General features: G+C 61.9%; 1 protein-coding gene and 1 long non-coding RNA gene across 10 annotated transcripts; both read left to right on the plus strand.

The window, feature by feature from the left end:
* Positions 1–3,655: 3,655 nt before the first annotated feature.
* SMOC2 (SPARC related modular calcium binding 2) lies at positions 3,656–50,060 on the plus strand. Of its 2 annotated transcripts, none has more exons than XM_084890954.1 (13): positions 3,656–3,965; positions 20,851–21,022; positions 24,720–24,826; positions 25,617–25,716; positions 31,670–31,717; positions 32,564–32,647; positions 33,685–33,756; positions 39,548–39,734; positions 40,048–40,130; positions 46,176–46,275; positions 46,541–46,815; positions 49,415–49,452; positions 49,971–50,060. In XM_084890954.1, exons 1-13 carry the CDS (start codon positions 3,873–3,875, stop codon positions 49,986–49,988), a joined length of 1,377 nt encoding a protein of 458 aa, XP_084747080.1. In that variant the 5' UTR covers positions 3,656–3,872; the 3' UTR covers positions 49,989–50,060. The 2 variants fall into 2 exon arrangements, with proteins under 2 accessions (XP_084747080.1, XP_084747081.1); XM_084890955.1 differs by having other exon boundaries at positions 3,669–3,965; positions 32,597–32,647.
* On the plus strand, positions 41,751–44,553 carry LOC311626090. Of its 8 annotated transcripts, none has more exons than XR_014795626.1 (4): positions 41,751–42,318; positions 42,354–42,446; positions 42,535–42,928; positions 42,999–44,553. It is a non-coding gene; the product is annotated as an uncharacterized lncRNA (long non-coding RNA). The 8 variants fall into 8 exon arrangements; XR_014795627.1 differs by having other exon boundaries at positions 42,354–42,429; XR_014795622.1 differs by having other exon boundaries at positions 41,751–42,446.
* Positions 50,061–68,776: the final 18,716 nt, after the last annotated feature.

The raw sequence follows: 68,776 nt of genomic DNA on the forward strand, positions 1-68,776 counted from the left end.
GGCACTCCACGGGCACGGCTGGGCGGGCCTCCGCGCCCTCGCCGGCCCGGGTCCGGGTGACGGCTGCGCACTGAGGGAGGCTCCGTGGCTGCTCTGGTGTCTGCGGCTCGTGGCCGGACGTGGTTTCACCAGTGGGAAGCCACTCCGCCGGCTGCCGCCGTTCTGTGCCGAGGCCCCCGTGCTCTGTGCCTCCAGCCGCCGCGTGTGCCAGGAGGAGGCGGGCGGCCGGAGCACGGCTCCCGCCCGGATGCGCCCTCGGAATGGCCGGCATCTGGTCCCCTCGGCAGCTCCGGGCGGTGTTCTCGCTCTGGAAGCGGCCCTGCCCGTGGCCCAGCCCGTGGCTCTGCCCGTGGCCCTGCCCGTGGCCCTGCCCGTGGCTCTGCCCGTGGCTCTGCAGACAGAACTCTCCTGGGAACATTGAACCTGAGCGTGGAGAGCCCAGACACAGGCTGTTCTCCACTGTTTGTCAGCGATCGCACACCGGACGCAGGGGAGCCAGGCGGGGTCTGCACCCACGCACAGCTGCCGGCGAGGAGGAGCCACCGGGGAGCCGGTCAGAGTGCTGCTCCGCCCCGGTGGCCGGCGGCCGGGAGCCTGGGCCGCGCCGCGGTCATCACACCGTGAACCGGATGGAACGCCCAGCACGTCCGGAAGGAGCTGGGAGAGGCTGGTCCGGACACTGGCTTTGGCGTCTGGAGGAGGAAGACGCTCTGTTAGGGCAGATTCATAGCTTCCAGTGCTTGTTACTGAAGTGGACGCAAACAGAAAGGGACCACCCGAGTGAGGCTGGAGATCAAGCCCACCTGCCCACCCGTCCCGTCCACCCCGAGCACCACAGCCCGGAGACGCCAGAGCCACCCACCGGCCAGACCCCCACCCCGTCAGCTCTGTCCGCTGGCCAGCCCCCCCTCCCATTAGCTCTGCCCGCCGGCCAGCCCTCCCTCCCCCATCAGCTCCGTCCCTCTGCTGCCCTCCTGCGGCGTGCGGCCTCTGGAAATGGGGTCTCATGTAGGGTCTCGCCTCCTCCACCGTAGACGTAGGAAGAGGGTGAGTGAAAGGGAAGGGCCGGAGGCTCCAGAGCCACCCGGAGCGGGCAGTCCTTTCGTTCGAGGGAAAGCCCAGAGAAATTCCGCGAGTGGAGAGGAGTGACCGCCAGGCGAGAGGACCATTACCCCAAACCGGCCGAGGGGCGTGGCAGGTCCTCTGCCGGGGTCCGCAGAGGCCAGGAGACAGACCTGGGGACGGGCTGGGGGAGGGTCAGTCCTGGCCACGCAGCGCCCAGTGTGGCTGCGGTCACTCGCTGACCCTCGGGCGGTGACTGGGCTCTGAACACCGAGGCGGCAGGGACAGGGGCTGGGGTCTCAGCGTCTCCAGCTTTGCATAGCGGGGGCAGAGGGCGAGTGAGCAGACACAGAGCTCTGGCCAATCACAAGTTCCCAGGAACAAGAATTAATTCCGTCCACACCAGAAACGCCCCCTTCTGCAGAGTCAGCTCGGAGGCCTCAGAGGGAGGCCTCAGAGGGAGGCCTCCGAGGAGAGCAAGGACGACTCCGGTCCCAGCAGGCTCTGCGTTGTCTGTCCTAGAGGAACTGGCTGGGAACTAGGACCCGGGTTTTCCCTGCCTTGATTTCGAACCAAGTAAAGGTGCTTACACAGCTCTGCCCTGACCCAGCATCCACCCAGTGTTAACTCTCCTTCACACAGCCCTGCCGGCCTGGCTCTGTGGCCGAGCACCACCAACCAGGAGGTCAGGGTTCGATTCCTGGTCAGGACAGAGCCTGGTGGGGGATCCATCCCCAGGATGGGGCGTGCAGGAGGCAGCCGATCCATGATTCTCTCTCATCATAGATGCTTCTCTCTTTCTCTCTCCCTTTCTCTGAAATCATTAAAAACATTAAGAAAAGGAATGTTAGACAGACATACCGACTTCTTCATGTTTTTAATAAATGTATGGATTTCCCCATGAGAACAGGACTTGGTGATGTCTGCACACTCCGCGTCCAGCTTCTGTAGCTTCCGGCCCCGAGTCCAGGAGGCAGGCCCTGGGGCCTCCTGGCCAGGCCTGGACCGGCCCCTGCAGCTGGTGTGTGAACACGGGGGGAGATTCTGAATGGAGGCCCCAAGGGCCTATGGGTCGCCCCAGAGCAGCGGGACCGGCTACACCTGCCTCTGTGCGGCCTCGCCGAAGGCCTCGCCGTGAAGCGGGGGTAATTAACTCTGCTCCTCGCCCCCCGTGTAGCCCATGAGGGTGACCGAGGAGAGCCTGTTTCCGATTGTGTGAGCTCGGAGCCCAGCGCACAGACCTGGGCGGGGCCGGGCCTCGGGGCGGCCGGCAGAGGCTGGGTGCTCTGCGTGCGGCTTCGGCAGGAGCTGAGCCGGCTCGGGGGTCGGCGTTCTGGCTCGGAGGACCTGAGCGTTTGCCGGATTCGCTGTTTCACTTTTACCTCCGTTTTACGGAGCTGCCGGAGGGCACTCCTCGCTCCCTTAATCCCTCGCAGCTGCTCCCTCCCCTGCTGCTCGGACCCGCGCCCTCCTGGGCGTTTACTGCCCTTCCCTCCGCGCCCGGAGGAGTGATGTGTTTAAACTTTAAAGTTAATAGACTCTCCGGGCCAGGAATGCGCAGCCCCCTCCCGGCACGCCGGCCGGGCCCTCCGTGGCCCCGTGGCCATGTGGCCATCAGGCGCCTCCCCTCCCCAGTGGGGGCCCCGGCAGGGCACACACAGCCTTTGTCTGGGGGTGGGCCTGGCTCGGCGGCCGGCCCCTCCTCCGCCCGGGCTGCAGTCTTGGGCTGAACACCCGATTAAAGGCCAGCTTTGGATGTCCTAGGTTTGGCCCCCTCGGCCCCCAGTCAATCGGCGCATTGTTCTCGCCCTCCTGGCTCTTGGTGTTCTCGGAGCCAGAACGGGCTTTTCCCCGCGAAGCCGTAAGCCAAGGCTAAACTATGTCAGCAATGTGTCTGCGATGGATCCCGGCCAGCGTCTGGTGTGCGAGGGAAGGAGCCTCGGATTCCACGGCTCCCAGGAGCCTGCACCTCCGCCCGTGGGCCGGACACCCCCCGGGGACAGGGCAGGCGGCTCCCGGCACTGCCCACCGCCGGGTCACCCCCCCCCGTGTGCCCCTCAGAACTCCCGGCCCCCGGGGATGGACCTGCCGAGGACCCGGGCGCCGAGCCCGCCAGCTCTCTCTCCGGACGCGCCGTGCTGACAGCTGCCCCGCCTGAGCCAGCGAGCTGGATGGGACTCTGGGCTGGACCAGGTGCAGGAGAGCCCAGAAGATGAGGGGGCGGGGCGCCTGGGCCTGACCTGGGCTTCTGGTAATGCAGCGGGGAGACCCAGGCCCCAGGGTGGGCCCGCAGGGACCAGGTCCTGGGACGGGGGAGGGCGCAGCGCACCTTGTGGTGGGGCCGGGAGCTCTCCCAGACAGACAGGCACGCATGGTGTGTGCACGTGTGTGCATGTGTGTACATGTGTGTATTGTGCACGCACATATGTGCACCGTGCGTGTGCCCCGAGCCGGGGAGGAGGTGCGCACAGCTCCTGGGGGTGGCCCCGCGCCCCAGCAGCATCTGAGCTGAGCGGCTGCGGGCTCAGGAGGTGGGGCTCTGGCTGGAGGGAGGGAGGGGAGGGAGGGAGGGGAGGAGGAGGGGAGCAGGGAGGGGAGGAGGAGGGGAGCAGGGAGGGCAGGAGGGGAGGAGGAGGCAGCAGCAGGCTCGGCAGCTCTTTGACAGGAGCCAGGGAAGCCTTAGAGAAGCAGGACCTCTCAGAGCCCTGCCGTGCGGTGCCGGGAGGGCAGCTGTGAGCCGGGCCGGAGCCGAGGGAGGGCCCCCAGCCCAGCGCCAGGCTCCGCAGAGTGTCCCGCTGGGCCCGCGCACCATGCCGCCGGCCCGGCTCCGGCTGTGCTGGCTGCCGCTGCTGCTCGCGGGACTGCTGCCGCCGGCGCCCGCGCAGAGGTTCTCCGCGCTCACGGTGAGTCCGGTCCCCGGGCGGGCGGGCGGGCGGGCGGGCAGGTGGCCCCAGCCGGGCAGGTGGGCTGGGGCGGGTGCCGGTGTGCGGTGTGCGCGGGCGCTGGGAGGGGTGGGGCCGGGGATCGGAGTGCGCTCCACGGCGGACCCACTGGGACGGGGTGTCCCAGCTCCGGAGCGCGCCTGTCCGCAGCTCAGTGCGGGGCTCGGGGCACCGGCTGGGGCGCGGGCGAGCAGGCCCCCTTGTCGCCCGGGTTCGCGGGGGGCCTTCCCGGAGACCCGGCCTGTGGAGGAAGGAGGGCGGTGCCAGGACAGGAAGGGTCATGGTCCCTGGCGTGAGCGGACAGAGCGGGAGGAGGAGCCATCTGTGCCCCGAGGGCACTGGCCCCGAGCCCCCCCCACCCCAGGGCTGTGGAGCCGGCGCGCGCCCAGCTGGGCCCTGCGGCTGACCGCGGTGTTTTCCTCTCCGAGCTGCAGCTCCAGGCCGTGGCGGGGCGGCCCGGGTGCCAAGCACCAAGCTATGTCCCCGGGCCGCGCCAAGCCACGGCCGCCCCGCCGCCCTGCAGCCCGCTCCCCCCGCCCCCTCCCGCGGGGGGCTGCACCGTGATCGATGCAATCTGCAGGAGAACACCCCGATGTGTGTTCCTGAGCAAGTGCTGGGAAGCACGCACGCGGCGCACACCTGGGGAGGGCGTGGGTGGTGGATGGGCCCCTGGTCCGGCATCGGCGCCTGCTCTCAGCGCGCAGCTCCTGCGGCCGCTCCGGGCGGGAAAGGCGCTAGCGGTTCCTGGTTCATACCTCAGATTCCTCTGGGGCCGCCCGCCCCGCCTGTGTCTCAGCGGCTTGTCGATTAGAGCTGTTCCGGGGCTGGAGGTTTCACACGCTCAGCCTGCCCCTGCATCTCCCCAGGGGACCACCCGCCAGCCTGCACTGCCTGTGTTCATGTGCATACACGTGTGTGCATGCCTGTATGCATGTACACACACATGAAAACAGTGCCTGAGAGGGCTGGAGAGGCTGAGCCCGATGCTCCGGGAGACCCACGGGTTTGGCCGCGGAGCAGCCGGTGCGCAGGCAGCCAGCGGGGCCCGCGTCCTGGGGGGCCCGGCCGGGTGGTCCCCGAGGAGCAGCAGGATCGTGCGGTTAGCTGTTGGAACAATTTAAATCTCCGCAGAGTTTCTCCTCTTCTCTCCCTCCCTCCTCCCTCTTCCACTTAACCGTTTCCTCGCAGCCTCTGCTGTCTGCCTGCCTGCCTGCACGCTCTCAGGTCTCCGCCGCAGCCACGCCAGCCACACGTGGGCTCCGTGGCCGCGGCGCTGTGGAGGACGTGTGGCTCTAACACCACGTGCCGGCGGGGGCTGTGCTGTCTCGCACCCGGAGAGGGCTTACAGCCCTGAACTGTTTGGCAGACGCTCCCACCCCCGCCCGCCCCCTCCACCCCCTCCACCGCGGACACCAGGAATCGGACGGGCGGGCGGAGCGGGTCTTTGTTCGGAGCGAGGCTCGCAGCCTCACGTCTGGTCCTGCATAAATCAGCGCCCGCGGCCAGGCTCCGGGAGGCTCTGGTCCTCTCGTCCTCTCCGCTCTCCCTATGGCCGGCCCCGGCGGCTCTATCTGCTCAGCACGTGTGAGGACTGGAGATAAGGTCCTGATAGGCACGGGGCAGAGTCCCTCGCCCGTTAACGTCCCTCTGAGGTCTCATCCCCTCTCCACCGCCTGCCGGGCCACACGGGCCCCGGAGCTGGTCTGCCCCCCACCAGCCACGGCCCCCTCCCCCGCCACGGCCCCCTCCCCCGCCATGGCCCCCCCCGCCCCAGCCCCCCCCCGCCATGGCCCCCTCCCCCACCACGGCCCCCTCCCCCGCCATGGCCCCCCCCCGCCCCAGCCCCCCCCCCGCCATGGCCCCCCCCGCCATGGCCCCCCCCGCCATGGCCCCCCCCGCCCCAGCCCCCCCCCGCCATGGCCCCCCCTGCCACGGCCCCCTCCCCCACCACGGCCCCCTCCCCCGCCACGGCCCCCTCCCCCGCCACGGCCCCCCCCGCCATGGCCCCCCCGCCCCAGCCCCCCCCCGCCACGGCCCCCTCCCCAGCCACGGCCCCCTCCCCCTCCACGGCCCCCTCCCCCTCCACGGCCCCCTCCCCCTCCACGGCCCCCTCCCCCGCCACGGCCCCCCCCGCCATGGCCCCCCCCGCCACGGCCCCCCCCGCCATGGCCCCCCCCCGCCCCAGCCCCCCCCCCGCCACGGCCCCCCCTGCCACGGCCCCCCCCCGCCACGGCCCCCCCTGCCACGGCTCCCTCCCCCGCCACGGCCCCCTCCCCCACCACGGCCCCCTCCCCCGCCACGGCCCCCTCCCCCGCCACGGCCCCCTCCCCCACCACGGCCCCCTCCCCCTCCACGGCCCCCTCCCCCACCACGGCCCCCTCCCCCGCCACGGCCCCCTCCCCCTCCACGGCCCCCTCCCCCTCCACGGCCCCCTCCCCCGCCATGGCCCCCCCCGCCCCAGCCCCCCCCCCCGCCATGGCCCCCCCTGCCACGGCCCCCTCCCCCACCACGGCCCCCTCCCCCGCCACGGCCCCCTCCCCCACCACGGCCCCCTCCCCCTCCACGGCCCCCTCCCCCGCCATGGCCCCCCCCGCCCCAGCCCCCCCCCCGCCATGGCCCCCCCTGCCACGGCCCCCTCCCCCGCCACGGCCCCCCCCCGCCCCAGCCCCCCCCCGCCATGGCCCCCCCTGCCACGGCCCCCTCCCCAGCCACGGCCCCCTCCCCAGCCACGGCCCCCTCCTCAGCCACGGCCCCCTCCCCCGCCACGGCCCCCTCCCCCTCCACGGCCCCCTCCCCTGCCACGGCCCCCCCCCGGCCATGCCCCCCCCGCCCCAGCCCCCCACCGCCCCGGCCCCTGCGCCCCGCTCCCCTGTGTGGGCCCGCGGGGTGTCCGCTGTGGGGCTGGAGGGCAGTGGGAGAACAAGTGCTCTGCCTCCCCCGCCCCCACCCCATTCCCCGCTTCTCACCTGGAAACAGGCGCCTGCACCGTGGCGTTCAGAAGTTTCCGGGCCGGGCCTGGCCTCTCAGGACACCCCTCCCTGCTGCCCACTCGCCGGGCCGCGTGGCCAGAGCGCCCTGGGCTTTGTGTGCGAGACACGACGACCTGCTTTGCTTGAGAATTTCCTTTTTTATGTCCGCCTCCGCCTTCCTGTGTGTTTCCTGGGGCTGTGTGTGTGAGTATGTGTGAGTGTGTGAGTGTGTGAGTGTGTGAGTGTGTGAGTGTGTGTGTGTGTCCTGTCGCTGGGTCCACCCTGAATGTGAGTGTGTGTGAGTGTGAGTGTGTGTGTGTCCTGTCGCTGGGTCCACCCTGAATGTGAGTGTGTGTGAGTGTGAGTGTGTGTGAGTGTGTGAGTGTGTGTGTGTCCTGTCGCTGGGCCCACCCTGAGTGTGAGTATGTGTGTCCTGTCGCTGGGTCCACCCTGAGTGTGAGTGTGTGTGAGTGTGAGTGTGTGTGAGTGTGTGAGTGTGTGTGTGTCCTGTCGCTGGGCCCACCCTGAGTGTGAGTATGTGTGTCCTGTCGCTGGGTCCACCCTGAGTGTGAGTGTGTGTGAGTGTGTGAGTGTGTGTGTGTCCTGTCGCTGGGCCCACCCTGAGTGTGAGTGTGTGAGTGTGTGAGTGTGAGTGTGTGTGTGTCCTATCCCTGGGCCCACCCTGAGTGTGAGAGTGTGAGTGTGTGAGTGTGAGAGTGTGTGAGTGTGTGAGTATGTGAGTGTGAGTGTGTGAGTGTGAGTGTGTGTGAGTGTGTGTGAGTGTGTGAGTGTGAGTGTGTGTGTGAGTGTGTGAGTGTGTAAGTGTGTGAGTGTGAGTGTGTGTGAGTGTGTGAGTGTGTGTGTGTCCTGTCGCTGGGTCCACTCTGAGTGTGAGTGTGTGTGAGTGTGTGAGTGTGTGAGTGTGTGTGTGTGTGAGTGTGTGAGAGTGTGAGTGTGTGTGTGAGTGTGAGTGTGTGAGTGTGTGAGTGTGTGTGAGTGTGTGTGTGTGAGTGTGTAAGTGTGAGTGTGAGGGTGTATGAGTGTGTGAGTGTGTGTGTGTCCTGTCTCTGGGTCCCCCCTGAATGAATGTCCGCAGGAGCAGTGAGGGCGCAGTGCCCAGCGCTGTGGGAGGGGCCACGGCCACGAGTGGAGCTGCCCCGCCGCTGTGCCCGCAGGCGGGAGGCAGGTGGAGGGCCGTGAAGGCAGCACCCGAGGGCTCCTGTGAGGGACACGGACGGGGACTCTGTCTGATCACCAGAACCCCCCCCCCCCCCAAAAGCCGAGGCGCGCACTCCATGTGTCCATGTCCGAGAGGAGAGGAAGCCGAGCCCCAGAGGCCACCGGAGCCCGAGAGCAGGAGCCCCGGCGCTCGCACGCCCACCGGGAGGCGCTGTGTCCCGGCTCCTCCCTGTCACCTTCAGACCAGGCCCGGGCACCGCCTTCCCCTGCGTGGCCCTGGGCGGGGAGGGCTCCGGCTGGGCTGGCCGGGCGTGGGACAGGAGGAGGGCCCCGTGGAGCGCACAGGCAGGTCCCCACCTAACGCTCCCGGAGCGAGGGCGTCGGTGACGGGCAGGACTGTCGCCTTTGGAGTCCGAACGGCCGCCTGCGGCATCTGCCTGAGGCCCCAGGAGAGGGTTCAGGAACAGGAGAACTTTCCCTGGGGAAGGACCTACCCCGGAGTGAGCACAGCAGGCATTCTCCTGTGGCTCTGTAGCCCCGGGCTGGAGGTGCAAGAGCCAGGGTTTGGGATAAAACACCAACCAATAAAAGCGAGCAAAACGGCAGCTCGCACTCACGTGGTCCGGATGAAGAAAAAGAAATTGTACGTGGAAACGTGGACGCTAGAGATCCGGCCAAATGTCATTGGAGTTCTGCACGCCAGGCATCTCAGAGTGACCCCAAACCACAATCACCGCCAGGTGTCTGTGGTGTGAGCTCACGCAGCACCCCTGTGCGCGCGGGGGCGGGGCGTCGGCAGAGGGCGGGCGCTTCCTCCATTCCGGGGGATCTCCCTTCCTTACGTGGTCTTCGGGCGGACGGACGGACGGACAGAAGGGCGGACAGGCAGGCGCCTCTCTCCCTCTCCCCCAATTCTCCGGACCCCATTCCGTCCGCCTTCCCTGTCCCCAGTGCTGACGGCTAACAGACCCACCATGGCTGCGTCCGGAAGAGGCTTTCCAGTGTCTGTTCCTTGTATGCCGTCCCTGAGCGCCTTCCCCCTCCGCCGTGCGCTCCGTGGCCAGCGCTGTGGTGGGCGGGCCACGCCGCCACGCGATCCGGCATCGGGTTACCGGCCCGGCCCTTGGCCAGCCGTGCCCAGGGCAGGTTTTCATTCTGGGGGACGGGTAAGCCGACTCCTGCTGTTGGAGGTCGCCGGCAGAGACTCCGCCAACGGGAACGACGCTTCAGGGTGTGAAGGGGAGCGGATACATGAGGGCGCCCGTCGGGGGCATTGTCGCTGGGCCTGCTCCTCTCTGCGGACCCCAAGTTGCTGAGTTCAGTGGCCTCTTACAGAGCAAGCTCCTCAGTTTGCTGGGGGAAAGCAGGAGTATAGAGGTTGACCTTGTCCGAGTCGGGTGTTCATTTTTTAAATACATTTTTGTTGATGTCAGAGAGGAAGGGAGAGGGAGAAACATCAATGATGAGAGAGAATCATGGATTGGTTGCCTCCTGCAAGACCCCACGAGGGATCAGCCTGCAACCCAGGAGTGTGCCCCAACCGGAAATGGAACCGTGACCTGGTTCCGTGGTCTGCAAACTGCGGCTCTCGAACCACAAGCAGCTCTCTGGCCCCTTGAGTGTGGCTCTTCCACAAAACACCATGGGCCTGGGCGAGTCTATGTTGAAGAAGTGGCGTTAGAAGAAGTTTAAGTTTAAAAAATTTGGCTCTCACAGGAAATGTCCATCGTTGTCCTGTTGATAGTTGGCTCTGCGGACTGATGAGTTTGCCGACCACGGGCCTGGGTCACAGGTCGACGCCCAAGCCCTGAGCCAGGCCGGCGGCTGCACCCGCTTCTCCAGCTCGTCCTCAGACGCGACACAGGCCTCTGATCACTGACCTCTCAGGGCCAGTGCGTCTCTCCAGGGCCCTCCCCGCTCCGGAGTCTCTCACTCTCCCCATGGTTTCCATCATCGAGGAAAAGCTCGCAGATCAGAACGGGTGCCACGGAGCCCTGGGCCCCGCCCTCACCGGGCCGAGTGACCCTCCCGCACGGCGGAGGCCAGACTGAGGGAAAGACGTCACAAGGTGCACCCCCCAGTGAGAGCCCCCTTTGAACGTGAGGAGGTCTCAGAATACGAAGCAGAGGCCTCGTGAGCGTGCGGTTTGGAAACAGCTCGAGGGCGGGGCAGAGGTCTTGGAGCCGACTCCATGCAGCCCGGTGCCCGGGCGTGAATCCACAGCCGCTGTCTGTGCCCCAGGAAGAGAACACACGGGCACACGTGAGGTCACAGGGACGTTCCGTACTGCGGCGGGCAGGGCCCGGCTATGGACCAGGCGATCGGCCGCAGGGTTCCTGCGCTCCCTGCCTGGCACTCTTTCTAGGAAAGCAGGCGTGGCTCTGTCCCTGTCCAGCCCGCCGCCTCCTCTCAGGCCCAGCTTCCCCTACCCGCCCCCGACACCGGCATCCTCCCTACACAGTCCCGGCTGCTCCCTTCGGGCTCACCTCGAGCGGGTGGGGATCCCCCGGGGGAAACACTGAAGACAGTGCGTCACAGCCAAGGCAGCGGCCACAGTCCTCATCCTCAGAAGACGGGAGCGACCAGGCTCTGCAGATGGACAGCGGCGATGGGCCCGGCCGCTCCACCCATCCCGCCGGGCGAGGCGGCTCTCAGGTGGAGGTGTTCGTGCCTGATGCCGACAAACCAAGGACTAACTGCTCCCTGCGCATGGAGTGGCACCTACAGAGGGCAACGTGGTCCGCAGGCAGGCCCTGTCCTGCTGCCTTCCTCCCCGGGCCGGGCCCTCGCTCCGCCTGGGGGGCCCTCGCTCCACCTGGGGGGGCCCTCGCTCCGCCTGGGGGGGCCCTCGCTCCACCTGGGGGGGCCCTGGCGAAGAGCCTCCTCCCTCGGACCCTCCCCGCCGAGTGCCGCTGGGTGGAGGGCTCAGTCCGGCCGCAGCACCGGGAAGCGTGGGCCCGGCACCGCCCGGCCTTGGGCACAGCGTGTGGCTGCCCCACGGCCCCAAGAGCTTCCTGGGCGAGATCCAGTGAGCCAGGGGCTCCCCCGCTGCCCCAGGTCTGAGCCGGGGAGGGGCTTGGCGTGCGGCTTCCGACCTCTTCGCCCGGTGGGAGCACCCGGAGGTGCGGGGCCTCCTCCGTCTCCGGCATCTGGGCGGCCACAGCATCGGAGAAAGACAGACAGGCAGCCCTCCTCCGGGAGAGGACACGCGGGCGAGATCCATCCCCCCACGGACCCTCCTTCCCCGACCCCCCAGCCGGCGGCCTGAAAACCATAAAAGACGCTGCATTGGGTCCGGCCGGGGTGGCTCAGGGCTGAGCTCCACCTATGAATCAGGAGGTCATGGTTCGATTCCTGGTCAGGGCACGGGCCCGGATCGCGGGCCTGATCCCCAGTGGGGGGCGTGCAGGAGGCAGCCAGTCCATGATTCTCTCTCATCGATGTTTCTCTCTCTCTCCTCCTCTCTGACATCAATAGAAATACATTTAAAAATTAAAAATAAATAAAATAAATGCTGCATTCAACTCCCAAGGCCTGTGACCAAGGAGGCCTGTGACTGTGAGTCGCAGTTTAAGACCTTCCCAGCGATGGGCACTCGGGGTGCGGCCCCCTCCCGCCCTCAGCACCGGCCGCGGTGGCCACGCACCCTCTCTGGGCCCGGGCCCTCTGCTCCCCTCCCCACGGCGGCCACACACTCTCTCCGGGCCCCGGACACCGCGGCTGGAAGGAGCTCGCCCTCTGCTCCCCTCCCCGCGGCGGCCACACACTCTCTCCGGGGCCCAGACACCGCGGATGGAAGGAGCTCGCCCTCCACTCCTCCCCTCAGCGCCTGCGCCCGGTGCTTCCGTGATGGTATCTCGCCCCTCGCACCTGCCGGTGGGTGGGTCGTGGGCGGGTGCGCCGGCTGGAGGCACCGCGGGGTAAGGAAGGCGAGCACGGCCCCAACCTGCACGCACATGCCTGGGCCGTGCCGCTCGGGCCCGGCGTGCCCCTGCCCTCGGCCTTCCTCCTAAGGATGGGTCTGAGCGGGGTGTGTGTGTGTGTGTGGGGGGGGCGCAGGACGGATCCGCTTCCTCCCATTCAGAGATAGAATCTGGGTGGGGCCCCACCCGGACGCCCAGAGCACAGGTGTGGAGGCCTGACCGTGTGTGTGTGTGTGTGTGTGTGTGTGTGTGTGTGAGAGGGGAGCCCGCTCCGGGGTGGGGACTGCGGGCCCCTTCCCCGCCCACAGCGGCCACCAGAGGGAGCCCGAGCGCAGCCCCCTCCTTGGGGGACAGGAGCCCCGGGAGGGGCAGAGGCAGGGCCACAGCCAGGCTCCCGCCACGTGGAGACCAGAAGCGCCACGGCTCCGCCACGCGGCGTGGGCCCGGGCACACGAGGAGCTCCCCGTTCTGATGATTCGGCTCTGAAGCCGAGATGCTGAATGGGGGAGGAAAACCGGGGACCCTCCGCCTCCAGCACCTCGATATGGAAGCCGAGGCGCCCGTGAAATCAGGGCGGGGACTCAGCGGGGAGAGGCTTTGACCTGGAGGAGGGACAGACGCTGTCGCCGGTCTGGTCTGCGGGGCGTGGCTTCCTCGTGTCTGCAGAGCGCCCTGTGTCCCAGGGACTCCGGGACGAGGGGCCGCCGGCACGCCGGGACGTCACGGCCGACAGCACCACCGCAGCCCCGGCTCGCAGCTGCCAGCTCACCCCTCCCCGCTCCTCACCCTCCGGTCGGAGGCCCGGAGGACGGCGGGTCCCAGGAGCAGGGGACAGTCACCCCCTCCCCTCGGTGTCTGCGCTGCTCCCAGGCCCGGGCGACCGGGAGCGACATGGAGTCTCTGGGTGCAGAGCCGTCGGGGCAGGAGCCTCCGAGGGGCCTGGCGGGTGTGGGGTGAAGGGCGGCGGGCATCAGGGGAGCCTCCCAGGTGTCAGAGAGGGGACAGGCCCCGGTGCAGCCGTGTGTGGGGAGTAGGTCCCCGGTGCAGTCGTGTGTGGGCGCAGACAAGCCCTGGTGCAGCCGTGTGTGGGGAGCGGACAGGCCCCGGTGCAGCCCTGTGTGGGGAGCAGATCCCTGGTGCAGCCATGTGTGGGATGCAGACAGGCCCCAGTGCAGCCGTGTGTGGGCGCAGACAAGCCCTGGTGCAGCCGTGTGTGGGGAGCGGACAGGCCCCGGTGCAGCCGTGTGTGTGGGAGCAGACAGGCCCTGGTGCAGCCGTGTGTGTGGGGAGCAGACAGGCCCTGGTGCAGCCGTGTGTGGGGAGCAGACAGGCCCTGATGCAGCCGTGTGTGTGGGGAGCAGACAGACCCTGGTGCAGCCGTGTGTGGGGGGAGCAGACAGGCCCCGGTGCAGCCGTGTGTGGGAGGAGTAGACAGGCCCTGGTGCAGCCATGTGTGTGGAAAGCAGACAGGCCCCGGTGCAGCCGTGTGTGGGGGGAGCAGACAGGCCCTGGTGCAGCCATGTGTGGGGGGAGCAGACAGGCCCTGGTGCAGCCGTGTGTGGGGAGCAGACAGACCCTGGTGCAGCCGTGTGTGGGGAGCGGACAGGCCCCGGTGCAGCCGTGTGTGGGGAGCGGACAGGCCCCGGTGCAGCCGTGTGTGTGGGCGCAGACAGGCCCTGGTGCAGCCGTGTGTGGGGGGAGCAGACAGGCCCTGGTGCAGCCGTGTGTGTGGGGAGCAGATCCCTGGTGCAGCCGTGTGTGTGGGGAGCAGACAGGCCCTGGTGCAGCCGTGTGGGGGGGAGCAGGTCCCTGGTGCAGCCGTGTGTGGGGTACAGACAGTCACTGGTGTTGGGCCCAGTCTGCGAGTTTCTTTAAAACCAGAGCATTGAACGCAAACCCCGTAACAGACCCAGGTCCTCCTGTCTCCTAGTGGTTTCTCTGAGAGTCAGGGCGGGGCTGCAGGGCTGGCCGGCGGCTGGGCCGGGCGGGGCCCCCCTCCCGGTCTCTGCCAGGGGGTGTCTGCGTCCTCCTGAACTCACCCCTGTGAGCGGCTGCCACCCGGCATCGCGTGGAGGTGAAATGGTGCCGGTTTCCCCGTCTCAGGGTGGCTCTCAGGTGCTGGTGTCCCAGCCAGGCATAGGGTGAGGGGTAGTGGTGGGTCCCACAGAACCCCAACCCCCGGGCAGGACGCGGACGGCAGCTGGAGGAGGTTTCTGGCTGCAGCACAGGAGGCAGGCGGTGCTGTGATCCTCGCCCTCTCGCTGCGGGCTGAGCTGCAGGGGCAGGACCCTCCCGGCGGGGACCACGCGGCTGCGGGTGCGTCTGCTGTGCGTCCGCGTCTTCAGGTGTGTCTGCGGGTGCGTCTGCGGGGGCCAGTCCAGCAGGGATGCGATGCGGCCGCTGAGGGGTGGGACGGGCTGGGTTCTGAGGCCGAGCCCTGAGCCGTGTGACAGCTGGCCCCACACGTGTCCCTCCTGCGGCCGAGGCGGGAGCCACTGCCCGTCACCGGGCAAGCCGGCCGGGGAAGCTCCAGCGCCCACGGCCCCTGCACAGCCAGTCGGGGGCGGTCCCCGAGCCGAGGGCGGGCGGGCGGGCGGGCGGTGACGGTGGTGACAGGTGGCGCTCGCTGAGCCCTAATTACTTAATCCGTGTGTTGCCTCTGGGCCGCCTTGTAATTACGGTGACCTGGAGCGTCACGTGTAAACACGCGGCGTGCCAGCTTCTAACCACACGCACGTGGCGAGGATCCTTCGGGCCGGCCCGCAGAGGGCGAGGACACACCTCCGGCTGCCGTCCCAGCACGGGCGGCGGGGGGGGGGGGGGGGGGGGCCCGGGGCGGGGCGGGGGGGGGGGATAGGGGAGGGGGGCCAGCTCCCCGCAGATCCTGCGCCCGCCTGGCAGGAACGTCGGGGACAGGGACACCGTGCAAAGGGCATCTCCTGATTGGGCACCAGAGTCTGAGGGTCAGGCTGCAGGGCTGTTCCTCTGGGCAGCAGCTTGGCTCTGTTTATTGTTTATTTTTTTAAATATTTTTATTGATTTTTTTAGAGGAAGGGGGAGGGAGAGAGAGAGAGATAGAAACATTTGTGATGAGAGAGAATCATTGATTGGCTGCCTGCTGCACCCCACACTGGGGATGGAGCCCACAACCCAGGCCTGTGCCCTGACCAACTCGAACCCTGACCTCCTGGTTCATAGGTCAACACTCAACCCCTGCGCCATGCCGGCCGGGCTCAGCTCCATTCATAGTCAGTGTAGGGCCCTAACCGATGTGGCTCAGTGGATAGAGCATCGGCCTGTGGACTGAAGGGTCCCAGGTTCGATTCCAGTCAAGGGCATGTGCCTTGGTTGTGGGCACATCCCCAGTGGGGGTGTGCAGGAGGCAGCTGATGGATGTTTCTCTCTCATGGGTATTTCTAACTCTCTATTTCTCTCTCTTCCTCGCTGTAAAAAAATCAATTATATATATATATATATATATATATATATATATATATATATATATGGTATATAAAGTCAGTGCAGGTTTGCAAATGAGGAACTCCATGAGACTTGGCCTCAGGGACCTGGCGTCGGGTCAGAGGCCTCTGGGTTCGTGGGCTGGGATCGGCGGGGACAGGAAGGGCAGCCCAGGACAGCCTGGACCGGAACCTCCGGCTGCCTCTGGAGGGAACGTTCTGGAAACAGACACGATCTTCCCATCAGTCACCCCTGGGACGCGGCACCGTCCGCTCACCCCGAGGAGGGAGACGGGACGGCTGTGCGGGCCCCCGGCGGCGGAGGCTGCGTGTCCTGGGGGAAGGCCGGTGTCCCGGCAGGGTCAGGGCGGGTCGCTGGCTGATGTGCTCCCTCAGCTCCTCTCTGAATCACCCCGTCCCCGGGGTCAGCGTTCCTGCATCCTGACTCACCCAGCTCCTCTCGCTGAGAGTTTGAATGGTTTACATGCATCTGTTGATTTGCTGTAAATAAGATGAAGTTCACTCTGATAGGCTGATACTCCAGATTTCTCAGACTTGTATGCACCCTGGCATAACCATTAATGTGTTAGGACGTGTACCCCTGGGAGTTGTGGGGTTTGCAGGCTTCAGGCCTCCCAGTCCATGGGAAGTCCGAGCCGAGCAGTGGGCAGTGGGCAGCGGGTAGGCAGCCCATGTGGCGTCCAGCTGCCTGCCATCCTCCTCTGCTCGCTCCATGTTTAAAGGGCATTTAAAAATATTCCATATGATAATCCTGTATGATAAAAGGGTAATATGCAAATTGACCGAACATGGAACAACCGGTAGCTATGACACACACTGACCACCAGGGGGTAGATACTCAATGCACGAGCTGTCCCCTGGTGGTCAGTGTGCTCCCACAGGGGAGCACCGCTCAGCTAGAAGTCGGGCTCACGGCTGGTGAGCGCAGTGACTGTCCTCCACAGCCGTGCTAGGACGTCCGACTCCCCACTTGGCCCTGAGGGCTCCTGGACTGCCGACGGGTGCACCAGGCCTCCAGTGTGTGTGGGTGTGTCTATAATGATGGAATTGTAATATGCTAATTAGGCTGTATGTCCTTCCGGCCCACCTTCTGGACAAGCCTGGGGCTGTGAGGGAAGCCTGGCTCCCGGGAGCCAGCAGCCAGGGGAAGGAGGGCCTACTCTTGGACCATTTTCATGCTTCAGGCCTCTAGTCTATATATTGATTGATGTCAGAGAGGAAGGGAGAGGGGAGAGAGAGAAACACCAGTGGTGAGAGAGAATATGATCGGCTGCCTCCTGCACACCCCCCACTGGGGATGGAGCCCACATCCTGGGCCTGTGCCCTGACCAGGCATCACTGTGACCGCCGGCCCCCGTGTCGATGCCCAGTCACTGAGCCACACTGGTCTGGGCTAAAGGGCATTTAATGCCAGATTTAAACCGAACGAGTTCCGCCTCTGACCCTCCGTGACACCTCACGTTTGTTGTTGTGGCTGAACCACGTCAGTGGACACCACATCACGTTTTAACATTAAAGATGCAAGATACTGTGAGTGTGGCTGTGGGTGTCCGTGGTGCAGACGCTGGCTGAGTGAGACCGGGCGGTGGGAGCCTGCGGGGGTCGGCAGGAGGCCCCAGGACCCGGCTCCTGCCTGCCAGGCGGGGCGCCCTGGGCCAGGCCTGGCTGTCTCCGGCTGTGTCCCCGATTTCCATCTCGTCCTCTGAGAACCGCCGGCAGCCCAGAGCGTCCCTCCCGCCGTGCCGAGCCGGCTGCGGTCCAGCCCGTTTCCGGTGAATTATTTCCGTCGTGGAGGGCGGGGCGGGAAGGAGCAGGGCCTGTGGGAATATTAGCCGGGCCTGGCTCGGCAGGAATGCCTCTCCTGAGCATCCCGCCCGTTTCCGTGTTCCGAACACGCCCTCCGCGTGTGGAGAGAAAGCGGGACAGATGCTCAGGTGGTGCTCCCGCCTCCTCCCCCGCGGCCCAGGGCTCAGGGCTCAGCACGGAGCTGTGGGCTGGGCCTATGCTCCCCGCGCTGTGCCGGGACCTCACCCCCCCTTCGCCCCCCCAGCAGGTGCCGGGCCATCGCGTGTGAAAGGCTGTCCTCGGTCAGGTGTCAGATGTGGAAGCCCCTTTCACGTCCCACGTGGTTCCGGGTTCCGGTTCAGGGTTCGGGCTCTGGAGAAGGCCGCACACAAAGGAAAAGAGACTTTAGAAAATATTTAATTTGGGAAATGGGGGCCAGGCGGTAGTCCAGCTCTGTTGGAGGACGACTCCTCGCTCTGGCCTTTCCGTCCTTTTATTAAGATTAGAATTATAGGACACACCCGTGTCCCCTGGGCGGGAAACGCCAATGAAAGCCAATGGGTGAGTGTAGGACTGACAGGTGGGGCCTCTTCTACTACCAATGTCTGGTGATTAGCTCTGACCCTTCAGAGCAGTCACGGCTGGCCAGCCCCCGGACTCCTGTCCACAGCTCTCTGTTCCTAAAGCAGCGATCGGCTCCCGGCGGGCGTGAGCTCCGTGCACGCGGGGTGTGTGCTCCGACCCCAGGGCCCGGACTCCGCAACCACAGCCGCCTCGCCGTGGCCTCGGCCGGACGCCCGTGGGGAGACCGCGGAGGGCAGCGGCTCCGCCTGGCCGGGGAGGGCGCAGACCGGGAGGCGTCGGTGACCGAGGCCAGGCGCCCGGCAGGGCGGGCATCACTGCGCCTGCGGCTCGGGGTGATGGCCGTGTCCCGGGGTGGCGCCCGGGGCTCAGGGTGACCCTGCGGCTCGGGGTGACCCCCCCGGCTCGGGGTGACCCTGCGGCTCGGGGTGACCCCCCCGGCTCGGGGTGACCCTGCGGCTCGGGGTGACGCCTTTGGCTCAGGGTGACGCCTTTGGCTCAGGGTGACCCCCCCGGCTCAGGGTGACCCCCCCGGCTCAGGGTGACCCCGCGGCTCAGGGTGACCCCGCGGCTCAGGGTGACCCCTCGGCTCAGGGTGATGGCCGTGTGAGTGAGATGTGACCTTGTGGGGGGGGACTGTGCGGATGCTGCCTTGCTGTTCCCTCTGCTCGCCTCACACTCATCAGGGGTGAGCAGCCTCTGTGCTGTCACCGGGGACAGGGCGGCCGCTGCCCTGCGGACGGAGCCGAAGGAGCCAGCAGGAGTCGAAGCCTGAGGGGAGCTGGGGACCCGGAACAGAGGGCACGGAGGCCTGACCCCAGCCCCTCTCCCATCCACTTCCCCGGCTGCCTCCCCACCGTGCTCCCGTGGGGGCCCCGGGCCCCCTGCCCCTGTGCGGACGGACGGACGGACGGACGTGTGTGGGCACAGAGGGCGGCCCTGCAGCCAGGCTGTTGTTTTAAAATCCTGTTGCTCAAGGTCCAGCCGATGTCGTCCTGAGTTTAGCCAAGTGCCTTTCACCCAATAAGCTTGCAAACCTGACACCAGGTCCTCACGAAGAGCAGACCCTTGGCCGGACGGACCCTTCCCTCAGGTCTTAGGCCCTCCCCTCCGCACCCATTCCCATGGGACGGAAGTGAACAGCGGGCGGAGAGAGACATGAGCGTAGAGTGCGCCCTCACATTCCGCAAAGGCAGCCCCCGTGGGCTCTGCACCTTCAGGCCAGAGCGTGGCCAACGCCAGAGGCCTGGACGTGGTCTTCCGTGTCTGTGTTTGCAGAGGCCCCCAAGTCACTGCGCTTCCACTTCCTGGAGACCTCAGCCAAGCAGAAGACTCTCTCTCTCTCTCTCCCCCCCCCCTCTCTCTCCCTCTCTCTCTCTCTCTCTCTCTCTCTCTCTCTCTCCCCCCTGTGGGCATGGCAGCTGTGTTGTGAGGTCACATCCAGCACCGGCTGTGAGGGGGGTGGGGGTTTCTCAGGTGCGATACGGGAATCCTCACCCCAGGAGCTCCTGAGGCCCCTGCACATGAGCTGTCCCTCCTGGCGGGGGCCAGGGGTCGGGGATCAGGGGGAGGGAGTCCGCGGGGAGGACTAGGCCTGCAGAGGGAGCATGTGCAGAGGCTGGGGGGTCGGGGGATAGGGGGCGGGGATCGGGGAGGGGGACGGGGATGGGGGAGGACTAGGCCTGCAGTGGGAGTACCTGCAGAGGCTGGGGGGGCGGGGGGCGGGGGCAGGGGCCAGGGGTCGGAGGTCAGGGGTGGGGGAGGGGACGGGGTAGGGGGTGGGGGAAGACTAGTCCTGCAGCGGGAGCATGTGCAGAGCTTGGGGTGTCGGGTGGGCAGGGCGCGCCATCTGTTGGGCAGGAAGTGCCATGTGGGAGCCGGTGGCGGGCCCAGGCCTCTGGGGGGCACTGTTAGATCGAGGGGGACAGGGAACCCAGGGTGTCCTCAGGGCTGGGGAGCTTGGGGGGCCCTGGGCAGAGACTGTGGGGGACATGGGCCAGCCCAAGAGCCATGAGGCCTCCACAGAAACCGCTTCCCCCAGGCATTGGTTCGGAAGCTAGAGGGCCGGTGCACAACATTGTGCACTGGGGGGGGGGGGGTCCCCCAGCCCAGCCTGCGCCCTCTCAGCCCGGGGGCCTCGGGGTGCAGGGAGCAGCCTATGCCAGACATCTTAGTGCTGCTGCAGAGGCTCCTGCCACGGCTGCAGGCACATGGACCATCAGGGGCAGCTCCTGCATCGAGCGTCTACCCCCCGGTGGTCAGTGAATGTCATAGCGACCGGTCATTCTGCCATTCGGTTGATTTGCATATTAGTCTTTTGTTGGATAAGATAGGACCTAGTCGGGGCGAGATGCACACGGGGCTCGGCCTCGGGGGGCCCTGTGGGGCTATTTCATGCCCCCCCCATTCCCTCACTGACTCCGCCCCTCCCGGGTGAGGCAGAGCCAGTGAGTGGGGAGTAACAGGGTAGAGGGTGCACTCTCCTCCATGCGCGCGGGACAGCGTCACACGCCGCCCACCTCCGGCAACTCGGCACCAAACGCGGGCGGCGCGGACGGCGGGTCTCCGAGAGTTTGGGAAGTGGGCGCCGGCCAAGGAGTCAGGTCTCCTGTGAGCCTGGCCGCGGCTCCCAGCGTGGTGCCCCCGTCGCTGCCTGCTCCCTGCTGCTCTGCTGGGCACATGCCTTTAAAAAATACACGTATACGTATTTATAGATGGTGGAGAGGAAGGGAGGGGACGGAGGATGAGACAATTATGGACCGGCTGCCTCCTGCACACCCCACACCGGGATGGAGCCCACCGACCGGGCCTGCGCCCCGACCGGGAATCGCATCCTGACCTGGGTTCACAGGCCCACGCCCAGCCCCTGGCCCTGCCGGCCGGGCTGAACGCGTTTCGTCGGGCGATCTGTTTCTCTCTCCCTCCACAGTTTTTACGCGTCGATCAGGACAAGGACAAGGACTGCAGCCTGGACTGCGGGGGCTCCCCCCAGAAGCCGGTCTGTGCGTCCGACGGGAGGACCTTCCTGTCCCGCTGTGAGTTCCAGCGCGCCAAGTGCAAGGACCCGCAGCTGGAGATCGCGTACCGGGGCAACTGCAAAGGTAAGCGTCCGCACACTGGAGGGCCCACGTGAGGCGGTGCCACGCGAGGCGGTGCCACGTGAGGTGGTGCCACGTGACTGCCACGCCGTGTCTTCGGTTCCACAGCCGCTGCGTTGTCAGTGAGGGGCTCAGGTGTAAGCCTGTGAATGTTTTCAGATCAGGGGGAAGAAGAGTGACTTTTGTGACTCTGGAGACAGAGCCCTTCTGACGGGTCCGTGTTCACTAACCACTGGCCCACACCGGCCAGGGCCGGGGGTGGGTTTTAGGACCAGAGAAAGATGAGATGCCGCGAGGCGGCCCATCAGCAGCCGGGAAGGGAAGCGTGGGCCCAGCAGGCACCGGGAAGCGGGGGAGGAGGGCGGCCGGGGTTCCTTGGAGCTCTGTCTGGGCTCCACAGCATGGTGACCTCTGAGGCCCCGCGCCCCACGCTCAGACGGCCACGAGGTCGGCTTTGAGTTCGTGTCGTGGATCCCAGTGGAATCATGATGGGGCTAACAATGACGTGTCCAAAAAGAAAAACAAACAAACCACAAGGTGCCCAGGTCCAGCCTTGGCTCAACAGGAGTCGTGAGGGCCTGCTGCGTCCTCACCGGACCACAGCACAGACACGGCATGAGGGGCTCACCGGGCGGCCCCCCGGGGGGCGGGAGCCGGAGCCTCCATCCTGTCTGCAGGGAGCACGGGGCACGGAGGGGACAGTGCGATGCTGGGCTTAGATTCCTTAGGGAGGGCGCTGGATTTGGTCTCTCTCGGGAGCAGGCCGGCCAGGTGCCGGTTTAAAGTGAAGGACAGGCCTGGCGGGCAGGGCTCAGTGGCTGAACATCCACCTCTGAACCAGGAGGTCAGGGTTCGATCCCCGGTCAGGGCACAGGCCTGGGTTGCAGGCTCAGCCCTTAGTGTGGGGCGTGCAGGAGGCAGCTGATCACCGATTCTCTCTCATCATGGATGTTTCTCTCCCTCTCCTTCCTCTCTGACGTCAATGAAAACAGATAAAATAAGTAGAGGGAAGAACAGGAGGCAGGCTCGTCCTTGGCTTTGCCGTGGGCTCCCCGTGGCCCCAAAGAAGATGGTGCCCGGGAAAGCCAGCCGAGCCCGCGGCCTCACGTCACGTGTCCTGACCACGCAGAGTAACAGGACACGGCAGCACCAGCGGCGGGAGCAGCTCTGGGGAACCGCCTGGTGTTTTGCATGTTTCAGCAGAATCGCCGGGAGGGTGTCCAGGCTCCTCACCGCAGGCAGCCGTGGCCGGTGCTGAGTCAGCACATGGGGGGGGGGGGGGGGCTGACAGGGGCGGGATGACCACAGGCCTGCACCCGGGGCGGCGGGCGCGTGGGTCCGGGTCCCCCCTGCGTGATCGCTCACGGCCGCCGGACCCCGGGGCCGCTGGTTCGAAACCTCCCGCCCGCGCAGGGAGGTGGTGTCCACACCCCATGCCAGGAACGGCCGCCGAGAGCAGCCTGGAAAACGGGTGCTTTCTGCTGGTTCCACGAGAGTTCAAATGCTGGGCACAATCTGTAACTCCATCCACCGCGGCCCGGCCCGCGGCCCTATCACATTTCCCTGTAGACGGTCAGACGCAGCTGCCCCGGGACAGAGGCCGGCCCTGCAAGCAGTGATTTCCCGCGGCCAAAACACAGGGCGCAGTAAAACCACGCGCCAGCGGCCGGCCGGCCAGCGTGGACCAGGAAGGAGGCCCCGGAGGGACCAGCCGTCGGGGGCGGGGGGAGGGGGGTCGTGGTGGCCGGGCTGCCTGCCCCGGCAGTTCTGCACTCCATCAGGGACACCGGACCTCCCAGAAGCCCCCGGGCCGGGCTGGGCCGGGCTGGCACCTCCTGGCAGCCAGCAGTTTGCCCGGAGCCGCTGGGCAGCGGTGCTGGGAGAAGCGGCGCTCGGAGCCCACGGGCCCTCAGATCTGACAACCGGTTATTTAAATCTGGAAACACTTAAGACAGCTGGGGAAAGCCGTTCTTTTCAAGCTTTAAAACTCAAACGGGCTCCAGGGGCGGGGCCCAGAGGAGAGAAACAGCGCCGAGAGGGTGTCCGCGGGCGCGGCGAGGATGGTGAGGCCTCGCTGCCGGAGGCTCCCGGGCCCCTCACCCCCCTCCGGGGTCCGGCCGGCATTGGGATGTCCTCCTTCCCGCCGGCAGGACCGGAGGTCAGACACGCAGCCGTGGGCCGCGGCGGGCCTCCTGGGCCACAGCCTCCCTTCCTCGGCTCACCAACCCCACGGTTCGCCCTCTGCCTCGTGGCAGAGCAGGGTTCGAGGTGCGGAGGTGTCTCTCTCTGTCCACGTTATTGTGCCTCAGTGTCTGACCGGCGTTGTGGTCAGACAGCCGATACTTTGCAGAGTGTGGCCGATGTTTCCGGTCCCCCGGGCAAGGGCGTAGCCATGGCGACATCACCGTCTCCGTGCGGGTGCTGTGCCTGCACCCCCGGCGAGGGTGTGCCCAGCCATCCGTGGGCCTCGTGGGCGACACGGGCCACCAGCCCCGAGAGGACACGCGGGCGGACCGTCTCGGCCACTCTTGGCAGCTTCCGGACTTTTCCTTTCCGCTGTTTTTGGAGTCGTGGGGGTGCCTTCTGAGGAGCAGCAGGCCTGCGGGCTCTGCCTCCGATCGTGTCTTAGCTGTTTTTAAAAAATTATAGATTTTTATTGATTTCAGAGAGGAAGGAGAGGGGGAGAGAGAGAAGCATCAGTGAAGAGCGAGAACCACTGATCGGCTGCCTCCTGCACGCCCCCACTGGGGATCCAGCCCATCACCCGGGCGCATGCCCTGACCTCCTGGTTCCTAGGTTGATGCTCAACCACTGAGCCACCCGGCCGGCTGGCTGGCAGCTCTGAGGCGGGTGCTGGAGCGGCTGGACTCACTGATGGGCAGGAGAGGCAGAGCCAGGCATTGCTGCGAGGGCTAGGGACCCGGCACCGGAGGCCCGGTGCTCCCTGGAGGGTGATTCAGGGGCCGCCTGGACCCGCTGTGGCCAGAATGTCCTGCCCCCGCCCCGTGCTCCTCCCTCCCCCTGGGCCTGTGGACGGGACCCTGTGGGCTCCCGGGGACACGCTGAGACCCATGGAGACGCCCCCTGGGCCTGTGGACGGGACCCTGTGGGCTCCCGAGGACACGCTGAGACCCATGGCGACGCCCCCTGGGCCTGTGGACGGGACCCTGTGGGCTCCCGAGGACACGCTGAGACCCATGGCGACGCCCACTGGGCCTGTGGACGGGACCCTGTGGGCTCCCGGGGACATGCTGAGACCCATGGCGACGCCCACTGGGCCTGTGGACGGGACCCTGTGGGCTCCCGGGGACACGCTGAGACCCATGGAGACGCCCACTGGGCCTGCGGACGGGACCCTGTGGGCTCCCGGGGACACGCTGAGACCCATGGCGACGCCCACTGGGCCTGCGGACGGGACCCTGTGGGCTCCCGGGGACACGCTGAGACCCATGGCGACGCCCACTGGACCCGCCTGGTCCCCTCGTTTGCCATGAAGCCGGTCCCGTGTCCCAGATCGACCCAGGAGCCCTCCCAGCTCCACCCGGCTTCTCAGGTGTCGAGAGGCCCCGCCTCGGAGCAGCCGGCCCCGCGCTGGGACCTGGGTGGCCCTCGCCCGCCCATGGCGCCTGCGTCTCCATGTGCCTGTGTCTGGCGTTGCCTTGTCCTGGCGTGTAACCGCACTGCTCTGCTCCGCCTGCAGACGTGTCCCGGTGTGTGGCTGAGCGGAAGTACACACAGGAGCAGGCGAGGAAGGAGTTCCAGCAGGTGTTCATCCCGGAGTGCAGCGAGGACGGCACCTACAGCCAGGTACACGCTACAGCAGGTACACGCTACAGCAGGTACACGTTCTACAGCAGGTACACGCTACAGCAGGTACACACTATAGCAGGTACATGCTCAACAGCAGGTACATGCTACAGCAGGTACACGCTACAGCAGGTACACGTTCTACAGCAGGTACATGCTACAGCAGGTACACGCTATAGCAGGTACACGCTATAGCAGATACATGCTATAGCCATGTACACACTACAGCCATGTACATGCTACAGCAGGTACACACTACAGTGGGTACACGCTATAGCAGGTACACGCTACAGCAGGTACACGCTACAGCAGGTACTCCTACAGCCAGCTACATGCTCTACAGCAGGGACGGGGGGGGGGGGTGCTCTGTCCCTGATCGGGCTCATCTGCAGGAGTGGGTGGTGAGTGGCCCCACTGCTTCCTGGCGGAGGCTGTGGCCTTGCTCTACGTCGCTCTTCTGGGGTGAACGGGCTGGGCAGCCTGGTGGTGAGGCTGGGGCACCCACCCCTGTTTGTGCTGAGACCCGGTTCCAATGGAACTCATCCCCCTGCGTCAGCCCCGGGCCACACGACCTCGGTGGCACACAGGCCTGGGTGAGCGCCTCTGGTGGCGCGCACGTGTGCGCGCGTATGTGTGCATGCATGTGTGCGTGTGCGTGCGCATATGTGTGCATGTGTGTGTGTGTGTGCGCACACACACACACAAGATCGGTCGGGCATCCCTCTCCTGGACTTGGGGGAGCCGGCCTGTGTGGTGAGGCCCGCCCTGACCGCACGCCCTGTCCCCCCAGGTCCAGTGTCACAGCTACACGGGATACTGCTGGTGCGTGACACCCAACGGGAGGCCCATCAGCGGCACTGCCGTGGCCCACAAGACGCCGCGCTGCCCGGGTAGGTCTGGTCGCTGACGGAGCCCTCTGACCCCCGGCTGGGGTCTGGCCCTCTCTGTTTGCTGACCACCCAGGATCCCAGCACCGGGCCCGTGGGGAGTCCCGGGAAGGTTCTCAGATCTGGTCCCGGGGAGGGCCGGGCCGGAGCCGCGCCAGGGCCGGGTCTGGGTGCCGAGTGTTAGGAGTCGCTGGAGGGCTGCAGTCCGCCGCGGGAAGGACCAAATATTTCCTTTGGCCAAAAAAACAAACAAACACGGAAGAAGTGCCTCCGGTCTGTGTATGTTTTCGCAAAGGGAAGCGGTCGTGTCCGCTGCTTCCCGGCGGCTCCGGGTTATTTTCGTTCCTCACCGCAGGCTTGGCGGCTGCACGTCCCCACACTGCCGGAGGGCGGCCCGTACGATGGTCCGTGTCCGTTCATTTTACCAAAAACGACGCTATGTGACTCAGACCGCCTTTACCTGACAGCGGTCTGCGGCCTTCCGTGACAACTCATGTTTGAGGAGACCGATCAGATCACCTGTGAGGATTTATGGTGGCTCTGGCCGGTGTGGCTCAGCGGGTAGAGCATCAGCCTGTGGACCAAAGGGTCCCGGGTTCGATTCCGGTGAAGGGCACATACCTCGGTTGCAGGCTCCTCCCTGGCTGGGACCTGGTCAGGGCTCATGCTGGAGGCCACCCATCGATGTGTTTCTCTCACATCATGCCTCTCTCTGTCTCTCCTTCTCCCACTCCCTCTAAAAACCAATGGAAACATATCCTCGGGGCGAGGATTGATAATAAAAAAAGGAAGTTTCTGATCTGTGCGTCCATTCCCAGGGTTCGGTTTCCCAGAACAGGCAGTAAGAACGTGCGTCCTGCTCTCCCCTGGACGGTGGGAACGCTGGCAGCGGAGTTTCTTCCGGACGGGTTTTCTGTGAGAAGGGCGGGCGTTGTGATGAGAAAGGCTGTCCGATGCCGACCCCCTCGGGCAGCGGGCTGGGACTGAGCTGCTGTCTGCAGGACGGACAATGGCCCCTCCTCAGCGGGAACTCTCCATCTGACACCCACTGGCTGGTGGCCGCTTGCAAGCCCTGGGAGGGAAAACACAACTTTTTTAAAACCTGTTTTGTCACCCAAGACCTAAAATTGGCTGAAAAAATATTTTCAGGGAGCGCACCCTGCACTTAATAATTCTTTTACGAACTCAGGAAGTGAGTGAGGAAGAAAAAACAGCACGCTAAGCCAGCCCCTGTGTCCCCGGCCTGAGAGACACTGCACACGCTGGCCTCACGCCATCCGAGGGGCCGGCCCGCCGTGTCTGCTGCGGCTCAGGGACCGCGTAGGGGAGGCTCGCAGGAAACTGCAGCGGGGGCCTCGGGATGGTCTGTCCGGACGCCTGGTCAGAACCGACCGTCCCGGGCCGGGTCCATGAGCTCTGGCGGTTCTGTCTGGGCCCCGGGGAGGGGAGCCCCAGGACAGGGAGCTGTGGGTGCCCCCCATGGCCCAGCACGGCCTCAGCTCCACGGAGCTCCCGGTGTGGGCCCCTCTCTGTCGCCCACCGGTCCTGACTGACTCGGAGCTGATCTGTCTGTGACCCTGCGTTTTCCCGAAATGCCTCGCTTTCTCGCTTCCCCCGGAAGTTCTAGAACTCGGTGTTCGTATGAATCTCCTAGCAGTTTCTGAAAACGTCACCTCTGTGGAGAGCAGCTGTTTTCATTTTAGTCCGGGGCCCGTGCAGCCCAGCATCCGTGCTTGTCTGGGCCTCTGCTCCTGATCACAGCCGTGCAGCTGGTGTGTGTGTGTGTGTGTGTGTGTGAATGAGTGTGTGTGTGTATGCATGGTTGGTGTGTATGTGTGTGTGTGTGTGCATGGTTGGTGTGTATGTGTGTGTGTATTAATGTGTGTGGCTGGTGTGTGTGTGTGCATGATGTGTGTGTGTGTGTCTGTCTGGTGTGAGTGTGTGTATGTGTGTGTGTGTGTCTGTCTGGTGTGAGTGTGTGTATGTGTGTGAATGAGTGTGTGTGTATGCATGGTTGGTGTGTATGTGTGGCTGATGTGTGTCTCATTTCGGATGCAAATGACTACTATCCTATAGAATAAAAGGCTAATATGCAAATTGTCCCCTTGACTGGGAGTTGGACTGGGAGTTTGACCAGGAGTTGGATCAGGGGCGGGGCCGGCTGGCCAAGCCCCTGTGTCCACGGATGGTGCCTCGGCCTCGGTGAGCACGTAATGAGGCTGAAGTCGGAGGTTGGGTGGGGGAGCTGCTCTCAGCTGGTTTTAGGCATAAACCCGGGTGGTGGTGGTCTCACCTCTCCCCGCGGCCCTGCAGCTCGCCCTTGCCGTCTCGCCACGACCCCCGTCTTACACTTCCTGCCTCAGCACTCCCTGCGGACCCCACCTCTGGCTACGCATCCTTCACAGATAAGGGGCGGACTGTATGGATTGAACTAGGACGTGAGTTTTTAAAAATATGATTTTATTGATTTCAGAGGGGAAGGGAGAGGGAGAAAGAGATAGGAAAATCACGCGCTGACTTCACTGCGAGCGAACACACAGCCGCCGTGCCAGCGAGGGGCCGCAGAGCACGGTGGCTGCGCCAGCGCCCGAGGGACGTGTGGGGCGTGTCAGTGAGGAGCTCCGACAGCGCTGACCGCGAGGCGGGAGCCAGCCCCGGCCACGTGGGCGTGGCTCGGCCGCCGGGCGGGGCGCTGGGCACTGGTCCACACGGCCGGTCCCTCCCTGGCTCTCTCCTCCTTTCCATCTGGACGCGTTTCTGGCCACTCAGCGGCGTGGCGAGAGGATGCTGGTGTTAGTGTTTCCCCGAGGGACCCGCTCCCTGCCGTTATTGCGGCTTTTCTTCTCGGGCGGAAGTGCTTCCGGGTGCCGAGCTCACCGTCACCGCCCCCGGCGCTGTGCTCCGCGCACGGTCAATGTGCGGCTGATTCGTAATTGAATTTTTCATTACTTCAAAGTATACGAGCGTGTTCTTTCCATCCCTCGCCCACCACGGCCCTTCTCGCCTCTTCTCTCATATTTAATAAAACCACAAAGGCACCGAGGAGCCTGTCAGAGGCAGATGGTTCCCATCCGGGGGCCGTCCGCCGGCGTGCTCCCCAGACGGCCTGTGCCCGTGCGTGTTCCTCCCCGGCCCGGCCCCCCGCAGCTCGCCCTCACGGCACGTTTTTTACGTGTAACCGTGGCGTCCGGCGCGGGAGGCCTGTGACTGTGAGCGGGCGAGGTGGGCGGTGTCCGAGGACGGTGGTGGCACAGACGCACGTCCGCTCCGCTCCTGCCGTGGAGTCTGTGGAATGTCCACGTCAGAGTGGGAACTGGGAGCCTCGAGGACAGACGTGGAGGCAGGCACTGCGGGGGGTGGGGGTGCCGGGAGTGCTTGGCCCTCAGGAGCCCTCGGTGCTGGTTTCTTCCATTTGAGAAGACGGTCCGACGGGGTGAGCCACACGTGGCACATGTGACCCGCCGCCGCATGTCCTGAGCAGTTAGGGGCACATGTGTCATGTGCCTGGTGCGTGTGCTCTCTGCTCCACGCCTCCCGCAGCCCCGGGCACGTGCTGCCCGAGCCCGTGTGCCGATGGGAGCTGAGCCGAGGGCGGGCGAGACACGCCTCCCTCCGTGACACGCCTCCCTCCGTGACACACGCCTCCCGCACTCAGGCCCTCGTCACCGCGCACCCTCCTGACTGGGGCGGACGAGGAAGCGGCTCTGAGAACAGTCCGGAAGGATGGCCCTGCACAGAGGGAGGGCAGGAGGCAGAGGTGATGGTGACTGCAGCCGGGGCTGGCCGGGCCGTGTGCTGGAGAGGCCTGTGCCAGCAGAGGGCTCCGGGAGCAGCTCCGGGCGCTGGCCCCCAGCAGGCAGGGGGACGGAGCCCCTGGCCCCTGCGCCCCTCCCATTGCTGCTGCCATTGCTCCCCTTTCCCTCTGGCTCTTGTTTCCCAGGGAGAGCCGTGTGCACCCCCCTGGGCCGTGCGTTTCCAGGAAGCGTGGCCCCTGCCCACAGGGAGCCGCGCCCTCTCCCTCGGGCGGAGGGACAGACGGACGGACGGACACGCCAGCTCTCCCGTCCTGACGTGTCTGTAAAGAGCCTTCAGTCCGTGAGGGGGTGGGCTCAGTACCCTGCCGAGAGCCGCCCCCTCCCTCCCTCCCTCCCTCCCGTGGGCCTGCGGCTCTCGGGGCTTGCTGAGGGAGCTGGATCAAAACCCGTGCTCAGAGCCACAGACCGAGAGCTCACGCTCCTCCTCACACCCGGGCGCCCTCCTCGCTGTGTCTGTGGTTCCTCCCGGGCGTGCCGCCCCCGTCGCCGGCGGGCAGCCGCCTCTCACGATGGCGCTCCATCGGGAGGGAGTCAGGCCTTTAAACCCGAGCGTCCGCAGCTCACCGCCCACGTGTGGTGGGTCCACACCGGCACGCCAGTCCCTCTGCACCGATACCCGGAATCTGCTCTCCAAACACTTCTGCGAAAACCCTGGGAAGCCGCCGTGTACGGGTGTGTGTGTGTGTGTGTGTGTGTGTGTGTGTGTGTGTGTGTTTTAGAGCTGCGTGCCGTGTTCCTTTAAGGAAATCCGCTGCTTCGCGTTTGGGTCGGGATGGGGACCCCTCTGGGCGGGAGCCCCAGGTTATGTCTCTGATCTGTTATTTTTCAAAGTCCTTTAAAAAATATTTTATTGGTTTTTACAGAGAGGAAGGGAGAGGGATAGAGTTAGAAACTTTGACCAGCTATCTCCTGCACACTCCCAACCAAGGATGTGCCTGCAACCAAGGTACATGCCCTTGACTGGAATCGAACCCGGGACCCTTCAGTCCACAGGCACATACTCCATCCACTGAGCCAAACCGGTCAGGGCCTTTGAGGTCCCTCTCCACGAAGTGCCTGATGTTTGCCATGAGGCACAACTGTGTGTCCAGGACACAGCATAAACCTCGTCATCAGGGGTCCCTGGTCCCAACAGGAGTTGGTCTGTATTCAATGCCATACTCACGACTGGAAAAATAAGCAGTGGCCCAGCCAGCGTGGCTCTGTGGTTGGGCATCGGTCTATGAACCAGGAGGTCCCAGGTTCAATTCCCAGTCAGGGCACAGGCCCAGGTGACAGGCTCAATACCCAGTGTGGGGTGTACAGGAGGCAGCTGATGCGTGCTTCTCTCTCATCTGTGATGTTTCTCTCCCTCCCCCCTCCCTTCCTCTCTGACATCAAATCAAACATATTAAAAAATAAAGTAAACAAGGCATTTCAGGTTGTAGTTCACGGGATGCTGCTGCTGACCTGGCACTTGACCGTGGTCACAATAGCCCAGTGGTCAGCAAACTGCGGCTTGTGGCTAATGAGTCTGCCGGCCACAGCGCTAACCGGACCCTGGTCGGAATACTCTGAACCGAGTCGCAGAATACACGTCCTGTCCTTTTGACCAGGTTGGGCCTGACTCGGGAAGGGTACGTGCCATGGGATGAAGAGGAATGTGGGTGCTGATTGCAGTCCCAGCCTGTGGGCACAGCCTGGTCCTGGTGTTTGTAAACAGGCATCTGTCATGGTTAGCCGCCTGGCGGTTCCTGTTCCCGTGTTGCCCCCAGGAGGCGGCTCCTCGGTTTGGTCGTTTTTCTGTAAATTTGGATCCAGCGGAAACTGTCTTAATGTGTCTGCAGTTGAGTAGCTTCTTATTTAAAGTATTTGAAACAGTAGCTCCTTTTCCTGCCCAGCCTGGTGCTCCTGTGAGGAAGGCTGGGCTGACATTACCCAGAAGGAGGTGTGGGGGGGGCATGAGAGGGTCTCGGGCACGCAGTGGGCGGGCAGTGGCGGGTAGGGGTGCCTCTCATGCCGCCTGGCATAGGCCTCGTGGTTTTGGGGACCGGAAGCCACAAGCACCGTGACCCCGTCAACATGGGAGAACACACGTTTGTAACAATGACTGATGATGGTTTTGGAGCCCAAATAATCTCCTTCCTTCTTTCCCCCCACAGGTTCCACAAATGAAAAGTTACCTCAGCGGGAAGGCACGGGGAAGACAGGTAACTATTTACATTTAACAGGAATTCCCACAACAACATACTGTACCTGACCCAACCCGTGCCTTATGCCAACGTCTCACGTTAACGTGCAAATTGAGCTCATAATGACCGTGAGGGCCAAGGCAGGCTGTTACATATTCACCTGCAGACGTGTAGGCTGGCATGTAATTTTCCCACCGGTGCCCCGTGCCCACCTGGGGGCTTTGGCCTGGCCACGCCGGGGAGAGGAGGAGTCACGCCCGGTATCAGGGCTGGGCACATGTGATCCTCATGCAGAGCGATGGCCGAGGCCCTGATGGAGCCATAACTCCTCTGGGGAGGGAGGGCTCTGCCCCACTCTGCCACCCTCAGGACCCGGCCCCAGCGAGTGGAGGGGAAGCTCAGGGGTGCAGAGACCCATGGACAGCAGTTCAACTAGGAGGCCTTCATCCCTGCCCTTCCCCTCGGGAAAACCTGCAAGGCCAGGGGTCCACCTGCCCAGCCCCTGCCAGGCCCCACTCACAGCTCTGCCATGCCCCTCTCTTGGACCTGTGGCCACCTGACCTCCTGACCTTTCAAGCTGCCTTTTCCTGGCGCTGGGCTCCTGGCTCACACTCCCCCCCCCCTCTCTCTCTCTCACACACACACACACACACACACACACACGCACACACGGGGCCCATGGGGGCTCAGGGTGTAGAACCCCATCTGGCCTCTCAGGCCTGCGGTGGGGCCTGGCCCACGGTGGAGGAGCTCTCCCGCCAGTGTCTCCGCCGCCCGCCCTTGGTGCCCCGCATGTCCTGGGTGGGTGCGTGTTCCCTGCGGGCTGTTTGCACGCGCACTTACCCGCTTGTCTCCGGCTTGTAGTCTCCTTGCAAATGTTTTCCGTTCTGAATTCAGATGATGCCTCAGCCCCCGCGCTGGACACGCAGCCCCAAGGCGACGAAGAAGGTGAGGGGGGGCGGGGCTGGGGTCACAGGGGGGCGGGAGGGCGCTGCTGTGGGCGTCCACCCCACGCTGTGAGCACCTGCTGTCCCTCGTGGATGTGAGGGCTGCCACGCGGTGTCCTTTCAATCAAACTCTGCACTGACATCCTGAAACGCGGGTGACATAAGACAGACATTTCCGAAGAGCAAGGTGGCGTGTGGCACTGTCCCCGTTCACATGTCACACTCCCATGTCCAGTTCACACGTGGCTACAGGACACGCTCTGCCCCGCAGTCATGGGGTGCTGGGTTCCCCACGCTCGGCCACTCCTGCACCGTCTGGGGTGTTTGCCGTGTGTCGCACACCTTTAGGCCAAAGGAGTCGGGTGTGAAGACAGAATACGGGTGCACGTAGATGAGTGAGTGAAGGTGGAGCTACATGGTGCTCTGCAGACAGTAACATCCATAAGTAATAATAACGGCCAACGCTGGCATACCCTGCAGCTCCCTTGTGCCCTGCGGACGGCCCCCTACACCCCAGAGCCCCGTGCCACGGGCGAGAACACAGGGAGGCCAGGAGGCCAGGGCCTGGCTCAGGGCCTGGCTCAGGGGGCTGGACCTGGCTGGTCTGCTCCCGGGAGGGTCTCGGGCCATCATGTGACTGACCAGCCTTTACGCTCGTCAACCAAGTGCCCAGGACACACTCTCCCAAAAACGCTTTGCATGGAATCACGTCTCACACACCCGCTCGAAGCCGGACCGTCCTGCCGAGCTCGGACCGCACGCCGTGCTAATGTCCGTCTGGACCTCACGGACGGTTTGATAAAGCTCGTGTCTGCACGGGAGGCCTGTCTGGATTCTCAGGACGTTTGTTTACACTTTTGGACGGAGAGAGGAAAAATGTTCTGAAAATTCTCAATGTGCACAGAATTACTTCGTAAATCTTTAACATGTACAGTGTGTGTTCGCGTACTGTATCGATCTCTTTGGCTCTCAGGCTGCTGCTGAAATCTGTTTCCCAGATGAACTAACAATGACGGTCTGCCCGTTTTGCTTTGTCAGATATCGCCTCGCGCTACCCGACGCTGTGGACGGAACAGGTTAAAAGCCGGCAGAACAAGACCAAGCACTCAGGTAAGAGGGCCCGCGCCCGGCTGTTTCCTCGAGGGGGGTGTGGACGCGTGTGTGTCCCGGTTACGGGTGAGCACTGGGCTGTGTGGTTCGGATGTTGGTGTTTTATGACGTGTTCCAGTCTCTACGAGGTTTCTCCGTTGGTGCCAAGCAAACGGCAGCTTCAGGTGGAAATGGGAATGTTTGGTAATGAGTGTGTGTTTTTGACCGAGTGCCAGGGATGTCGAAACGCCTGACTAATTCAGAATTCTCAGAATTGCTTGACGGCTTTGCTATGAATCAGTGACAGACTTTACTTTTTGAAGAATATATGTATTTTATTATTGATTTCAGAGAGGAGAGGAGAGGGAGAGACAGAAACATCAATGATGAGAGAGAATCATGGATCTGCTGCCTCCTGCACGCCCCCCACTGGGGATGGAGCCCGCCCGCAACCCGGGCCTGTGCCCTGAGCGGGAATCGAACCCTGACCTCCTGGTTCATAGGTCGACGCTCAGCCAGTGAGGCACACTGGCCGGGCCAGACTTTACCTTTGAACCTGACATTGGACATTGGATATGGGTGTGGGCTGCCCAGTGTCTGCTCTGTGACCCACTGTCTGTGAGAACCACCCGTACCTGCGTGTCCCCCCCGCTGTTCGCGCCTGCACGGCTCCCCCGCCTTCCCGGTGAGCTTCCCCGATTCTCACGGAGAGAACGCCGTGTCCCAGGTCTGTGTGTCCGAGCCCGGATTCCCGAGGTCGGTTTCGAGGGAATATCGCTGACCTTCACACACGGCCTTCGCACTAGAACCTCGTCCCGGGGCTCCCGGCTCTCCCCCACAGCATGTTTGACACCGTGTATGTGTGACCCGTGTACGTGTGACCCGTGTATGTGTGACCCGTGTACGTGTGACCTGTGTATGTGTGACCCGTGTACGTGTGACCCGTGTATGTGTGACCCGTGTATGTGTGATCTGTATACGTGTGACCGTGTATGTGTGACGTTCACACGTCTTGTCGGTGTCTGGGACACAGAGTGGTTTGATCGCTGCATGGGCACTGTCTACCCCATGGTCCACGGCCTGGCCACGTCAGAGCGCGTGAAGGTGGGGGCCCTGCAGGGACTTCGTGGGGAGCTGTGGCTGCTCAGTGACTGAGGGGGCAGGTCCCCGGGCGGGGGCTCCCCCACAGGCCTGGGCGGGGGGCGGGGAGCGTGGCGAGCTCTGCACGGACGGCGCCGGCCTGTCCATCTTCTGAGTCAGGGCACCTGAGGGGCCTCGGCCCCGTTAGTGTGGCCCCGTTTCTCAGTCGAGTCCTGCACCCCGACACGCGGACGCTGGCGTACCCCAGGCGTCGATGCAGTGACGGAGGGAGGTGGGGATCGGGCTGCGGGGCCACCGTCCAGGGGCCGTGGGCAGTGTGGGGTCCTCGCCAGCACCCTCTGCCGCTCTGGGTAAACTGAGGCACTGGCTTTTCCGTGTTGAGGACAACATGCTGGTGCTCCCCTGCTGTCTTTGTCACATCAGCTCTGATCTGGGGGGTCTGTCTGAGGGTCACTGTGACACCCCCAGAGTCCTTGCGGCTGACAGCTCTGCACAGGGGCCGCCTGCCCCACCGCCCCCGCCGCCCAGACTGCCGCCATGGGAGGGCGCTGATGGGGGCATCCCCAGCCCTGGGCCGGTGTGGGTGGCCACAGCACAGGCCACTGGCCCCGGGATGACCGAGAGCTTCAGGGAGGGACAGCTCACAGACGGGTGGAGTCTGAGCCAGCGGCCATGTGTCTCCTTATTTATTTCAAATCTGAGGTTGGTGAGCCTCTACCTCAGTTGTCGACAAACTGCGGCTCTCGAGCCACATGCGGCTCTTTGGCCCCTCAATTGTGGCTCTTCCACAAAATACCACGGCCTGAGCGAGTCTATTTTGAAGAAGTGACATTAGCAAAAGTTTAAGTTTAAAAAAATTGGCTCTCAAAAGGAATTTCAACTGTTGTGCTGTTGATAGTTGGCTCTGTGGACTAAGGAGTTTGCTGACCACTGCACTAGCACATCTGCTTTCTGTCTCGGCCGTGGCTCTCCCACGTCCCGTGTGCTCTGCCTGTGATGTTCTGCCCGACCCCCTTCCCTGAGATAAAGGGATTCTCCCCTCCCCGTCCCCACCCAGAGCCCGGCCCGGCCTCCCACCGCCTCCTGCCGCGATGTTCCGGCTTTACGGCTCTGCCTGCCCGTGAGGGCGGCTCCGGTTTATTGCACGTTAAGCTCAGCGCCAAGAGATCGTCATCTCCTGCTTCTGCGCTCAGTCCTGGCAAACGGCATTCCCTGGGGAAGGTCAGCCGATGCTGTGTGCTTTGTGGGTTTCTAAGTTTTAAAACCTTATCTCCCCGGTCTTTAATCTCATGTTTTAAACGCAGGCTTGCAAAAACATCAAATACCAGCGAGACTCTCAGGTTATGAAGTTTCGGTCATTTAAAGAGATTAAAATAGGGAAAAAAGAACACAAATAGCTCCTTTTAAAAGTGGACTGAAAAAGCGAATTCTGCGAAAATTTTAACCTAGAAATGTGCTGACTTTCCCGTCTTCCTAGCTGGAAGGGCGTTTTCCCAGATGGAATTCTTAGACGTCAGTGTCCAAACTGTGGTTCTCTAACTGGGCTGCACCTGCTTCCTGCTATTTTTTATTTATTTTTTTATTGATTTCAGAGAGGAAGGGAGAGAGATGGGATGAGAGAAAACCAGACCGGCTGCCTCCTGCACTCCCCCCACTGGGGATCCAGCCCACGACCCGGGCAAGTGCCCGACCAGGAATCCAACCTGGGGCCGTCTGTCTGCAGGCGGACGCTCTACCCAGTGAGCCACACCAGCTCGGCTCCTCCCGGTCTTGTCCTGGCACGTTGGCCCATTTCTCTCATCGCCGAGTCCATCCCGGGATCTGAGGGCCGCCGCCCCGCTGCCTGTCCCTGAGGGACCCTGGCTGCCTCCACTCCGGGCAATGGTGGCGGAGGGCCGCTGTGCACGTTCCCCTGCAGGTCTCACTGAGCCTGCATTTTCCACAGTTTCCAGGAACGCCACGAAGGCCACGGAGGCCATGGCTGGGCCTGAGCCTGAGCCGCTCTGTCAGGAACGGCCCCGCTGCTTCTGGTGGCCGCCCTCTGCCGGCCGCCAGCCCGGGGCTGCCTCCATCCGCGGGGACGGGAAGTGGGCGGGAGGCCGCGGGGCCGGACACCAGGAAGGAGTGAAGTTATGGGGCGGCTCCTGCCTCCGCTGGGGAAGGGGGGGCTCCCGCTCCTGGGCCCTTTTTCAGGGGGATCTGTGTGTGAGGCCACGTGACAGGAGGCAGGTGGACCCTCCTCGCCCAGCCCGCCCCGCCCTGACCTCTGCGGGTCACACAGCTGTCCTCCGGCTCCAGCGTCCGGGCGGGGCGGGGCGGGGCGGGGCGGGGCGGGGCGGGGGGCAGGGGGGCGCGGCTCCTGCTCCTCGGGGCGTCTGGGCGCAGGACAGCTGCAGACGGGCCAGCGCTGCCTTATTAGGCGAGGCGCGAGGTGCCAGACGCCCGTGTCCCGGCCTTGGGAGCGGACAAGGTAAATATTTAGAGTCCGCCGGGTCTGAGCGCCCGCCCACAGGAGGCTGAGCCGCAGGCAGCAGGAGGGGGCTGAGAGGCGATGGTGCGCTGGCCTCCTGGGGCTGCCGACCGCAGGGCCGACCGCAGGGCTCGGTCTGCAGCTCCTGTTTGAACCCATTTCTTCGTGACTTACATATCACAGCAGAGGACACAGGGGGCATTGGACGTGGGACGGGTCCCCTCAGCAGGACGGGTCCCCCCAGTGGGATGCCTGCCCGCCTCCCAGCAGCCACCAAAGCCCACAGGATGCAGGCCAACCACCTTCTCCGCGGGGAGGAGGAGGAGGGGGAGGAGGGGGGGGAGGAGGAGAGGGAGGAGGAGGGGGGGGAGGAGGAGAGGGAGGAGGAGGAGGGGGAGGAGGGGGAGGAGGGGGAGGAGGGGGAGGAGGGGGAGGAGGGGGAGGAGGGGGAAGAGGAGCAGGAGGAGGAGGGGGAGAAGGAGGGGGGAGGAGGGGGAGGAGGAGGGGGGGAGGAGGAGGAGGAGGAGGGGGAGGAGGAGGAGGGGGAGGAGGGGGAAGAGGAGCAGGAGGAGGAGGGGGAGAAGGAGGGGAAGGAGGAGGGGGAGGAGGAGGAGGGGAAGGAGGGGAGGAGGGGGAGGAGGAGGAGGAGGGGGAGGAGGAGGGGGGGAGGAGGAGGAGGAGGAGGGGGAGGAGGAGGAGGAGGGGGAGGAGGGGGAGGAGGGGGAGGAGGGGGAAGAGGAGCAGGAGGAGGAGGGGGAGAAGGAGGGGAAGGAGGAGGGGGAGGAGGAGGGGGGAGGAGGGGGGGGGGAGGAGGGGAGGGGGAGGAGGGGGGGGAGTGAGTGTGTGCACCTGTGCACAGTGTAAGGTCTTTTACACAGCATGTGTAACATGTTACCTTCTGTGTATTAAGCATGTTGCATTATGTGACCATGTGGAGGGGGAGTCTGTGTGAGGGACCTGCTCCAGGAGGGTCTCTGTGTAGTCGAGTTTCCACATGTGCCCCAGCTGTTCCCATCCGTGTGCGGGGCCGTGTGTGGGGTGTGTGTGGGGTGTGTGTAGGCCGTGTGCATGTCTCTGTGTGGGGCATGTGTGGGGTGTGGGGGAGCATGAGCAGGGCCATATGTGGCATGTGTATGGGCATATACAGGCTGTGTTTGGCATGTGTATGTGGCGTATGTGGGGCTGTGTTCGGGGGGTGTGTGGGGGCCATGTGCAGGCCTGTATGCGGGGTGTGTGGCGTAGTGTATATGGGGCGTGTGGGGTGTGGGTGGGGACATTGTGCAGCGTGTATATGGGGTGTGTGCAGGGTGTGGGGGAGGCCGTGTGCAGCGTGTGTACGGGGCGTGTACGGGGCGTGTACGGGGCGTGTGGAAGCGAGTGGGGGGCCGTGTGCAGCGTGTGTACGGGGCGTGTACGGGGTGTGTGCCGGGCGTGTGGAAGCGAGTGGGGGGCCGTGTGCAGTGTGTGTACGGGGGTGTGCGGGGTGTGTGCCGGGCGTGTGGAAGCGAGTGGGGGGCCGTGTGCAGCGTGTGTACGGGGGTGTGCGGGGTGTGTGCCGGGCGTGTGGAAGCGAGTGGGGGGCCGTGTGCAGCGTGTGTACGGGGGTGTGCGGGGTGTGTGCCGGGCGTGTGGAAGCGAGTGGGGGGCCGTGTGCAGCGTGTGTACGGGGCGTGTACGGGGTGTGTGCCGGGCGTGTGGAAGCGAGTGGGGGGCCGTGTGCAGCGTGTGTACGGGGCGTGTACGGGGTGTGTGCCGGGCGTGTGGAAGCGAGTGGGGGGCCGTGTGCAGCGTGTGTACGGGGGTGTGCGGGGTGTGTGCCGGGCGTGTGGAAGCGAGTGGGGGGCCGTGTGCAGCGTGTGTACGGGGGTGTGCGGGGTGTGTGCCGGGCGTGTGGAAGCGAGTGGGGGGCCGTGTGCAGCGTGTGTACGGGCGTGTACGGGGTGTGTGCCGGGCGTGTGGAAGCGAGTGGGGGGCCGTGTGCAGCGTGTGTACGGGGGTGTGCGGGGTGTGTGCCGGGCGTGTGGAAGCGAGTGGGGGGCCGTGTGCAGCGTGTGTACGGGGCGTGTACGGGGTGTGTGCCGGGCGTGTGGAAGCGAGTGGGGGGCCGTGTGCAGCGTGTGTACGGGGGTGTGCGGGGTGTGTGCCGGGCGTGTGGAAGCGAGTGGGGGGCCGTGTGCAGCGTGTGTACGGGGGTGTGCGGGCTGCCTGTCCATCGGGCCCTCACCCCGCCGCCCCCCCCAGCGTCCTCGTGTGACCAGGAGCAGCAGTCGGCGCTGGAGGAGGCGCGGCAGCCGCGCAGCGAGGACGTGGTGATCCCCGAGTGCGCGCACGGCGGCCTCTACAAGCCCGTGCAGTGCCACCCGAGCACCGGCTACTGCTGGTGCGTGCTGGTGGACACGGGCCGGCCCATCCCCGGCACCTCCACCAGGTGAGCCTGCGGGAGAGGGCGGGAGCCAGCATTTCACACGCCCAGGGCTTTCTGGCCATGAAACCCATGCCTGCGGCTCCCACTCGGAAGGACTGGTCAGGGCTGGGCCGGGCCCAGACACAGGCCTGTAAGCTGGGGTGTCAGCCAGCACTTACTGCTCTGCCCTTCTCCCTGCACCCTCCCCACTCCCTTTCCTGCCCCCGCCCCGGCCCCTCACCCAGGCGGGCCTGCGGGCATCCTGCTCGGGGACAGGGAGGAAGGGAAGAAACCCCGTCAGGGCCCTGGCCCCACTGACTGCCCTCCCCCCTCGTAGGTACGAGCAGCCGAAATGCGACCACACGGCCAGGGCGCACCCCACCAAAGCCCGGGACCTCTACCGGGGCCGCCCGCTGCAGGGTGAGTGGGCGCGGGGGCGGGGGGTCCCCTCAGGCAGGGGCCTGCTGGCGGCAGGGAGGGCGGAGACGGGTGCCGGGGGTGGAGACTGTCCGAGGGGCAGCCACGTCTGTCCGCCTCGGATCGTGCCGGCGCCCCTCCCCCTGAGCCCCGGGATCGCTCTGCGGAAGAGGGCGCGGCTGTCTGTTGTCTGAGGGCCTTCGGAGGAGCCTGCACTGGGTGTTACAGGTGCCGCCCGTCCCCAGCGCCCTCCACCACTCCCGCCACCGGCAGCACAGGTCACGCACACAGGCACACACATGCAAACAGGCACACAGGTGCACACACAGGCACACAGGCACGCACACGCACACACGCACACACGCACACACGCACACACGCACACGCACACACAAGGTCTTTGGTTATCTCCCCCACCTGCCCTCTGAGGTCTGTCAGTCTGTTCTGTGTGTTCACGCCTCTGGTTCAGGTTCATTCATCAGTTTATTTTGTTCTTTAGAGTCTTTGTTTGTTTATTTTGGTTTTTAGATTCACTGTTGGCAGATACGTATGTATTGCCAGTTTATTTTTAAAACCTTTTCTTCTTCATCTTAAAAAAGACCCCCGGCGTTCCGCGTGGTGCTGGTGTGTGGCGCCGGGCCCCGTGAGCGTTTCCTGTCCGCGAGCGCCTGTCCGCCTTCAGGGCCTGCGCTGTGTGGGCCGAGGGCGGGCGCGGCTGCTGCGGCCGGGCCGTTCTGGGAACCGTCCTCTGCGCAGGCGAGCGGGTCTGAGGCCTCTGTGCGGCGCGGGGGCTGGAGAGGTCTCTGGACGGCCAGAAGCGTGTGTGACGGGGAACCCCTGCCCGGTCGGTCGGCGTTTGGGGGAGGACAGTTTTCTCACGGGAAACAGCGGCCCGGCCTGTGCCCGGCGCCCGGGGGCCCATGAGAACGCGTTTGGGTCTCGCTCATGTCTCGGTCTGCCTGTCCCGACGGCCCAGCGTCTCCCTGCTTCTGGTCAGAGGAGATGGCACTGCCCCTGCCTCCAGCTGCCGCCGAGGGGGTCCCGAGCGCTGTGTCCGCGGTGAGCGGCGGGGCGCTCACCATGGAACCCTGACCGGAGGCCGGTGGGGTGTCCTGTGGGGCGGCTGTCAGGGAGGGGCTGTCAGGGCTGCAGTCTGAGTGTCAGATGGGCCTTCAGAGAGAGCACCCAGGGAGGCGCTGTGGGAGGGCCTGTCCCAGCTGAACCCACTGCCCGGCCCTGCACCCCACTCCGCCGCTGCCCCCGGGGGGAGACTGGGCGCTGTCACCCAGACGCTGCCCCTGCCTCCCCGGCCTCAGACACAAACCAGCGGCCGGTGCAGGCTCAGGGCTCAGCCTGCAGCTTCCGCTGCCGCGGGGTTCGGAGTGTGCCGTCGTGGCCGCTGCCTCGTTGGGATTCTTCGGATACGAGCATCCTTATTAGGGAAAACCAGGCTGCCCTGGAATAACTCGGGATCGGCTGTTCTCGGGCAGAGCAGCGGCCTGCCAGCCGCACAGCCGCTGATTCTTCTTCTCACGGCAGTGACGGCGGACACACACACACACACACATGCACACAAGCGCACGCACACACACACGTGCACGCATGCGCGTGCACGCGCACACATGCACACACGCGTGCACACGCGGTCTGCCTGCTCCAGGCCCCCCCAGCGCACCTGGGTTTCCGTCCGGTTTCAGCGCCGTCCAGCGCCGTGAAGCGGTGCTCACCTCCACGGGAGGCTCCGGCTGCTCTCCACAGGGGATCCCGGCGGACCCAGCGCCGGTGCCAAGGGCCGCCCGGCCCTGCAGAGCCCGCGTTCACCTGTCGGCACTGGGCTCGGCCTCGAGCTCCCTCACACACAGGAGGAGCCAAGGTTTCGCCCACTAAACGTGTTGCTCGGTGACTTCCTCGTCAGATCAAATGCCGTGTTCGTAGACACGGGTCTGCTGAGTGGTAGCTGAGCGAGAGGGAGCCTTAGGTTCAGGCAGGTGGCTCTCTCGTCCTGGAGATTGAGAGAGTAGGTGCTCTGCTGTGTGCCCAGGGCTTCCAGCCACACCTGGAGGGCTTCCTGGGTCCTGCCTCCCTGGTGCCTGCCTCCCTGGTAACGTCTAGGACCACATGTGTGCAGGTGAGGACAGGTGTGCAGGTGAGGACAGGTGTGCAGGTAGGACAGGTGTGCAGGTGAGGTCAGGTGTGCAGGTAGGACAGGTGTGCAGGTGAGGACAGGTGACAGGTGAGGACAAGTGACAGATGTGGTCAGGTGTGCAGGTAGGACAGGTGTGCAGGTGAGGTCAGGTGACAGGTGAGGTCAGGTGACAGGTGAGGTCAGGTGTGCAGGTGAGGACAGGTGTGCAGGTAGGACAGGTGTGCAGGTGAGGACAGGTGACAGGTCAGGTAAGGTGTGCAGGTGAGGTCAGGTGACAGGTGAGGTCAGGTGACAGGTGAGGTCAGGTGTGCAGGTGAGGACAGGTGACAGGTGTGGTCAGGTGTGCAGGTAGGACAGGTGTGCAGGTGAGGACAGGTGACAGGTGAGGTCAGGTAACAGGTGAGGACAGGTGACAGGTGTGGTCAGGTGTGCAGGTAGGACAGGTGTGGTCAGGTGTGCAGGTAGGACAGGTGTGCAGGTGAGGTCAGGTGACAGGTGAGGTCAGGTGACAGATGAGGTCAGGTGTGCAGGTAGGACAGGTGTGCAGGTGAGTTCAGGTGACAGGTGAGGTCAGGTGACAGGTGAGGACAGGTGACAGGTGAGAACAGGTGACAGGTAAGGTCAGGTGGCAGGTGAGGTCAGGTGTGCAGGTGAGGTCAGGTGTGCAGGTAGGACAGGTGACAGGTGAGGACAGGTGACAGGTGAGGTCAGGTGTGCAGGTGAAGACAGGTGACAGGTGAGGACAGGTGACAGATGAGGTCAGGTGACAGGTGAGGTCAGGTGGGCCGTGTGTGAGCGTGGGTATGAAATGCGTGTTTGCTGTTTAGCCCTCTCCGATGACGTGATGACGTTACTATGGGAAGAACGTAGCCATGTCAAAGTCTGCGCCGGGTCCCGGCGGAGGGGCCGATCAAGAGAGCAATGCTTGGAGAGAGGGCGACACTGTTTCACGTCTTATGACCATAGGTGGTGAAATGTGCAGTTAAGTTTGTGGAATGACAGTCCTTTAGGAGAAAATTGCCTTTTATAGGAAAAAAGGCGGATAAATAGAACGCTACATCCAGCATTGCAGAGAAAAGGGTGCTACGGGTGAAAACGCAAACCAGACGTTTCAGCTGAGACTGGGGGCCCGGGCACCCCGAGGGGCGGTCCGATCGCGGGACGGCCGGCCGGCCCAGAGGAGCAGACTGAGACGAGCCTTCTACCCTGTTTCCCCGAAAATAAGACAGTGTCTTATATTAATTTTTTCTCCCAAAGTAGCGCTAGGTCTTATTTTCAGGGGATGTCTTATTTTCGGGGAAACACAGTAGTAGGACTGGCTGCTTCTTCAGAGCAACGTTGGCGGGATGCTGAGAGGGTGCAGGAGGCACGGGAACAGCAAGAACTGAACTCAGTAGCTGCCTGCACTTGGCAGAGGTCTTAGTGAGGTTTTTATTAGGAAATTTAGTTCAGCTAATTTTTTCCTGATTTTTAAGAAAATGAGGAGAAACTGGAGAAACCTTGGGGGCAAACGGTGGAAATTACTCATTCACAATAAACAAGAACAAATGACGACAAGCTACAGGGGCCGCGCTAGTTTTTCCTCAGTGCGCGGAGGATGGCATGGTGCTGACGGGATGTCGTACCAGAGGCGCCGGGCCCTTCCCGCTTGTCACACGGACCGAGGCAGAACACGCGTGCCGCTGCTGGCTGCGTGGCTGGAGGCACCGGGCTTCCTCACAGGTTAGGCCAGTGGTCGGCAAACTCATTCGTCAACAGAGCCAACTGTCAACAGGACAACGACTGAAATTTCTTTTGAGAGCTAAATTTTTAAAACTCAAACTTCTTCTAACGCCACTTCTTCAAAACAGTCTCACCCAGGCCGTGGTATTTTGTGGAAGAGCCACACTGAAGGGGCCAAAGAGCCGCACGTGGCTCTCGAGCCAAGGTTTGCCGACCACGGGGTTAGGGTTTCCCTATAAGGAGCAGCAAGTCCTCATTCACGCCGTCCTCCATCCTCGGGGAGAGACGGCTTCCAGGAGCCGGAGCGGGCGGCCCTGACTCTCACCCTGAGCCTCACCTCTGCGGGCACAGGCTGGCTCACGGGGCCGCCCTGCTCCCCTGCTGCTCCCCCCGACGCCTGAGGCAGGGCTGGCTCACAGGCTGGACGCCGTGTGGACACTTGCCTGCTCGTGGACATCGGGGAAAGCCAGGGCTTGTTTCTAAACCAGGCGTCCTGGTGATGCATCTTCCGATGGGCCCAGTGAAGGGTCTCAGGCAGGTCCCTGCCCCGGACACACCTGCCCCGGTCACACCTGCCCTGGACACACCTGCCCCGGACACACCTGCCCCGGTCACACCTGCCCTGAGACACACCTGCCCCGGACACACCTGCCCCGGTCACACCTGCCCCGGACACACCTGCCCCGGTCACATCTGCCCCGGACACACCTGCCCCGGTCACACCTGCCCTGAGACACACCTGCCCCGGACACACCTGCCCCGGACACACCTGCCCTGAGACACACCTGCCCCGGACACACCTGCCCCGGACACACCTGCCCTGAGACACACCTGCCCCGGACACACCTGCCCTGGCCTGGGGAAGGTACCTGGGGTCAGCAGCCACATAGCTTCCTGCCCACAGGGAATGGACGTGGAGCTGTGAGGTAGGGTGTGCTCAGGAGAGGAACTGTCCTGGCAACGGCCACGTCCCCGTGAGAGGGAGGGAGCTGGGTCCCGGGGCCCCGATTGTGGGACACACCTGCCGCCTCCCGACTCCTCCTTCCCGCTGGGGGAGCTGATGAGAATTATTCCTGCAAACGTCACTCTGCCCGGGCTGTGGGCTGCTCTGCCGCCGCCGCCCCCTTCCGCTCCGGGCCTGAGCTCTCTCCTCGGCCCCGGCTCCTGGTCCCTCTGTTTTCCGGGCGTTTAGTGACGTGGAAGCCGGTGGGAAGCGGTCCCGAGTCCGCGGCTCCGGGGACTGGATTAAGGGTAACAGGAAACCCGGGTCCGCATTGTTGACGAGGGCCAGTTGGTGCCTCTCCTGAGGGATCCCATGAGCCCAACACGCCCTCACGGAGGAAGCGGTGCCACTTCCTGCACGGGAAAGGCCTGTGAGCTGAGCTCTGAGCTTTGAGCTCTGTGTGTCTGTGAGTGTGAATCTGTAGGTCTGTGGGTCAGTGACTCTGTGAGTCTGTGTGTCTGTGAGTCTGAGAGTCTGTGAGTCTGTGAGTCTGTGAGTCTGTGTGTCTGTGAATCTGTGTGTCTGTGAGTCTGAGAGTCTGTGAGTCTGAGAGTCTGAGAGTCTGTGAGTCTGAGAGTCTGTGAGTCTGAGAGTCTGTGTGTCTGTGAGTCTGAGAGTCTGTGAGTCTGAGAGTCTGTGAGTCTGAGAGTCTGTGTGTCTGTGAGTCTGAGAGTCTGTGAGTCTGTGAGTCTGTGAGTCTGTGTGTCTGTGAATCTGTGTGTCTGTGAGTCTGAGAGTCTGTGAGTCTGAGAGTCTGTGAGTCTGAGAGTCTGTGAGTCTGAGAGTCTGAGAGTCTGTGAGTCTGTGAGTCTGTGAGTCTGAGAGTCTGTGAGTCTGTGAGTCTGAGAGTCTGTGAGTCTGTGAGTCTGTGAGTCTGTGCGTCTGAGTCTGTGAGTCTGTGAGTTTGTGAGTCTGTAAGTCTGTGGGTCTGTGAGTCTGTGGGTCTGTGAGTCTGTGAGTCTGAGTCTGTGAGTCTGTGAGTCTGTGGGTCTGTGGGTCTGTGGGTCTGTGAGTCTGTGAGTCTGTGAGTCTGTAAGTCTGTGCGTCTGAGTCTGTGGGTCTGTGGGTCTGTGAGTCTGTGGGTCTGTGAGTCTGTGAGTCTGTGAGACTGTGAGTCTGAGATCTGTGAGTCTGTGTCTGTGAGACTGTGAGCAAAGGAACGGCGTCCTTGTTGCAGGCTGTCCTGGTGCCAAAAAGAATGAATTCCTCACGAGTGTGCTGGACGCCCTGTCCACCGACATGGTGCACGCCGTCTCCGACCCCTCCTCCCCCGGCAGGTACGTCGGGTGACGCAGGGCGGGTGCCGGGCGGGAGCCGGTAACGGAGGAAACTGGCCCCTCGTCCACATCCAGCCCTCGCTGGAGAGCCGGCCACTCACCTGGGGCCGGAGCACGGGCGAGAGGGGGCCCTCCCCGGACGGGAAAGGGCTTCAGGGGTTGGAGGTACCGCTCAGGCCAGGGCCGGGACGGCACAGGGAGGGAGGGGGACGAGGGCGGCTGGCGGTCCGGCGGGCTCCCCGACTCCCTCCCGTGTGCCCCCCAGGCTGTCCGAGCCCGACCCCAGCCACACGCTGGAGGAGAGGGTGGTGCACTGGTACTTCAAGCTGCTGGACAAGAACGCCAGCGGCGACGTCGGCAAGAAGGAGCTGAAGCCCTTCAAGCGGTTGCTGCGGAAGAAGTCCAAGCCCAAGAAGTGCGTGAAGAAGTTCGTGGAGTACTGCGACCTCAACAGCGACAAGGCCCTGGCCCTGCCCGAGCTGATGGGCTGCCTGGGCGTGACCAAGGAGGAGCGCAGGCCAGGCGGCAGGAAGCGGCACAGTAAGCCCCCCCCTCTCCCCCCTCCCCCTCCTGCCCCCCACACCCGGGCCTGGGCTTCCGAGGCTGTCCTGAGGTTAAGGTGACCAGACGTCCCAATTTTTAACAATTTGTCCCGCGTCCCGCAACGTGTTAAAAAAGTCCTGATTTTTGGAAAGATTCTTTAAAAAAAAAAAATCGGGACTTTTTTGATGCCGCAGGACACGGGACAAATTGTTAAAAATTGGGACATCTGGTCACCTTACCTGAATCCCTCACACGCCCTGCTGACTTCCACTGCAAACGGGCTCCCCACACCCACTGTCTGATCGCATGTACTTTTTGTTTGTTTATTTAATTCTCACCCAAGGATATTCTTTTTTCCATTGATTTTCAGAGAGAGAGAGGAAAGAAGGAACCGAGTGGGGGGGAGTGGAGAGAAACATTGATGTGAGAGAGACCCCTGGATTGGTTGCCTCCCACACAACGGGATCAAACCCAGGTCCAGGCCTCGACTGGGACTCGAACCTGGACTCTTTGGTTGTGGGCAGACGCTCCAACCCCTGAGCCAGGCCGGCAGGGGCTCTCTAATTAGAGCCCTTGAATTACACCGATTTTAAGCAGCGACACAAGATTTTGCATTTCAATTACCGAAACAGATATAAATAAATTATTGGAAAGTTCGATCTAAACTTTCACTGTGATAAAAAATGCAAAAGGGGGGGGGGGGGATGAACTACGGACGATTAGGAAATGATACAGCCAAAAAAGAGCCTATTTCTGAGGAATTCGGGTAAAGTCACAAAAGATTGCATCATGGCCTCGTGATTCCCCAAAGTGACCGTTGGGGAGAGATGCGGCGATGAGGAATTATCCAGTTTGGACCAAATGGTCTTTTCACCCAATTGCCATGCGAGCTGCATCGCTTCAGGCAAGCTGCCTCACGGCGTCGCCGCCAGGTCACCTGGAAGCAATCAGGGTCATCCGATCCCGATGACATCAGCTCTCCCGCTGGGCTGTTCCGGGGCCGGGGGCGGGGGGGAGGGGGGGGGCGGGCAGGCCAGGGCGCAGGCCAGGGGGCCGGGGGAGCCGGGGGGCTGGGGGGCCAGGGGGCTGGGAACAGCCTTCTCTCTCAGTGGAGGGGCCTTGCTTCAGGCCGACTGAAGTGATCATGGACATTCTGTTGTGTTGAAAGACCTCATAGACAACTTTATTTCCCTGCTCTTTGTACATTTTATTCTAATTTTTTAAAAATAATACTTTTATTGATTTCAGAGAGGAAGGGAGAGGGAGATGCGAGAGAATCATTGACCAGCTGCCTCCTGCAGGCCCCCGGCCGGGATAGAATCTAGGAACCTTTAGCCCACCAGTCGAAGCTCTATCCACTGAGCCAAACGGGCTAGGGCTGTACATTTTAAATGGTGATTTTCACTGCTGTGCCTTGAATGAGATATTGCAACAGATGTCTTTCTTTTCTTTTCTTTTTGTTAATAATGAGCCATTCAACTTTACCGAAGACTCTTTCTAAATATATTTTTATTGATTTTAGAGAGGAAGGGAGAGAAAGAGAGGGGTAGAAACACCCGTGATGAGAGAGAGTCATTTGATCAGCTGCCTCCTGCACGCCCCCCACTGGGGATCCAGTCTGCCCCCGGGGCCTGCGCCCTGACCAGGAATCGAACTGTGGCCCAGCCCCTGAGGCACGCCGGCCTGGCTGCTCCAGGCGTCTTTGATGGAATTTGCCTTTTCCATCTGCAAGGCAAGGTGCTCTTCTCCTTCTCAGCACCTGAGAGGATGAACTCTCACTGTGGTTATTTGCCCCTAACCTAGGGCTGCCTCCACGTACCAGGGACACCGATTCTTGTCCTAAAAGACACCGAGGAAAAGGCGGCCATGTGGAGCCGCCGAGCCAGCTGAGGCCGGATCGCCAGGCTCATGAACGGCCTTTAAACTGGAACCAGTGGCCCCACGTGGCCAGCGAAGTCGTCATTCCAGAGAAAGCCAAGTGGTTACAATTACCAGTCCCGAATCACTCAAACCTGCAACGGAAAACAATAGCCCGTTTGCCGACGGGTTATGCATTCAGTGTCTTTGCGGTTTTCTCCGGCCTTTGTGCTTCCACGTCACTGTGCTCGTTCCCTGCCGCCAGCGGGAGGAGGGGATGTGGAAGGCAGTGCCTCTCGCTGCACTTGGCCATTTTACATCTCAAAGCCAGGAGGCAGCCATCAGTCAATCAAGGCCCGGGGGGTAAAACCGCCGCCGCCGCGTCTACTGATTGGCGGGTGCTCCCTGCTCTGAAAATGGGCAAAACGACAGGAAATAGGCAAAACCCACGCCGGGGAGAGGACGCCTGGGAAACGGACGAGGCCCGGCCTTCGGGGCCGGCGTTGGGAGTTCGGGGCCATGCCCGGCCCGGGGGTTGGGGAGGGTGTTAGGAGGTGTTCACAGCAGGACCCTGGGACCCACATTCCTTGCCGATGGGCTCAGCATTGCCATGGAAACACGTGCGCCAGCGTTGGGATCATCCGAACACGAGACTGGTCCTTCCCTGAAGGGGACCCTGAGCCATTCACCCGGGAAGCGTGTGCAGCTGTTAAATCTTCTTTGTGTTTCCCCCCAACAGCCCCCAAAGGCACTGCAGAGAGCACTTCCAATCGACAGGTGAGTGTGCCTCTGTTTTGACCGGGACCCCTTGGGGGATGTCTGCCTACCAGCTTAGGCCCAACCCCCAGGGATCAGATCTAAGCCAGCAGTCAGACATCCCTCTCGCAGTCCAGGCCCCTGGCTCCTCACCGCCCACCTGCCCCTGCTCCTTATGCTTCTGCGGAGGCGGGAGAGGCTCCCGTCAATACTGCTGCGCTCGCCAGCTGTGAGCCTGGTCTGGCTGAGCAGCGCCCCCCCCATGGGAGTGCACTGACCATCTGTGGGGCAGCCCCTGCATTGAGCGTCTGCCCCCTGGTGGTCAGTGTGCATCATAGCGATTGGTCTTTTAGCCATTTGGTCGATTTGCATATTAGGGTCTAATTACATAGGATCCTGGCGGCCCGCGCGCAGCCACACCGTTAGAAGACCGCTTCCCCTGGTTGTCGGCAGACAGGACTGCTCCCCTCCCGGAAGGTGGGTCCTCGTCACGGCCGGGGTTCGAAGGTCTCACGCCGTCTTTCTCGTCTCCTTTCCAGCCCAGGAACCGAGGATGAGCGACAGCGGCCGTGGCGCTGAGACGTGTGGGAGGCTCCCTCACCAAACGCAATTAAAAAACAGAAACAAAACCCATAGTATTTGCACTTTGTACCTTAAATGTAAATTCACTCTGTAGAAAGGAGATATTCACACGGACTGCCTTCACCTGTGACGAGGGCGGGGCTGGCTGCGGCCGGTCAGTCACGTACAACGTATGTGACCGCTTCGACCTCGGATGCCTGTGCCAGGCGGCGTGTCCGGGGGACGGGGTCCTGCCTGCTCTCCGGGCCCACGGTGTCCATGTGGAGGCTTGCGGCGCGGGCACGCGGCTATGGCCTGTGGCGCCTCCCCGGCACTCGCTGCCTCCGGCCGCTGCTCCGAGACCCGCTGTACGGCAGCTAGGGGTCCCCGTGGGAGCTGACCTTCGGTCTGTAAGGTGTGCGGCCAGCAGGTGGCATGTGCCGGGCTGCGTGTCTCCGAGACCTGGTCCCTTCGTTCTGCTTTCCCAAGGTCTCGCTCCCGTCACATCGACAGCCACATCAGGGCGATGATGGGGCCTGGGGGACGGTCTCCGACCACCTTCCTGGGCCTGCCCTGCCGCCTCGAGGTTGGCCTCAGGCAGTGACATCAACGCTGGGGACCCCCCCACCCGTGAACCCCCACCCTCGCGCTGGTTCCAGGCGGCAGGCAGGGTCCAAGGCCAGAGTGGAGCTCACCTGCCATCTGCCCACCTCTGCCCGTCCCCCTGGCCTTGCCCTCCGGGGCCCTGAGCATCTCCGACAGTCTCTTTAAGGAGTCACGGCTGGGCGGCCTGGCGCTGGGCGGTGTGCCCTCGGCAGGCAGGGGGCTGAGCCCGGCCCCACTTCCTCCTCGTTCTTTCCCGAAGGCCCCAAGGGCATGAGAACGTGGCACTGGGCCAGTCCCCGGGGGCACTGGGGCGGGCTGCGTCAGAACTGAAGCTCACATGGAGAGCCACAGACCGGCCCCTGTCCGGCCGGGGCCGCTGGACCCTGCACGGAGCGGCCACGGCCCTGCAGCCCCTGGAGGCCAGGGGGCCGTGTGGGGCCGGCCAGGAGGCTGGCTCGGCTCTGACGTGTGGTCGGGAAACACCCCGGGGGCCTCGCTCCCCGGCACGTGGCAGACGCGACCCGTGAATAAGCGTGAAGACGGCGTCTCCGTGTCTCACGTGCAGAGCGACAGCTGGACCTGGAGCCGCTAAACTGTCAGCGTCGCCATGGACGCGGTTACGCTCCCGAACTTACTGGACAATCTCTTCTATTTCCGAACTTTGAATTTAACCCTTTTTCTTCGATTGAAATAAAACATGCGATGGAGCCTGTCCCTCTCCTGTTCCTTCCGGCTCAGTGCACGGGGGCACCTGCTTGGCTGCGGTGTTCCCTCAGGGAGGCGGGGAGGCTGGCCGTGCTCTGGAGTCTGGCTCCGCCCACAGGGTGTGACAGGGCAGCGGCTGAACCTTTTCCCGCTTTGGCTCCCTGTGGACAGGGACCCACGGGGGGTGAAGGGCTCGGGTCCGTGTGTGTGACGCGCGCGCCTTATCACGTCACACTTTTGGCGGGACAGTCCGATTTTTATCAATTTGTCCCGCGTCCTGTGGTGTTTTAAAAAAGCCCCGATTTGATTTTTAACAATTTTCCCCACATCCCATGGCATTTTAAAAAAGTCCCGATTTGCCGAAACCGGTTTGGCTCAGTGGATAGAGCGTTGGCCTGTGGACTGAAGGGTCCCAGGTTCGATTCCGGTCAAGGGCATGTACCTTGGTTGTGGGCACGTCCCTGATAGGGGGGTGTGCAGGAGGCAGCTCGTCGATGTTTCTCTCTCATCGATGTTTCTAGCTCTCTATTCCTCTCCCTTTCTCTATGTGAAAAATCAATAAAATATATTATTTTTTTAAAAAGTCCTGATTTGATTTTTAACAATTTGTCTCGCATCCCGTGGTGTTTTAAAAAAAGTCCCGATTTTTTCGGATTTTTTTTAAAACGCCACGGGACGCGGGCCAAATTGTTAAAAATCGGGACTGTCCCACCAAAAGCGGGACGTCTGGTCACCTTAATTATTGTGCAAACCAGCCCCGCCCGTGACCCTCCAGGCTGCCCGCTGCTGGGGGGCCGTGGAGGAGACAGAAGAGGCTCTTGTTCTGACGGCAGCGGGTGATGTTCCCTGTCACACGCTCCAGGCCTCGTGTCCGCCCTTCCCCTTTCTGGCCCTGGCCCCGTCCGGGTCGGACCCCATCCTGGTCCACGTGGGCCGTTCCCGTGGCTCCTCCCTTCCTCCGGGCCCCGTGGTACTGAGACGTGGCGGACACTGCCCGGTCTCAGTGTAAGTGTGAGCAGAGCGCCTGCCCGCTGTTGTGGACCGGCCCCTACGAGCTCAGGTGCCGTCCATCCTCCCGGGACAGAGAGCAGCTGCTGAGAGCGTCCGGGTTTCCTTTCTGGGGTGCCACGTGCCGTGTCCACGGCGGCCGCCACGCTGTGCCCAGAGCCAGGCTCCCTCAGGCTGCGCCGCTCCCAGAGGCGGGTTTCGTGAAGCCCACCTCGGCGTGTCCTGTGCAGTAAGGAGGATCCCGGAAGCGGGGTCAGGGGAGAGGCCGCTGTCAGGGCAGCCTCAGGGAGGTGGGCAGGCCCGGGTTTGGAGCAGATGGGAGAGGATAATGTGCCGTGTCCGGGAGGCTATGAGCCTGCGTCCCGGCGGCCTGCGGGAGGGGGGCGGTGGGGTCCGGGCGGGCGGGCGGGGAGCCAGCGCCAGGCTGCGCAGATGGTTCTCGTTGCTCAGCATTAAGATCCAAATCGAAAGCAGAATGCCATTTCACTGCACAGCTGGCCTCAGGGACAGAGCCTCCCTCCCGGTCCTCCCTCGCCCTCCTCCTCCTGCTGAGAAGGCAGCCTGAGTCCTTGTCAGAAACCCCCACAGCCGACATTATTTACGAGTGCCCCAGCCGGCTCATAAATCACGCCGGCATCCCGCCCCGGCCTCTGTGAGGCGGTCCAGGTGACGGGAGTCAGCATGTGTGCAATCAGCGTGTAGGAGGGCCTGGCACAACCACAGACTGCCAGGTGACGTGCAGGTCCTGCAGGGCAAAGCTGCTCTGGAGAGGAAGCAAGGATGTGTGCGGCGTCACACGCTGCTGAGATGGCGGTGGCCGTGGTGACGGAAATGGTGATGGTGATGGTGACGGGGATGGTGATGGTGACGGGGACAGTGATGATCATTGTAGTGATGATGATGGTGATGGTGATGATGGTGATGATGGTGATGATGGTGATGATGGTTATGGTCCCACGAGCTCAGGTGCTGTCCATCCTCCCGGGACGAGAGCAGCTGCGTTCACGTGATGGTGATGATGATGGTGAGGATAATAATTGGTGATGGTGATCATGGTGAAACGATATAATTTTTCCCCTAACGACACACACACACACTACATAGATCAAAATTTGTAAAACATTTTGATTGATTAGGCATTTAGTTATTTTTGGTGTTTCTTCCTTTTAAAGAGTGGGACTAGCCATCTTTGACTTAGTGCTGTGACCAAGCCTCCCCGAGCCCCACGGCTTCCAGCCCCTCATGCTTGTTCTCCTTCGTGCCCGTGTGCCGATGTGGTTGGTCGATCTGACCTGGGCCTGGCTGGTCCCGTCCTCGCTGATGAACGGGTCGTCTGGGCGTGGTCTTTGCACGGGCTGTGCCTGGGCACAGGGGGCACGCCCCACGGCACAGGCGCATCTCAAGCCTCCGCGTGTGACCTGAGTGGTCAGAGCTCGTCACCCGGTCCAGAGCCAGTCATGGCAGGAAGTGCGTTCCCCCACCGGGAGGCCCTGGCGGCCGAGGGTGCAGAGGGCTGCTCCCCGACTCCTTTCTCAGACCGCAGCTCAGCACGTGCCCGTGTCCCGAGGGTCTGGCTGCAGAGCCCTGTGTAGAGTGTGGCTAAAGGCAGAAAACGGGCTGTCTCAGACATAGAGGAAGTGGGGCGTGCTTCCTGCAAATGCAGATATATCCTGTCAGGTCCCTGATATGTCTGATTGATTTCAGAGAGGAAGGGAGAGGGAGAGAGAGATAGAAACATCAATGATGAGAGAGAACCATGGATCGGCTGCCTCCTGCACACCCACCCTGGGGATCGAGCCCACAACCCGGGCCTGTGCCCTGACTGGGAATCGAACTATGACCTCCTTTTTTATAGGTGGATGCTCAACCCCGAGCCACGCCGGCCGGGCTAGGTTATATTTTTAATAAACATCAATTATGTCATTAAGTCCCGTGGGCTACCGTTTCCAACAGCTCTGATCCCCAGAGAACTGTCTGTCTTTCACAGTTCCCGTCCAGCAAAGACCTTCCTGTGGTTAAATTGACGTGTTTCCCGCTCACAGGTCTTCCCCGTTAGTTATGTCTTCGTGAACAGAAGTCTTTTCCTTTTGACTTTTCCGCTTGCATACTCTCACCGTGACACAGATACGCATTGATACATTCGCAGCGGACGGACACGCTCTGTTTCGCGTTCCTTGGTCTTTTGTGCCGGATGAGAGGCGGGAGCACACGTGTTGTGCAGAGCTGCCTCTGCGGGGCGCGGGGTGTGGCGGCCGCGCCCCGTCCTGTGGTGAAATGCACGTTGACGATGAAAGGGAAGTTCATGTAAACAATCTCGGAAGGGAAGACGCTTGAGCAAACCCAGCTGGTTACCCCGAGGGCGCTGGCAGGCCCCGCTGGCATTCACGAGCTCTGGCCCGGAGCCACGGGCTCTGACTGGGTTCTAGACAGCGTGCTCCCTCTGGGGGTGGTCTCCTGAGACAGGCTCGCCTGCCGAGAGCGGGCGCCTCGCTCCCGGGACCCCTGGCCGGACACGGAAGGACCCCGGCTGCTGTGCGTGAACGTCGGTCTCAGCGTTGCACCGGCGTCCTCGGCATTGCACCCGCGGGCGAGAGGGTTGAGTGCTGATTTCAGTTGCCTCAGAGAGTGAGGATTCCCCTCTGACCCCGGGCCCTGCCAACGCCGACTCAGTGTATCTGAGAGGCCCTGTCAAAGCGCATTGACGCCGGGCCCCTGGGAGCTGAAACAGACCCGTGTAAGCGCTTTGTAAACACGCTGCTCGGCCCAGCTGCACAGGCTCCGGTTTCACCGGGACGGCCCGGGCGCCTCCGCGGCCGCCACCTCTCCACCAGGTGTGCCGGCTCCCGCCGCCCGCTCCTGCGGAAGAATGTTGATTGTCACTTGGAAACGGAGCGGCACCTGAAACATCAAAGGTCAGCGCTGCATTAGAACGTGGCCAGGCTGCGAGACCGTCTTGATGGAAACTTCTGGTCGACCTCGCAATGCTTGTCTCCTGCCGGGGCCTCCAGCCCACGCCGCCTCAGAGAGGACCGGCAGGCACGTCCCGCGTGGCGCTGCCCTCGTGACCCCGCTGAGGGGGGGGTGGTACCCAGATGTCCCTGGGAGGAACCCTGGCGGTGGGACCGCTGCTCAGCCCGGGAGGCCCTAGGTTTAAGGGCCGGGGGAGGAAGGTTTCCGTGGCTCCCGCTCCTGCGCCGGCCCCTCGTCCTGCACGCGGGCAGAGAACACGCCTGCTGGCACGTCCGCGCCTCCGTCCGGCCCAAGCTCCCTCCCAAGAAAACAGCGTTTCTGCTTCCAACGCCGTGCGAAGGGCTCTGACCCGCCCACCTGTGGGGCTGTGGCCGGGAGGGCCAGAGCGTGTCTGGCCTCGTTGCTGCTCATGAAGACTCTGTTCCAGGCTTTAAAAAGTGATTTTTAGAGAGAGAGAGATGGAGGGGTGGGGGAGAGAAGTTTAGAAACATCAATGAGAGAGAAACATCATCTATCGGCTGACTCCTGCACGCCCTCCACTGGGGGTCAAGTCTGCAGCCCAGGCATGTGCCCTGACTGGGAATGGAACGGGGACCTCCGGGTTCCTGGGTTCCGTCCCACTCTTAACACAAGAGTTGGGACCGCTCCCCCTTCCTCCAGCCTCCTGCTTCTTACTGACCACCCCAGGACTCGCGAGTCCAAAGCTGTAATCCTCAGCCATTTGCAGACAATAACGTTTGGTCGTGTATAAAAGTCACTTCAAGCCTCGTGCGCTCAGACTTGAAATATGGAGGGTTTTGAGCTAATTGTCTTTCCAAACACAAGGTCCTGACTTTGATAAAACAGTTAACTGTTCAAAAAGCGTTGGGACATCAGATAAGAATTACAGAGCGTCGCTCAGATACGTTTTAGTAAGAACAGAGGAATTAGAAACACATGAGCCCCCACTTCCTTTAAAACCCGCTGCATTTAAAGATTAAGGGGCCAGGAGATTCTGATTAACCAAACGTGTTCAAGGACTTACTCCACCCAAATGCTTAAATCTCAGCGGAGACACTCAGGGAGGAAAGTGGCTGCGACGTGGACTCCGTCCACCCGGCCGGGCGCACGGCGGCATGGGAGCTCGGAGTGTGATTGTGGTTGGCGGTTGTGACCTCAGGCCCGCAGGCCGGGCGGGTTTCCTGTGCGGCCACACGTGCCCCCTTCCACTGCCTCCTGCGTCCCCTTGAGAACCCCTACACTGTAGGGCCTACAGGGTCCGTCCGCTGTGGGAGCAGCGCTGGGTGCTGGGCGGCGAGGAAGGCAACGCCCGGCCGGCTCTCCGTCATTTCCCCACGAAGGATCGGCGAGTTCGGATTTGATAAACATTTGTGAGCTGCTTTCCCTTCTGTCCCAGGCAGCCCCACCCACCACAGCTTCAGAGCTCACAAACCGTCTCCTGTAGGAGGGCGGCCCAAGAGGGAGATCATGCACCTGAAAGAGAGAACAAGAAAGCTTAAGGAGATGGTGGTGACCAGAGCCACACAGGCGAGGAGGAAGAGGAATGAACGCATGGCTTCCCAGCGGCCTAGACAAAGGACAGACGTGATGAAGTCGGGGGACAGACATGATGAAATCGGGGACAGACGTGATGAAGTCGGGGGACAGATGAAGTTGGGGGGCTGTGGGGTGGGGGGTACCTGCCAGGAGCCAAGGCCTGGGGGTTGCAGCAGCTCCGTGAGTGCATCCCCAGCAGAGGGACGAGGCACCATGCTCACCCTCTCCTGTCCTCTCGGGGTGCCTGTGAGAAGCCACCCTCCACGGGGGTCTGACCCACCCCGTGAGATGGACACTCCTTCATTCCCCGTCTCCCGAGGCCTCGGTGCCCTGGCCTCTCGCCCCTCTGGAGCCCTCGGGGACCATGTCTGGTTCTCTCCCCACGTCTCTGCTCACGAATGGTGAACGCAGAAGTGTGCCCGGTGTCCCGCGTCTGGACACGCAGGGCTGTCGTGTAGCATTCGTTTCCACCAACGTGTGCACAGCGGCGGGCAGCGGGGGCCCTGGCCTGCGGGACCTGCCTTTGTGGACAGAATGTAGTCAGTTCACTGCTTTTGTCCCTGGTTACAGACACAGTCTTTTCTAACTTTCCCAGAAAGCAGGGAAAACAGAGGGAGACGCCCGCCGTCTCCACCAGGAGAGGATAACGGTCGTAGGGCTGTTTTCGTGGATTAAAGATGCAGCCGCTGCGGGGCCCGGGCCAGGTGGGCTGTCCTCGCCGAGGGAGGAGGAGAGCGCACTTCCTGTGGGCCCCTCGCAGGCTGCATCGTGCCACGATGCTACTTCCTTTCTCAAGGTGGAAAGGTTACTAAAAAGGGGTGAATCGATGGGCCCTTTATTGATGCTGGTCACGTCGTGCATTAGTCTGCAGCCGACGTGTCTCCCGAGAGGCTTTTATGAGGCATTTTCTCCCTGATTTTGCTTTTCTTCGTTTCTCAAGACTTCTGTGCTCTCGCAGTTTTATAGCCGGCTTGTAAAACAGGCTGAAAGTAACGAAAAGTGGGGCCATGGATGGGCTGAGTGCTGACGGCACAGTGTTGGCTAAGCCCCGAGCAGATTTCACACTGCCCGTCTCCACTCTGCTCGTCTGCATGTTGGAAAGAGACACAGATCCCCAAGCTCCCCTCTCCCTGGGGTGGGTCTGTGTCCAGGTGGCTGATGTCGGGCCTGGGAGTCGGTGAGCGTGTGCCCCAGGGGGACACACTGAACCCGCACATCTTGTAGGAACTGACCGTCCGGGACAAGACCTCTCAATGGCCCCATTGTCCCGGGACGGGCCGTGGCAGGTGTCCCGTGAGCCCAGGGCTAGCTCGCGGCCACCTGGGCGGACAGGATCTGCCTTCTCTCCAGATCGTGTTTCTTGCCCAGGTGCCCCTGGAATGTACCCACCCGGCTAGGGGGCCACAGGCAGCCGAGCTCTTATCTCAGAGCGGCTGGCCCTGCTCCGCATTCCCTCCCTCCCTCCCTCAGCTTTATTCCCTTCCATGTCTCTCCCCCCACGCTCCCCAATACCTCTATGGAAAGGGTAAAGAAATAGGGCTTAACATGGAATTAAAAGGAGCTTCATGACAGGGATTTAAAAGCTACTGTAGGGACTCCATTGGTTAATATGACATTTCATAAATAATTACATATTTTTTGGTAAATTTCTTTATCATTCTCAAGATGTTTTCATTTCAAAGGCTGGCAAAAAATAATTTCCTAAAGCATCTTTCTCCTCTACGTGTTTTCATTGAAGCTCCGTAGTTACCCCCAGGCTGTATTCGGGGAGCAGTGGGTGCCGGGCTTGGGAGGCTGCCTCCCGGGGAGGCTCCTGGGCAGCCGCCCTCTCCAGGGACGGTGCCCTGGCCCACCAACCAGGACCCACATTCCAGAGTCACAGCCACATCCTCAGTCGGCCTTTTGTTTGCGAGGAGTCGCCACACTTCTCTGAGGGATAAAGTGACATCTGATGCCCCAACCAGGTGGCCCTTCTCTGCCAGGGACCGGAGCCCCGGCCAGCTGGGCAGGGCACGTGGGTCAGACACAGGAGCTGGCTCCATGGACTGGTGACTGGGGCTGTGAGGTCCGCAGGGAGGAGAGTTTAATCCTTAGCGCATCCCCCATGCTCACCCACAGGTAACCAGGCATGTTTCCCTCCTGGTCTGAGCCTCCTCTCTACTCCCCGCCCCTACTGACCCGAGGAACCAGAGGGGGTGAACCCTGCTTACCCTGGGCATCCGGACATCTGCTGGGCAGACTAACTGATACTAAGAAACAAAAGCAGATCTCATAGAAGTCCCAGGTTCAACTCTGGTCAAGGGCATGTACCTTGGTTGTGGGCACATCCTCAGTAGGGGATGTTGCAGGAGGCAGCTGATCAATGTTTCTCTCTCATCCATTTGTCTAACTCTCTATCCCTCTCCCTTCCTCTCTGTAAAAAAATCAATAATATATATATATTTTTTTAAAGTCTCTGTTTCTGTTCTACTCAGAGACGGAAGGAGACTTGACTTTGGGTGATGAACATGCAACACAATATACAGATGATACATCCTAAAACGGTATACTGGAAACTGGTATAATGTTATTAGCCATGTCGCCACCAATAAATTCAATTAAAAATCAAAACGATAGCGCATTTCCAAATGCCATATCTCAGGAAAATGGCAAAGGACAGAAAAGACTCAGTCGAGGGCCAGTGCAGGCCTGTGCCCTCTCGAGGTCTGGGAGCCCTCAGGGGAGCCATCCTTAGCACTGTCACTGCCACAGAGGTGGGAGAGACCTCCGCCACCGCCACCGCCGCCGTGCTTGCCAGCCATGAGCCTGGCTTCTGGCTGAGCGGCTCCCCCTGTGGGAGCACACTGACCACAGGGGGCAGATCCTGCATTGAGCACCTGCCCCCTGGTGGTCCGTGCACATCATAGCGACTGGTCGTTACACCATTTGGTTGGTTTGCATATTAGCCTTTTATTATATGGGGTATTTTTATTGAGTTTTAGAGCGAGAGGAAGAGAGAGGGAGAGACCGAGAAATATCCATGTAAGCAGAACATGGATCAGCTGCCTTCTGCACACGCCCCACTGGAGACAGAGCCTTTTGGTGCACAGAGTGATGTCTAGGTCAGGGCAACCCCTCCCATCTGTAAGACCGGACGGTGTTCTGACGGCCTTGGAGGTGCCTTTCTCCGCGGCCATCGGTGTGGATGCACCGGGAGGCACCGGTTTGGGCAGCACCTGGGGATACTTGACTTTATTAACACGTCAAGATTCCCCCAGAATTTGGGTGCCCCTCTCACTGGCACCGGCGCCCTGACCTGGGAGGCCCTGGGCGCCCTGACCCGAGAGGCCTCGTGGGACCGAGGTGGCCTGAGCGGTTCTGAGCAGAGTGGTGGTGGCGGCGGCGGCCAAGCTGTGCTGAGTGAATGCATCATTCTTTTGGCTGGGGAGCTCGGAGCTCCTGAGGACACGGCCCGCACTGAGTCCCTTGGTTTTCCCGGGTGGGGCCTTCCCGGGGGGCCGCGGCGAGAACAGTGTGGCCTCTCAGCCTTGGCAAAGGAGAACCACATGCTGGGCCGGCCGGACCGCGGCTGTCCGTGCGCCCTCACCTGGCTGCCTGCACCGGCCGGACAGGGGCCCTCAGAGGCCGCTGTGGCCACAGCGGCACAGTCAGGCCTGGGGCAGAGGCTGCTGGGACCCACCCTGAGCAAGCTGGATGCTTGGCTTGTCCTTTTTCATTGCTATTTTGGAAAATTTCAGAAAGTATTTTTAAAATTCATATGAAGTATGAAATAAAAATTCCATTAATTTGCAATTTTTTGTGGTAACTAATTCTAACCTCCGATGAGGTAAAACAAATAATTCATAAAACGGTGACTGGAAGAGGTTACCCCACCAAACTCTCTGCTTGGTTCTGAAGACGTGTGAAGACGAAGGTGCAAATGCGTAGACAGGCCTGAGATGTTGGGGGCACTGACGTGTCATGCGCTGCACTGAGGGCTGCTGTGGGTCAGGGGTCAGGAGACAGGAGGTCAGGAGACAGGAGGTCAGGGGTCAGGAGACAGGAGGTCAGGACACAGGAGGTCAGGGCACAGGAGGTCAGGGGATAGGAGGTCAGAGGACAGGAGTTCAGGGGACAGGAGACAGGAGGTCAGGAGACATGAGGTCAGGGGTCAGGAGGTCAGAAGACAGGAGGTCTGGGGACAGGAGACAGGGGGTCAGGAGACAGGAGGTCTGGGGACAGGAGGTCAGGGGCAGGAACAGGCCATCCTCCGTATGCAGAAATGGGACTCGAGGCCCAAGTGGCTAAGAGGGGGACGTGGGCAGGAAGGACAGAGAACACATTCCTTGTTTTTTGTGGATTCTGGAGGCTAAAGTACAGCCAGTATTAATTCTTTTTTTTAAAAAACATTCTTACTGATTCCGAAGGGAGGGAGAGGGAGACAGAGCATCAAATGAGAGAGAGTTGACTGACTGCCTCCTGCATGCCCTGAACCGCAACCTCCTGGTTCAAATGTCAAAGCGCAACCACTGAGGCACACAGGCCTCTGCCGGGCGCTCGGGGTTCCCGTGAGGATTCTGGGAAACAGCCCGCACCCCACAGGCTGGTCCTGTTCCCGCAGCTCCTGGGCACTAGGTGCCCGCCAGCTCTCGCCTGTCTTCCAGCTCTCGCGAGCCTTCCCGCTCTCCTGGAGCCCAGAGCTATCGCGGTACCTCAGGTTCTCGCGGGACGCTACTGGGGCGGAGCGAGTGAAATACCGCCAACTCCCAGCATGTGTCCCGGGGGCTCTCCCGACCCATGTGTCCTCCGTCCGCTTCCCAGTGAGGCCGGGCCCGGGGCCACCGGGCAGGACCGGGCCTCGCCCCCCCCCGCCCCCCCGCCGCCTGCCCGCGTGGCCGCGTGGCCGGGCCTCCCGTGGCCCTGGGCGGAGCGCTGGGACACGGTGCTGGGCCTTCCTTCCCCGCGGGAGGTCCGCCCCTCTGCACCGCCCGGCATCTGTGACCTCCGGGCCAGACCCGAGGCGACCGCACACGGAGGTGAGTCCCCTGAGGGACGCGGCGGGCAGTGGGCGGGCGGGACCGGGGAGCGTCAGGCCCGCGGTCGGTCACCAGAAGCTGCTTTTCCGCGCCATGGGAGGGTGACGTCATGATGTCTGAGCCTGGCTCGTGTGTTTCCGTGGCCTTTGCACGTGGGTTACGTCACGAAGGGATTGTGTCTGTCACTGAGATTACGTCATGAGGGGGTTCCGTCTGTCACTGAAGAGATTACGTCCTGAGGGGGTTCCGTCCGTCACTGAGGAGATTACGTCCTGGGGGGGTTCCGTCCGTCACTGAGGAGATTACGTCCTGGGGGGTTCCGTCTGTCACTGAGGAGATTACGTCATGAGGGGGTTCCGTCCAGTCACTGAGGAGATTACATCATGAGGGGGTTCCGTCTGTCACTGAGGAGATTACATCATGAGGGGGTTCCGTCTGTCACTGAGGAGAACCAGCCGTGCAGGCCGGAGGGGGAGGCGGCCTGTGGACGTGTGTGCCGCCGCCAGGGGGTTCCCTGTCCTCTGGAGGAGTCCCGGGTTCTCAGCCACTGTGGCTTCCAGAACCTTCCAGAACCTTCCAGGCCCCTGCACAGCCCGAGCAGGCAAGGTGGAGGCGGTGCGGGCTTCGGCGTGGAAACACAGGGTCCCGGGGTCCCTCCAGCCGGCTCCCCCTCCCGCGCCGGGAGTTCAGGAGGAGGCCGCGCGCGTGAACCCCTCGCCCCCTCCAAGCCCGAGTCCGGGCCCCGGGGCCAGACAGGAGGCTTTGCTGGCAGGTGCCGGTGCTTCCTCGCTTTCCCTTCTCCCTGGACGGGACCCCGGAGGACGAGTGAACAGGAAGAAAGCAGGTGCGGGAGGCGTGCCCTCCTTAGTCCGGACGGACACTGGTTTCTGCTGAGCGTGCCCTCGGTCATGGTCAGGCCTGCAGGCTTGGCAGGAAGCCGGTGGGTTCACAGCCCCTCTCCCGGCCAGAGTTCCTTTCTCAGGGGAACATAAGTGAACTGTCTCCATTGCTCCTCCCTCCATCGTGAGTTCAGGGGAGGGCCCGTTTCTGTACTGTTTGAAATGATTATGATGGTATGATGCTTTCAGCAAAACCAAGGAAGCAATTTAACAAAAAGCATTCTGTGCTGTGCACTTTCCTGGGAAGTTTCTGCTTGTCTGTCAACCCTGTGACTGGGTAACAAAAGGCCGGGAGGGTCTTGGGTGGTCATGAGGGAAATGTGGGAGTCGGGACGTGTTTCTTTGGTGTCGAGGTGTAATGGGAGGAATACTGGAGTGATTTGGCCAAAGAACACTCACAAGCAGATTCCCACCTCCGGTAAAAACCGAGCTCCTTTGTCATAACGGAGCCTGCCTCCGAGGCTGTGGTGAAGATTCAGCTGTCAGTAAGCGGAATTGAAAACTTAATATTGAAACTTGAATAAAAATGAAATAGTTTAAACCCAGAAGCGTGCCTGGCACAGCTAACAAGTGCTCATCGCTGTACGTTGTCATGGTTGTGGTTATTAAAGAACTGAGTCATAGAAGCTAGACTACGGTTCAGTATGCCTTTTAATTTTTCATGTTTTAATGTCTAAAGTGTTAACACACTCCCGGTGACACATTCAGCGAGAACACTCACTCCACCCGACGTCTGATTCGTTATGTCTCCGTCACCGGGAGCCTACTCTGTGCTCCTGTTGTTTACTACCGCAGGCTGCTCTGAAGTCACATGTTCGACTTGATGTTTCCGTTCCGGGAAGAAGCCAGGTAGTTAGTGCAGGGCAGACAGGAGGCTCTGAAAACGGTGTTTATAACAAAGACAAGTCCAGACGAGACAGGACGGGCGCTTATTTTTGGATGAGCGCTTTTGCAATCCTGATGTGACATTACCATGTGTCTTGTTATTTGTTCTTTCTTTTTGACATTTATTAGGACAGTGGACATGTGCCTGACATTTCTTTTTGAAAGTCTAGGCTTTTTATTTGTGCCATAAACACATATAATGGCTATTTCAAGAAAACTAAATGCAGCCAGTTCAGAATGAGAAAGAAAATGAAGGCGCCACAGAGCACAGGTGAAATCTTATGATAATGTGAGTTTGGGAAGAAAGGTCAGAAGGATGGAAAGATGCGTGTGAGGAGCAGGCATATCAGTCACTGTCATCGCGGACAGCGCAGCTGCATTTGTGGCGGGGACGTGCAGGTGTCAGTACCAGGGAAAAAGGTGCTATTGACAGAATGCTGTGTCCCCCAAATTTCTTTGTTAAGTTCTACCCTCCAAAGTGATGGTATGAGGAGGTGTGAGGTATTGGGGGGTAATTAAGGCACGAGGGTGGAGCCCAGAGAACTCCCTGCCCCTCTGCCAGTTGAGAACACAGTGAAGAGATGGCCACTGGAAGCAGGAAGTGGGGTCTCATCACAACTGAGTCTGTTGGCTCCTTGACCTTGGACTAGCAGCCTCCAGGCTGGGAGATAAAAAGGTCTGCTGTTACGAGCCTCCAGGCTGTGGTGTTCCGGTGCAGTAGCCTCAGCTAAAACCGAAGGCTCAATGAGGGGCTAGGCAGGTGAGTGGTCAACTGTTGGGACCACGTTTTCATGGAAAAGAGGGAAGCAGAGACATTTAAAGAGGAGACATGTGATCCTGGGGACAGATGCATAATTGGGGACCGTCTGGAGCTGAGCAGTGACTGTGCATGGCCTGTGACCCTGATGGTTTTCCCATCTGTGAACACGGACCCGTCATCTCGCCGTGTTGTTGGAAGGATAGCAGGTGCTCACAAGGTCTGGTCTGTTGCATAGTCTATATAAACAGTAGCCACCATTCCAGAAAGACTGGCCAGTGTTGGATGCCTCACAGATGCTCGAGGTGACAGCTGAGAACTACGGTGAGAGTATTTTTTAATTGGAGGCCGACCAGTGATCCTCTTAAGAGAAGAGTGTCACCAGGTGGTGATGGGGAGGCTGCAGCTGCCTTCTCGGCCCCGTTCCAGGTGTGACTCTGAGAAAAAGATGCCTCCCGGGGAGGGTTCCTGGTGGTTTAACTGGGCTGATATTAAAAAACAAACAAAATCAGAGCCAGGGTCCGCAGAGATGCTCTCTGGAGAATAATATTGTCCTCATCACGGCAATAGGTGAACATCTACTGACCTGTTATGTCAATACCACGTGTCTAAACCCACCTCCTCGCTGGCAGTAGCAACTCGGCGTGGCTCACACACGGTTGTGGGCCCTGTTCTTAGCACCTAGAGCTGGGTCTGAGGCCACATGCACAGATGTCCGCTGGCTGACGTCCGGAGGTTCTAACCCAAGTCCATTTCTTCGAAGAGACGGGCACAGGTTTTCCTAAGGAAAGCCGACCTATTGATGAAGCTGCCGCATTGGACAGGGTCCTCCGAGGATATTGGGAACAGGGCTGGGTGTTTTGTCTTGCTGGCTAGATGGCTGTGGGTCAGGCCAGCGCCCACCCCTTCTGAGGGAGCCGGGCTAGCAGAGTGTCCTCTGCTCAGGGGTCCAGGGGATGGCTGTGCAGAGGCCACGCCAGCCACTCCATGGGGGCTGGAGATGCTGCGTGCTGGCTTCTCAGCTTCTCGGGACCTGGAGGAAACCGTCGTCTCTGTAGTCTCCGTGCACAGCAGCAACCCGCAGCGGCCCCTTTCCCGAAGACGCTGCCGCACAGCATGTCCTCGTGGTCCCGGTGCTGCCACTGGGTGACCCCACACTTCACATGGTATGGTCTCCAAACCCTTCATTTGTTCTCCGCTTGAGCATTTGTCTCAATTTGCATGGTTTTGACTGAAATCATATGGCAATATTGAAGCCTTGGACAAAATCAGCAAATTTCATCTGACATTATTGCATATAGGTTCATGAGGTTTTGTGGTTTCTTCATCAAACGTGTAGTTAAACATTACAAAATGAAACCATAAAAACCTAGTCTAGGAAAAATCCACGTCTCTCCCGAGGCGCCAAATGGGCTTGTGCGCCACAGCGCTGGGGCTGGAAGAGGTTAGTCTGAGACTTGGTAACCTCGCTTGGATGGGACATGAAGTCCAGCAATTAAACTGTTTTTAATAATGTTCAATTTTGAAGTAAAAAGAGGGCTGGTCCAAGAAAAGCAGTGTCCTGGGTATTCTGGCCACTGCGAAGACCAGACATTGAATTGAAGCTTTGACCAGTGCCCACAGGTCACCTCCGCTTTGGAGAAATGTCCCCCTTTCCTCACAGGTGGGCAGTGGGGACACGTGTTGCACGCCCCAGCCCACCTTCCCAGCCCGGCCACTGTGGCTGCTGTCCCTGCAGAAGGCTAACTGTCACTCACATCCCACAGCCTCGCTCTGCTCATGGAACACTTAAAACGGAAACATCCGTGGTTCGAGTCCTGCTTCCTCTGACTGCCCTGCACTCTGCCCCGGCTCCCCAGCCCGGAGCCTCAGAGCCTCACTGTGTGTGCTGAGTGGGCCCGATTTTTGTGGCTGTCAGAAATAACCTGTATTTATTCTGAAGTAATGCTTCCCGCCATTGGTTCTATATAAATATAATTTCTATTTACTACAGAGATTAAGAAAATACAGGAGAGTATACGGAAGAAATTTAAATAACTTACATTTCCGCCACCCAGAGAGAACTATTGCTGACTCTGCCTCGCAGGCCTTTATGCATAAATTTGTATAATTGAGATTATTCTGTATATATATATATATTTTCAGGCTCCTATTTTTTTACTCAGTATCACATTGGGAGTAATTTAGTCCAACCTTTGGGGACCCCACAGTAGAGCGGCCCTGTCCACTTGCCGAGTTTGGGAATAACTCCTCTTTCCTAACGCTGTAAATGCTGCGACTGTTACCTACGCCTTTGCTTGAATGGATGACGATGTTTTGAGCCCTGGAAGTTTTATGGGGTCAAAGGTCACACATGTTAGGTTTTACATAAGAGTTTGGGCTCATGATGACATCCTGCACAGAATGCCGCTGAATTAACATTTTAGCTACTTTGCATAATTCTTCAGGGTTTTTTTGGGTCAAACAATACAGAGAAATATACTTCCTCCTGTGGTACTTTTCTCTGTTGAATGTTGGGTTTCAGGACAGACAGAGCAGGACAGAGGGAGCTGTGGGACGACAGGTGGCTCCCAGGACTGTCTCCGGGGAGGAAGATTGTCTGTGTGGGTTACAGGTATCTCCCAAGAAGGTACGTCGCAGTCTTCACCCCCAGAAATCGGGAATGTGGCCTTGATTGGAAATAGGGTCTTTGCCAACGTGGTCAGTGCAGGTGAGGCTACACTGGGATGCGTGGCCCTGGCCCAGTGCAACTGGTGTGCGTGTAAATGGGGAATGGGATCCACCACCCACCACGTGAGGAGGAAGTTCCCCTGCAGGGGCATGTGCCTGCTGGGGTCCCAACATCGAAAGCAGTAGTGTTCCAGAGGCACCTGTCTCCGGCCCGAGAATAAACAATCGCCACCGTGAACTGAGCAAAGAATGAGTCTCAAACATAGTTTTTCTGTTATAAATTCTTTTCTTAACCAAACCGGACCGAGTTCTGATATCTTCTCCTGAAGAGTCACCTGTGAGGACAGCATCTCTGGCTCCTTTCGTGGGTCATGAATGGAGTTCACATGGGCTCAGGCTCCAGGCAGGTTATCGGCCACAGCATGCTGCCGGCGGCAGATGGGGACAAAGCACCGCTGACATCCAGCACCACCTGGAGCACCACGTGAGGAGGACTGGCCACCCTGCCCATCAGGGCTTGTGTGTGCACAGATGGGGGACTCCACATAGGAGCCTGTGCTCACCCAGGTGACTGGCATCCCCCCACAGCAGGGACTACGGTGGCCACCGGGCCATCTCAGCCCAGCAGAGAGGCTGCCTGCACAGTCGGGACCCTGGGAAGGGACCCCAGCCCCCATCTGACACGGCCAGCTCATCATCGGAGCGGCTCCTTGCTCACACAGGACAGCATTCCCGCTGCCTGATTAAAGGCATTTTCTTTTGTGAATTAAACCACACTACACAAACCCCAAATTGTCCTGGGACCAGCCACACAGGCAGCTGCTTTCTGAATGCTGGGGGCCCGGGCTGGGCCCAGACCACCCGGAACTTTAGCAGCTTTGGTGCCCATGGGGCCGCCGGTTCCTGTGTGTGGGGTGGGAGCTGGTCAGCGAGTCATAGGAACGGTTACAAGAAAAGCTCGCTTCCCCGCTGGTTCCCATAATTGCCCTTTCTCAACCCAATATGATTTCAGCGGAAAAAAGCAAACATCCATTGGCTCACCCTTTTCTCGCTCTCTCTCAGTATTCCTTCTTTTGTTTATAGTCAGTACAGGCTGACTGTGGGTGCTGACTGGGAAGTGGTGGTCCTGCACCTGGGGATCCAGCATGAGGCTGGGGGTGCAGGGTCGCCAAGCGGAGAGACTCTCAGAAATGAAGTGTGGCTGCCACCAAATGTGGACTCCAGACTTCTGTCTCCTCCATGGACAACCATGCTGCACCGTCGCCATCAAAACAAACCCCCCGTCGAGGAGCATCGCTCAGACTGTGGAAAACACCATGCAAAGCCAGTGGTGTTTGTAGGACTGTACATTTGAAACCTGTATAATTGTATAAATCAAGGTCACCCCAACAAATCGAATTAAATTAAAATGAACAGCAGAAGGAGACTCAGTGTGGGCCTCTCGGCCCACATGGGGCTCTGCCCTCCTCCCTGAGGCCCTGGCCTAAGTGGCTCAAGGTGACCTTGTGAAGGTCACGAGGGCTTGCCCCGAAGAGAATAGCCATCAGACGTCGGGAGAGGAGACCAGCCCCAGGAGGGAACATTCGGTAACTGCGGGCTGTGCTGGACACTGCCTTCTCATTTCCCCTGAGGACACGGTGCTGGCCACCTGGAGTGGCTGCAGGGTGTGGAGCCGCCGCTGGTCACGCTGCGAGCCGGGCTGAGACTGAAAGCAGGTTGGGAACATCTGCCCG

Source organism: Pipistrellus hanaki (assembly GCF_964339955.1).
Source record: "Pipistrellus hanaki genome assembly, chromosome: 7".
NCBI classification, from domain to species: Eukaryota; Metazoa; Chordata; class Mammalia; order Chiroptera; family Vespertilionidae; genus Pipistrellus; species Pipistrellus hanaki.

Excerpts from the sequence above, each read along its gene's own strand:
- SMOC2 (XM_084890954.1), top strand. The coding sequence starts at position 3,873 with ATGCCGCCGGCCCGGCTCCGGCTGTGCTGGCTGCCGCTGCTGCTCGCG. Across the intron at positions 3,966-20,850 it reads AGAGGTTCTCCGCGCTCACG|TTTTTACGCGTCGATCAGGA; the intron begins GTGAGTCCGGTC and ends CTCCCTCCACAG. Across the intron at positions 24,827-25,616 it reads AGGACGGCACCTACAGCCAG|GTCCAGTGTCACAGCTACAC; the intron begins GTACACGCTACA and ends CTGTCCCCCCAG.